The sequence below is a fragment of the Manacus vitellinus genome, unplaced genomic scaffold, assembly GCF_001715985.3.
Source record: "Manacus vitellinus isolate BGI_N305 unplaced genomic scaffold, ASM171598v3 scaffold_21_pilon, whole genome shotgun sequence".
Taxonomy (NCBI): domain Eukaryota; kingdom Metazoa; phylum Chordata; class Aves; order Passeriformes; family Pipridae; genus Manacus; species Manacus vitellinus.
The window spans coordinates 1,669,884-1,741,572 of record NW_021939546.1 but is presented as its reverse complement, the minus strand read 5'-3'; the positions used below and the strand labels follow the sequence as shown (position 1 = coordinate 1,741,572).

General features: G+C 39.5%; 3 protein-coding genes across 10 annotated transcripts in view; 1 reads left to right on the top strand and 2 right to left on the bottom strand.

The window, feature by feature from the left end:
- The window catches only part of GTF2B (general transcription factor IIB), a 21,823-nt gene extending 14,261 nt beyond the window's left edge, over window positions 1–7,562 (bottom strand). The window contains exons 1-2 of one of the 2 annotated variants that reach the window (XM_029959672.1): window positions 7,432–7,562; window positions 5,682–5,788 (exon numbers count right to left, since the gene is read on the bottom strand). In XM_029959672.1, the coding sequence (XP_029815532.1) occupies window positions 5,682–5,788; window positions 7,432–7,448 (124 nt within the window). In that variant the 5' untranslated portion in view covers window positions 7,449–7,562. Of the gene's footprint in view, window positions 1–5,681; window positions 5,789–6,493; window positions 6,513–7,431 lie in introns of those variants that run through there. The other variant, XM_029959673.1, reaches the window with a different exon arrangement.
- An 888-nt stretch (window positions 7,563–8,450) lies between these two features.
- Window positions 8,451–29,994, bottom strand: KYAT3 (kynurenine aminotransferase 3). 5 transcript variants are annotated; one of them, XM_018072327.1, is made up of 14 exons: window positions 29,950–29,994; window positions 25,885–25,985; window positions 24,286–24,344; window positions 22,943–23,087; window positions 20,411–20,560; window positions 19,224–19,310; window positions 17,701–17,823; window positions 17,490–17,610; window positions 13,513–13,589; window positions 12,989–13,078; window positions 12,190–12,376; window positions 11,117–11,190; window positions 10,607–10,693; window positions 8,451–9,222 (listed from the first exon to the last, which is right to left on the bottom strand). In XM_018072327.1, exons 2-14 carry the CDS (start codon window positions 25,981–25,983, stop codon window positions 9,160–9,162), a joined length of 1,362 nt encoding a protein of 453 aa, XP_017927816.1. In that variant the 5' UTR covers window positions 25,984–25,985; window positions 29,950–29,994; the 3' UTR covers window positions 8,451–9,159. The 5 variants fall into 5 exon arrangements, with proteins under 5 accessions (XP_017927816.1, XP_017927820.1, XP_017927817.1 ...); XM_018072331.2 differs by lacking the exon at window positions 29,950–29,994 and adding an exon at window positions 29,687–29,774; XM_018072328.1 differs by lacking the exon at window positions 29,950–29,994 and adding an exon at window positions 29,563–29,656.
- Window positions 29,995–40,341: 10,347 nt separating this feature from the next.
- On the top strand, window positions 40,342–59,529 carry LRRC8B (leucine rich repeat containing 8 VRAC subunit B). 3 transcript variants are annotated; one of them, XM_008921914.2, is made up of 5 exons: window positions 40,342–40,360; window positions 51,614–51,668; window positions 52,513–52,612; window positions 53,292–55,450; window positions 56,467–59,529. In XM_008921914.2, exons 4-5 carry the CDS (start codon window positions 53,318–53,320, stop codon window positions 56,737–56,739), a joined length of 2,406 nt encoding a protein of 801 aa, XP_008920162.2. In that variant the 5' UTR covers window positions 40,342–40,360; window positions 51,614–51,668; window positions 52,513–52,612; window positions 53,292–53,317; the 3' UTR covers window positions 56,740–59,529. The 3 variants fall into 3 exon arrangements, with proteins under 3 accessions (XP_008920162.2, XP_029815495.1, XP_029815496.1); XM_029959635.1 differs by lacking the exon at window positions 40,342–40,360 and adding an exon at window positions 40,861–40,897; XM_029959636.1 differs by lacking the exons at window positions 40,342–40,360; window positions 56,467–59,529 and adding exons at window positions 40,861–40,897; window positions 55,525–56,436 and having other exon boundaries at window positions 53,292–55,467.
- The last annotated feature ends 12,160 nt before the right edge of the window (window positions 59,530–71,689 follow it).

The window sequence follows — 71,689 nt, the reverse complement described above, 5'->3', positions numbered from 1 at the left end:
TAACTAAGGCAGGCTTTCAGATGCTAAACAAAACATAAAACCTCTAAGCAAACAAACAAAAAAGCCACAGACAATTTCAGCTGGTTGCCAGACGTCAACAGCATCATACAAGTATCAAAAGGCAACTCTGGATTGAAACAGGCAGTACAGCACCACAGGCAAGTGACTGCTACAAGAACAAAGGTTTAGCAGCTCCTGCATATCACAATTATGACAAATCTAAAAGGATTTCCAGGTTTCCTAAGCCATCAGCTCGCACAATGGTTTTGGAGAAGCAAATGAGAGTAGAAATGTTAAACGATCTGGTGGACAAGTCTGGTCAGCTCAAGTTACACCTCTCTGGGACTTGAGGCCCTTAAAAGATTAACAACCCAAGTACTTGTGAAGGATGCTCCAAACTACAGAATCTCAATAAAAAATGCTGTGCCTGACCTACACTACATCACAAAAATTAGAGGCTATGGATGCTTTTTCCATCAGAGGAGTTCAGATTGTTTCTAGCCCTTATTTGCCCTAAGTCACTTTGTCAATCTGATAAGAAGCGAGTCATTCCCTAAATAACATGATTCAAAATATCAGTGTTATTCCACTAGATAAATCTAGTACTTTACCTAACAGAAGTATTAGCAGCTCTCAAACACCTCTGGCCTCCAGCCAAGAACCCACTAACTAGAAAGCTTCCTAAACCCTTCAAGAAATTTCATGCTGTGAGAGGTGCTTATTACAAAGCCTGACAAAAGATGCCAACTTTTGTCATCTAAAGTCTGTTTCCACCGTTACAAGCATTATTGTTGAACAGCTAGAACCACCCCCCTTGTCTTTAAAGCTGAAAAGAGTTAGAATTTAAACAGACTATTTGAAATGCTGGCTGAGAAAGACCAGCAAATTATTTTCTTCATATTATAAATTCCCTGTACAAAATCAAGCATCCATGAATGCTCATGCAAGACTCAACTATTCAGAATGTTTTTAAGCATCAGTATTCTTTATAACTAGCTTTCCTCTGAATGCAAAGAGTCCTTTTGCAAGGACCAACTGTTGTCAGACACTTTTTAGTGCTCTGGACACCAAGCACAAAAGCAGCAACCACATAAAAGCTGCTAATACACATCTGTATCTAAAGATTTTTGCCTATTTTTTCAAGCAATACTTTGAATTAAGAATTCATATTTTAAAGATTGGTAATACTTGCAGAAAGAAGTAAATGTGAACATGCACCCAAATATTAAAAGATTTTTCCCTATGGACATAACTGCCCTCTACTGGATCCAAGTCAGAAGTATTTAAGCACCTTCCTCACTTACAGGATACTACCAGCAGCTGAAAAAAAATGGTTTCTTTGGGTTCCAGAAAACAAGCATCTACACAGAAGCAAGCAATCTTATCCCTAATGGCAGACATGTTGAGTAAAGAACTGGTCAGTTGAGAGGCAATTGTGAAACCCCTTCCTACTGGTTTATTATATTGCAGACAAAAAAAAATACCTGTGGTATGGTTAAGTCTTACCTAATCTTCACAGATCACACCTGAATTTACGATGCACCATTCAGACCCCAAACTTTTCTGAAGTATTAGCCAAACAAATACTTGGACACAATTTTATAGCAGCCTTACTGCTGACCACAAGCTATTGAATATTTTTCCCCAAAATCCTTCAACTGAACACTCAGGTATACATAGAACATGGAATAAATATCTGGATATTGGTCATAATTCAATTCCAAGCTTTAACAAGTCAATATGTGTCCAAGGATCCTCATCAGCAGAAGACAGATTTCTGCTTTTTTCCTGACTCCCTACAAGAGCACTGTTCCTCTCTAAGCAACTCCTGCCTACTGAAGCAGACAGAGCTAACCAATTACAGAAAATCACTTACTCCATGCTGAAAACAAACTCCTCACTGCTCCAACTCCTGCACACTAAGACAACATATAATGAAGCTATACAGAAGTTTAAGGAAAGTCTTAGATCAGAAAGGCATTCCTAATTAGCTGAGGTGCTACACAGCAGTACATGCCACTGGACTTGTTCTTATCTTCCTCTGAAATTCAGGTCACCACCTTGCTACATCAAGAAAATTCAGTGCTTTGTCTTCCACTGCTTTGATTCTGCCTTCTTCAGTCCCTTCTGGCACATCAGCTGACTTCTAGCCTTTTTTACTGTCTAAAAGGTAGTAAGTAAAATATTTACCTGTTGAGAAAGAAGATTTACTAGACTTCTGTTCTTGAACAACATGCTTTTCCCCCCACCAAGTCTGTCAGAAGAATGAGATACAGTGAACACTTTAAATAAACAAAGAACTAACTACTTCTCTGAGCCCCAGGAACTCTGTGAGCTCTCACTTATTATACCACATAGCCTAGAATGACTGGAGAAAAGTATGTAGAATGAAACAATACTTGTGACAGCAGAGAAACTTTGGCATAGAGTTGTAAAGTTTCAGACGTGTGTCAATCCAGATCAATATCAAAATTCCATGGATAATTGTAATTTAGGTCTCCAAATGCCTTTCATGCAAAAAAAGCAGGAAGGAAAAGTTAACAAGTTGGAAATAATTACCATGAAAAGACAGAACACAAGCTAATCCACAAAAGGTAACAGTGAAAAGGCAGATGAGAGTTTTCAGTAGACTGAAGCAGTATTTTGAAACAATAATAAACCAGACATCAGCTTCAGTCGTACTGACATTACCAGATTTAATTATTTTAATACTGCACAGCAAAACAGCACAGTTTATTTAGAATACGTGGAAAATGCTGTGCAAAGAAAAAGCAATACACTAGATTTAACTTCAGTCTTATTGAGACTAAGAACCTGTAAGTAGAATACATCTCTGACTAAAACTTTCTCAAAAATCCCTTTAGAAAGTAGTACTTGCAATATACAACTCTGCCTAAAATATGAATTCAACTGCTAGAGATCAGCTCCTCCTTCTCCTAGCCTCCTGCTCCCCCAAACTTTTCCAGTGCTTTACCCTTTCAGATGCAGACCTGATAAATGCAAGATCAGTCATAATACTATTACTACTGATCTGATCTCATATTCCCAGAAAATTGATTACAAAACTTGAAAATTATCTATGCACCAGCCATTTTATCCTATGAGACAGTTCTACATTTAAATTAACTCACACTTTTTTCATAAATGCAAAGCTTCAGTACTTTGCCATAGCAAGCAGGAAAAACATCAAATGCAAATACTTAGTTTAGGCAAAGTCTCTTAGTTCTGTCTGCAGCTAAACTGCACACACATCAGAAAAAAAAAATCAGTGTTACAACAGTAAAATAAAGACAAATTCAGCATTTACCATTCTGTTCCACATACACCAGCAGTGCTCTGCAGACACTAAAAGCACCATTTTTTTAAATACACCTGTAGCACTTCAGCTACACAATATATTGAGTTTTGTGGGGGGTTTAAATGTTCTAATTGATTCCCTTCAGCAATAAAGATCTCACTAACTTTCAGTACACCCCAAAATATATTCTCAGTGGGTTCTGTTCATATGTGATCATGACCTACGTAAGCCTTGAAACACGAAACTTTTCCATGTAAGAACAGGAAACGAAATCACTACTCTCTTAAGGGGAACTTGCATCATGGTGTCTGCAACAAATAACAGAAGTTGCATTTGGAACATATGAAAACTAAATTTCGTCTTCACTCCTTTAAAACGTGCCTACTTCACATGCATCTCCAGAAAATGGGCATCAAGAACTGGATCTGGTTTACACCTCCTCTAAATTTCTTACCAGACCAGATGAGAAAAAAGTCTGGAGTGCTCACACTTCTCTTTGGCCATACTACCTGCTAGATACCCTAGCTAATGAATTGGACATATGCAGGTAAACTAAACAGATGAAGGAAGGCAAGACAGAATGAGAACAATCAGCATAACACTGTTAAAGCCTTTTGGTGACAAAGCCATAGAAAAGCCTACTTAAAAACACTTTTTACCCTACCAGTAATGTTGGCTGTAAATTTCACTAAGACCATTTTAAACACATTTTAAAAACAACTCATTAACAGTTTCTATTAATATTCTAATGAGTCTGCCCATTGAAAGTGTTAACGACTTGAACTAAAGAAATCACCAATGCTATTAATTCAGATAAACCTTTAAGGAGAGAATACCTTGTGACTAGGTAACAAAGTACATGAAGTAAGACTTCCAACAATTTCCAAGTTCCTAAAAATTACATTTATAAAGAAAAATATTTCCCTCTTCTCCTAAAGCCAGAATTATCTTAAAAGTTACAAACTGATCAAGAAGGGCTTTTCTAAACTTTTGTTCAACTTCTATGGCAGCCACAGAAACAGCTGAACATGGACCAAACTTTTTTTAAGCAGTAACTTAGAAGCCTATTACCATATTTCAATAGGAAATATTGCTGTGGATATTTGAATTTTTAACTAACAAATTTATTCTGAGTCATTGACCTTTATCAGAAACTATGCAATTCAAACGAGCCCTTCTTTTAAGAAAGCAGTAACAACCCTTCCTCTAGCTTTTCAAATGGTTTCATAATTTTAAAGGAAACTAGTATTCAAGTTTAAATATTTTAACATTCACTTTAATAAGCTATGTAGAAGTTTACTCTTGCATAAAGAAAGCACATCTGTTTTAGTCACCTGGCTAAATTAGCATTACCTTTGCTGCAAATTCTTTAAACTTTTAGCTTTTTACAAAAATTTTTAATTTGACGAGCCAAAATAAAACCACCACAGTCTAAGAGAGAGGGACATAAACCATTTGAAATATTTAGCACCACTGAATGAATCACCCAAATGTGTACTCTTCAAGAAGAGTTTTCTTTTCACAATGGCAGGCCCAAAATAAATTAACAGAAATCAACAGAGTTTAAAGAATTAATAACACAAGTACAGAAAGTTTCCCACATAAGAGGAATAAAGACATTCAGGTGCACATAAGATGCTCATCCTAGAAAAGATACATAAAAATGCATGTGCAGCAGGTTCTACAACAACTCTCTGTCATTCAAACAAAGACAATATCTAAAAGGTCTTTTATTTTAAATATTCCATTATACTTAGAAATACAGTTTAGTCTGTGGAAGTTGCTGCTACACAAAGTAAGAGAGCTCAGCAAAATTTCCAGTGGAAAAACAGGATATTCACTTGGGATAGTCATAAAAGCTTTAGGAGAAGTAATTAACAAACACAGGTGCTGGTAATGATGTAAAGATAAATCCTTCAGGGCAGAAGATAACCTCTAGCTAATGGGAAACTGAGGTTAGTTGGGGTTTGGCTTTGTGTTTTGGTTGTTGTTTTTTCTTGTAAGCAAGTTATTTCACAAAGAGCTCTTATAACACTTCTTATACTTTCCTAGCTGAAACAGTCATGATTAAAGACAGAATACTGGAGTAGACAGCACAATACTTTAATTCATATTATGACATACTTTAAATTTTCAGTCTTTAAAGAGAGTTTGATTCTTCTCATAGTGCAAGAAGTTACCAGAAGACAGACTATTCAGAACAGTAAGCTTTTAGCCAACAGACAATCACTAAAAAAAAAAAAAAAAAATCCACCACGCACAATCGGACATTGAGGGAGAATCTTTAAATACTCGAATTACCATACACCACTTTTGCAGGAAAGCAAAGCCACACACATCATTTAAGTTACATGGTAACTCAAAAACATGAATAGCTACTTACCTACTACTAGCCCACACTCAGAACAAATCATATCACCAGCTCTGTAATCCTCCACTAAAATGGAATCCGGATGATTTGGGCAAGTCACCCGCGGAAGTACATCCAAACTAAGGAAAAAAATGAGAAGTATTAATTGGTTTTAAACAAGCAGGCTGCATATCCAAAAGCATAAGAGTTCCTTACTGACAAGAACACTTAAATAATACAGAATTTACAGCAATTTGACTATTAACCTGCATACCTAGGCTGCACCTTTTACTTAAATGCTGTAACACTGCATTTGACAATCAAGACTTCAGATCTTAAATTCCACATCTTTTTGCAATGTATCTTGCACCAAAACCACCTCAATATAAAACATTAAAAATCTAAATAAGAGACTTAAGAAAATATATACTACAGCCTAAGCTGTACATTCCATCTTAATTTTAATTTTTTAGATATTTCTGATGAGTCAAAAATACAAAGAAACACTCCAAACATTTTAATCCACTGACTGTTCAGAAAAATATCTGACTTGAAAACAAAATCAATATCACCATTAATATTAAAGCCTCCAGAAAGCAAATGTACACACAAGATTCTCAGATGTAAATTATGCTCAAAATTCTGCACTGGAACTCTTTAAACTACTTTCCTTCTCACTATACCCAGTTAGTAGTTTCATATGACAAAACTGTTAACAAAGCATTCACAATCATCTGACATTTGGCATTACACAAAAGGCTAGTGACACACTAAGCAAACCAGGAAAAAAAACCAAAACACAGAAGCCTCAGAGAATACCATCAGAGTTTTGTTTCAGACTTTACCTTCACATAACATTGTAAAAATTAGTCTTCCTATGCCAATTTTAACTCGTATATCTAGAGAGATATACCGTACTCCTTGCAACATAGGGGCTCGATATACTAAGCTGAAGGAAAATGCATGGCACGTGTGTAAAGGCCATCTCAGCAAAGGAAGCACTTCCTAGATCCTAGGACAGGTTTAGCAAGAGTTACAGAGTCATTCCACAGTCTGCTTCATGAGCCTTCCTTCATTCCTGACTGGAAAGAAAAGCTCGACAGGTCTCCAGGGAAAAGAATTCCGAGCCCGAAACCCGTTTGGTCACTGGCTGGTGCCGGTACGGATTTAGGGTGGGAACCTGCAAGCAGTTTCCAGGCCCGATAGGGTGGAGCCGGGCCAGGGCGCTGCTGAGCGGGGTCCCGCCAGGGCTGCCCGGCCGGGGCACGGCGGGAGGCCCTCGGGGCCCGGCCCGGCCGGAGCCGCGCTGGGGTGCGGCGGTGCGGGGGGCCGGCCCTACAGGGAACCGCCGGGTCGCCGTTCGCACCGAGCTGCGATAACGAGGGGCCCCCCACTCCAGTCACGAATCGCCACGAAATCCTGCAAAGCGCTGGCGTCCCCTCGGAGCGCTGCCCGGCAATAGCCACACGAAGATGCAAAGGCGGTGAGCTCGGCCCCTCGGAGGCCGCTCCGCCGGGGGCCGCACGGCCCGCACGGACAGACGCGGCCGCCTGGCCGCCCTTCCCGGCCTCCCGCCGCCCAGGAGCCGGGGCGAACCCGGCACACGGGACACCGGGAGGGGCCCGGCTGCGCAGCGCCGAGCCGGAGGCACCGGGGCCGGGCGAGGGCGGCGATGGCCGCCGGTCCGTCCCAGGGCGGCAGCGGGGGCGGCGCGGCCATTTTCTCTCTGTGCCGCGGTCGGGAGCGGAGCTGCTCCACTCCTCCCTCGGCCCCCGCCCCGTACCGGCTGGTGGACGCCATCTCGCCGGTGCCGCAGCGGTGCCGGAGACGGTTCGGGGGAAGGTCCCGGTTATTAAATACCGGCAGCGGCGGGGCGGGGCCGCCGGGCGCTCCTACGGGTCCCGCGAGGGGGCGGGCGAAGGACAGAGGGCCCCGCCCTGCGCCGGGCCGGCCAGCGGGTGTTGTGAGGCTGCGGGCCCGGCCGGTACCGGCGGAGCCTGACCGCGGGCTGCGCCCCCTGAACCGAGGGCGGCTTCGAGACAAAATCTCGTTGTAATAAGTCAGAGGATGCGGCGTGCCCTGGGGCCGTCATTCAAAGGGTCTGCCCTGGGCTGGAACCTTGCCCTGGGGCCAGGCCCACGAGGAGCGGCCCCGGGCTGCCCGCAGACCCCCTGCACAAAGCCCGCCGTGCTGCCCCTCGGGGAGTGACTCCGGGTCAGCTGTTCCTGTGCAAACTCCAGCAGTTCAGTGAAATGCCGCAGAAAACAAGTGTAAGCAAAACTGCCCCAAGTTTGCATAGGGCGCACAATACGTTCTTGGCCCTGAAACTAAGCAGAGACAATTCCCAGAAGGGGGAAGAAAAGACAAGTTTGGTTCCCCCTTACTTGCATCTCCTGCTACAGCTGTTCTGCTTTGCCACTGCGCAGATTCCCTCAGGAGAAGAACCTGGCCCTTCTCGCTGCAGGCCCCGCGGGTGTCGGGCAGCCCGGCTGTGACTCACGGAAGCCCTCGGCAAACAGACCCTGCACAGACTCGGCCCGACTCGAGCCGATACACACACCTGCTGGCTTGTGTGGGCTCCCTGTGTTACCCTGCACATTCCCGCAGGATGTGATCAGCTCCCCTTCTGTCCCTCCCCCTTGCACCCACCCTGGCAGCAAACATCAGGCCAAAGAGAAGGAGAAACCACAAGAACTGTTGCAAAACCAAAGCCCTCCAGCACTGGACTCCAGTTGAGGCTTTAATTCCCCAAGAGATAATCCTTATGCAAAATTAGTCTGTATGATAAGCAGCAATAACAGGTTTTCAAACCCAAACTATAAAACAGTGGAAAAAATTTATTCCTTCGGTACGAGCTATTCTCACTGAAAGAGAGGGATGGATAGGACAGGACTGTCTACAGATTTTAGAAAGTGCCGTTACTTCAATGCTTTAAAGCACACATGACTATTGTGGGAAATAAAATACTAACTATGCAACTTAGCACTTTTCATCTTATTTAAACTGATGCAATTTGTGCACAGACAAGGTAGGTAGGCAGGTATGTGGAAAGTCACTGCAATTATCTAACATGAGGCATGTCTTAATCTTCCTCTACTGCAGGTTATTTGGTTTCACAAACCATGATGTTTCTAAGTCTCTCTTTTTAGTTCCTATACTATCTCATAAAAAAGCACCTCCTACTTTTTTCTTGTAAGCTTTAAAATACCTATATCATCTATTTATTTTACACAGAGTCCTACCAATTTTTTTTCAATAAAAGAAGTGAACCCCATAGATTTATTTTTTTTTTAGGAAAAAAGTAAATTATTTTGAAAAGACTGAAAATAACCTCTGAGTTGCATTACACACATTTTAGGTAAATCATTGTTTTAATTCCTCAGCAGGTGGCAGCAAAAGTTATTTCCAATGTCATATTAATTCTGTACTGTATTAAGTAATTTGTTCTTAAATTTCCAATAAAACTCCCCTACTAGATAATTATACCATATGGAAGAGTTAATAAGAAAAATCAGCCTGTCTGCTTATTCCAGTTCTTCAGAATCACTTCAGCTGCATCTAGTGTGCTGTCTTTCTGCAAAACAAGGAACAGTTGCACTATTACTGCAAGTATGGAGTTCTTGAAGAGAGAGGCAGTCATGATTATATCATCCCAAATCAGTCTTCGGCAGTTTCACTCACATCCTGGAAATATCGTGTCAGCCAGTTTTTCCCTAACAGTTATTAGCTACAAATCTGGACTGCACAAAGAATTCAGTGCTGATTCCTTGAAAATATTTATTATATATATTTAAAAGATAACACATTTTCTCAGCATTTATACTATCACATTTAAAGAAAGCAATACTTATATAAATGCTTGGCATTAATGCAGTGATGTAACTTGGCAGCTCTGTTTTGGAGACATGCTAGCTTGCCTCTCTATACCTTCCTAATCCCTATGTGTGCAGTTGGGATTTTTTAATCTCCATGCAACCATGTTATGCTGTGAACCACTTAAAAATAATCCCCCCAAATATGGGTAATCTATCCATCAGCCATTTGTGTGGCTTGGCTACAACCTGGTGAGTCATACAGGTTGTCCAACTTGATTAGTCCAAAATGGTCAGTGCTGCTCATTGCAGACAAGCCACATTTACAAGCAGCAAGTTTCATCCTGGTTGTTAGTGGCTGAGTTTATACCAAAGACTTTACACCTCATCAAAAGAACTAAGCAACACAAGGGGAAACTCCCCTTCATTACTAGTTCAGGCTAAAGCTCTGATCTTTACACAGAACAATTAAGGATTTGCACATGTTCCATATGCTGACTCTGCTACAGAACAACTGGGAAACATCTCAGGGCTTTGGACTTATCAAAGCTTACCTACCTGTCCCCAAAGTCTTTCAGTCTTTTCAAGAACAGACTCAACAGGGCAAAGAAAATATATAAAGGAGGTGTTCACAAAATGGCAAAAATTAGCTAATTCACAAAAAACATGTTTTCTTTTGTAATTTGGAGCTTGTGTGAAACCCTGAGTATTTTCAAGCAAGTGAGCTAAACTGGAAGGTGACTTCTTTACTGTTTTTCTGTTGGACACTGCATGGGCATGAGGCATACCACTCTGCTGTACAGTTAATCTCTGCTCTGGATTATAGAAATCACGTTGATAGTTTACCCGTCTCATTAATTTTCACTGTCACCACTGGTCAAGAATGTTTTTAAAAATCAATACAGTAAGATAAAAAATGGTTACCCATCCAGTTGCTTTCTGCCAGTGCCCCTTCTTAGCCATGCCACCCACATTCATGGTGTAACGTCCCCCAGCAAAAAGACAGTTGAAGCTACTTTGTGCTGAATTTTACATCAAGCTAACCTTCTGTTCCTAAAAACATTCAACTCAAGAGATCCTGGGAAAAATGTTAGTCAGTCTTTTGCAGATTTCTGTACTGCATTGATTTTCAGGACATAAATTTACCTTAATGAAGCAAAAACGTATATATTTTTCAAACTGTTTCTTTGTTTCAGGACCACAGAATGCTGAAAGAGGAATTGCTGACAGCTTCTGAAACATAAAATAGAAATAGCATTTGCTTATTTATATGTGTTAAAAATCTGTTTTAAGCATGATGATTTTACTATTCCATTTCTAGAACTCTCCCTCACAACATGTGATGGAAAGATAAGGTTTGGTTTTGTATGCACAAGCTAGGCTTTTCTAAACTCAAATTACTTTTCTTGGGCAAAACATTTCAAAGGTACTTCTATTCAACAAACATTTAAACATGCCAAAAGAAAAGTGCTGAGGTGTAACACAGACCTACAGGGTACATTTTCAGCACATTTAGTAATATTTTAGTCACATAATTAACAGCAACACCAAATAATATTTTGAATGGAACATCTCTACTACACTATTTAATAACTAAGTTGCACTGCTCTTGCTTTCAATAGAAAAGCAATTTTGAAACCAGAGTATGACTCTTACCTTAGATGCTATCATCCATCTGACAAATTTATAATCATAAGGTTGTTTCTCATCTACACCAGAGAGATCCACATCTAAAAAAATAAATTTGAAACAAATATGTTGTAAGATTTCCTAGACTCCACTGGGAAAGCATTCATTAACAGCATTTTATTATAGTTAATATTTAAGAATAAAGATATATGCTTTCATTTTCGTATATAATTTCTAAATTATAACAATTAAAATGGGCCAACAGATTGAACCTTTCCATTCTGACCTGAGCACTTGCTTTCCATCCAAAGCAAATTCAGAAATGTAGCTTGGAAGAAAGCCATGCAGTATGCCAAGAAGTCTTGAAGCCTGGGTTATTGAGGAATCAGGGCTGTGAAGGGTACTGAAGGGGGCATTTATTGCAGGGACTGCAATAATCCCTGCAACTGCAGTTTTCTCATCTCTGAAACTGGAGTACCTAAAACTTTCTGTCACATGGTAAAGCTGTGAGGTCCAGCTGTGTTTAAACATTTCTCACTGAATAAAAAGTGCCATTAAGATCAGCTGGGAAAAATGCGGAACTAGAAAATGTTCCCCTGTGGAAATTCTTCCTCCAAAGTTGCCATAACCTGAATTTCCAAAAGGTTTTGTAAATTTCGGTAGCCTTTTACACTTCAGAAATCAGAATGCCTCAAAGAGCCTTCAGGGTATGACTTCAGATTAAGAAAAACAAAGAAACCAACAAAAAAAGACCAGAAAGAAAAAAGTACAAATGGTATGACCTGAAGGTGCAAGGCTCTCAAACATTCTCATAATCATATACCTTTTGAAAACAGAAATGTTTATCCACCTCCTTCATCCTCTCTAAAAACTTGGCAAAGTTTTGCAAAACACCAACAGTAGTTAGGATCATAAAGGCTTTGCTGAAGCTCATAAAGTCTACCTTACACACTAAGGTCAAACAGAAAATTTCAGTCCCAGCGAATACTTCTGACAACGTTATGCAAACGTGAAATGAGAATACAGTTTAAAATGAAAGTTGCACTTTCAGATTAACTATAGTTACTTTCCACACCCATTTTAATAAACTTTATACTAACTTAATGTGGAAACATCAACAATCATAAAGTATCCTCCATCTGGAATGACAGGCTTTAGTCCAGCTTCTTTAAGTAGTCGAGCCATCCGATCACGCTTGCTTTCCAGCTCTCGAGACAGTGAGTAAAAATAGCAGTCTGGGTCATCCATGCGTTTATAGTCTATCCAAAATGCTTGTGCCAAAGCCTCCTGGAAACATAACCAATGTTCAAAGTACTCATGAACAGTCAGTAAACTCACAGACACTCACACACTTCCTACTGAAATCACGTGGATTTTTATTCAATCCTGGCCCTCATTAAGCAAATCAGCACACAAATTACACAAGCTACATCCAAGTCTGTAATTTGCTTGTTACTTTGTGCTGTGGCAACACCCAAAGTACCCAATCTTTTGCTAGGCACTAATTGTGTATGGAAGTCACAGTCTTTGACACAAGGGTTCACAATCTGAATTGAAGCTAAATTTAAATTATTGATAATAATGCATCATAAAGTACTAGAAACTAGTAGACAGAGATAATGCTCAGTAAAACAAGACCTCATTGTAACAACTTTTATTTGTATTTGCTAGGAAATTGCTAAGATTGTCAGTTTTATGCAAGTGAAAAAAGAAAGAATCTGCAAGACTGATTTTTTTTTTTTAATGTCTGGTGAGCAGATCAAATTTATTTCCTCTTCTTACATTCCATTTAACATTTCAAAAACTAAAGATTCATTGTTGTGATTACTGTTTTATTACAGTGAGGCCAACAGCTTTCCTACACCAGAAAACAACCTCCTCTGCCCCATCAATACATACCTGTAATGGAGTTGGGCAAGTATACAGTGTATTTTGGTGAACAACTTGCAAATGCCTTATCAGGTTTTCAGGGCCAATGGACCAACCAAGCTAAGGGAGGAAAGCAAGCATAATAAAATTAAAAAATAATGAAAATTAGCCAGTGTCTGAAGTTTTTCATTTTAAGCAAAATATTTTACAGAAACATGAGCCATTTCAAAACATACCATATCACCACAAAACCGGGAAACTAAAATATCATAATATCCAAGAAGCTTGACTGGTTTTGAACAAATCATAATGTAGTGGGGTTTTAGTATTTGTTTCCTCACGGGCGCACATCAATCCAGAGACAAGAAGATAATTACAACATGGGTGTTAAAGACAGGTAATTGCTCCAACTGAATGATATTGTCCTGTTTTGGAGACATGGAGATTTGCCAGAAGCTTCCAAAACACAAGTCATAAAAACAGAGGCTTTTTTAGTGTAATAAATGCATTCTGTTATTTATATAACTGAAGTCTTTTATATTGAGCCTTCTTACCTTCCAGCCAGTTACACTGTAAGTTTTCCCAGCACTTCCTATAGTTACTGTTCTTTCCCACATCCCTGGCAAGGTAGCTGTATATAAAACAAAATTAATTTGGTACAGGTGAACTCACCCATGCCATGTAATCCAAAGAATTACTGTAGTACTGCCCTAGCTCAGAGCTGTGTGTTCATACATCATTGCACCATCTTAAGCAAGCAACGAGAATATTCTAAAATTTCAGCAATTGTAACAAATGAGAAAGGATATATGGGCCAATGCTTTTTAGCATGAAAAGGAGGTAAGGATTAATGGAAGGTGATAAAAGAGGCGGAAAATAAGAGGCACAGTTTTAAAACTACACGTTAGTTCTCCTCAGCAAAAATGCATAATTATTCATAAGAAAGATATAATCTAAGGAGTGGCTACCCATTCACCTGAGGACAGCATTATTTCTGATGCCTGACAACAGCACTGTGCACAACATTAACTCGGGCACTGCAACCCACTTTAATAGAATTGTCCAGGTCAATGTCACTGGCTGTCTTAGACATCAGGAAAAGAAAATAATTACTAAGACTTCTAACCCAGAACCAAACTAGCAGAGTGAGTAAATAAACTATGCTGTGTTATATAATTTGAACAGGCTTGGAACTGACTGACAGTAGCAGTTAGCTAAAGATGTCTGCAAGGATTAAGGGAGGCATGAAGGCCTGTCTCTGTTTCTGCAGTTGTATCTGATAGGAGACTAAAATCCTTTGTTTCCTTTCCAAGGAGATGACAGAGTAAAGGTCTCTTCCTGTAGTTTGCAATTTTTTTTCTGTATATTGCTTCTGGAAGCACTATTTGTACTCTTTAACTTAAGTAATTTTCAACAGAAACAGATAAATCAAGACACACTTAAGTCTGAGACACAAAGTTAGACTTTGTGTTAGACAAGGTTGCAATTGCAGTGGTCACCAACATCCATCTTCACCTCATTTGTATACTAGAACCGCTACCAGTGAACCTGTCAATTCTTAAATCCCCTCTCTAGGGAGACCAACAAACAGAGATTTTCCAAATTAAACCACAGTATTTCACACTGAAGTTTTTGCAGCAGTTATCTGCATTAGACATGGTATAAGTCTTTACAGTTATTTGAAAACATGTATTGTAATTTTTTGAGCAAACTTGCCAAGAAGAGAAACCAAACAGCATGAAAAAAATTGATATTCCTATTAGTCCACCCATATTGACTTTACTGCTCTGTGACCCTGAGAACAAAAAGGCAATATGAACAGATGCATCTTCTATCTAGCTCTACCAAGAGTACACATCACTTCCTAAAGGCACCCAAACTAGCTCTCACAGGCTGCAAAAATAATTGGCTTTCAAAACTAATGGCCTCTAGCAACACTGTTTTGCCACACAGTCATAGGTATTCAGCCTTGGAGACAGAATGTAACAGCATTTCAAACAACAGCAGCAGCACAAGGGCACAGGGAAAGAAGCTTTTACAAGTTTTAAATAGAGAGGGAAATTCTCTATGCCATATGGTAACTATATAGGACATCATATACACTACAACCAAGTCTGACTACAATTTAAAAACTAATGAAGTGCAAACTAACACATATAAGAAGCCTGTTACCTGGGATGGCACTCAGCTTGTTCAGAGGCTTGTTCAGAATCCTCAGTTATGAGATGCAATCTCTAAATCTGCCAGTGCAACCCTAATCATCATTCAGAGTCAGATGATGAGAAACATGATGAAGTGCTCTATGCTACAGAAAACTGCTTCAGCGACAGCACAAAGACTGTATTAATTTTATGATCTGTGGCTAGCAACCCCTGTTAAATTGTATTAAGGAACCACCATTAGAACATGTAAATTGATGCAATATCCATTTAGTATCTCCTACAAAAAAAGTGTCACTGCATTCAATGGAATATGAAAAAGGTTAATATGGAAATACAGGAGTTTATAAATAGTGAAATAACACACTTATTTTTATTGTATTATTTTTTGTAGACTTAAATAAGAAATCTAATCAACTTAGGTTAAAAAAGAGCAGACCTTATTTCTTTTACTGAAATAATGTTATTGTTTACAGTGTTACTCTGAAAGTTTTATACTACTTTTAACACTAAAGTTGAAGATGATATCATGGGATCTGTTAGAAAATATGCACCTAAACCTAGTTGGCCAACTTCCCAGGCTTTAACTTGCATTTTCATTAGACAGTACTTTTATATTTTATGCTGATCTACAGAATATCCTTTGTTCAACTGGAACATGTTTTGGTTTGAAGCATTAGATGACAATACTGATGCCAACAACAGTGGAGTTACTGCCTCTTAAGAATCCGTCACCTGTCCACTAAGACAAAGTGTGACTGACAACATGAGTGTTTGGACCTGCTGCTTTTGCAAAGCAAAATGGATTACCTTACACCACCCACAGAGATTTTGGTTCTGAGGACAGCTATTTGCACTAAATACCTGCTAAACTCATGAAGAAAGCTTTAATTTAACTGATTTTACTTTGCAATTGGGACATATGATCAGTTACTGTGCTAACTTGCTAGGATGCAGTGACTCAAATTACTATCACATGAATGTACCCAAAATGTTCCCCTTTTTCCATATCTTAGGGTTTTTGAGAAGGTATCACTATTAAGGCAACCACAACACCCATGGAATTAGGTCACTCTCAAAACAGACTCATAGCCTATGCATGACCAGTACAATCAATGTACTGTCAGCAACTGTGAGGCTGAGCTAATAAGTATTGCAAGGTCATTTAGATACAATTTCCTTTTTATTATTTACAAGATTCTGGTTTTACAATGATTTAGCCCCCATTAATTGAAAGTTTTTTTATTGCCACTCTGCAAATATGGAATTGAAGCACAGAAGCAAAGTTATTCAGCATTCAACCAGTGGCAAAGCCAGGAAAAAAGTTAAGCTTTTTCTTGTCTAATTTATATTTATATGTCTTGATTTCATTGTTTATTCTCAACTAGATGCCTCTACTGCACATGACTGAAATGTGCCTTCACAACAACAGTAACTACCTCTTAACAGACAGTTCATGCAAGATGCTACCATCAGAAACAAATTTTGGACTTTAGCCAGCTCAAATACATCAGGAGAGCCAAACTAAGACCACCACACTAGAAACTCTTACATAAATGCTTAGCTGTAGCATTATGGAACTGGGGAAGGAGTTCAGTACCCTGCACTAAATTAAATTTTCTGAGACAGTGGGAGTAATTCCACTAGCTTCAGTAAAACTGGGATCAAGAAATAAAACAAGAGGGACAGGGACATTACATCATGTTTGTTTTTCTGGCTTATTCTTGCTTCACCCCTGTAGCAACTCTGCCTGAAAACTTTAACATGCTTTCACACTGCACTTGCAGTGACTTAGTTCACTGAATCCAGTGTCCATTATTTGGACTGAATACAATGTCCAGTGTCTCTGTACTTTGGAGGGACACTGCTCATGCACTATCTCCACACTGACCTTTATACTACTTTTTCATTTTTATAACTAGTGGAGTAAAACTGATTGTATTCCTCATTATCCATTTCCCTCATTGATTATCTCTGCAATACTTTGAGAAGGAAGTTCTAATCCCTGTTCCTTCTATTAGTCCTTTAGCAAAGCACAGTCCAATACACATACTGTAACAGAAGCTATACTTGTCATGGCCCACAAAGTAACCAAATAAGGATGGGATATTCATATGATCATAACTGACTTATGAGCATCAATCCCACTGGTTTCTATGCATGTCTGCTCCAAAGTCAGTTGAAAATTCTATTTGGAAATTATTCTTTAAAACACTTTTCAGAAAAGGGGGGGGCTCTCCTCCTTAGACTCTAAACATTGCTAAATAGTCGAAGCTTGAAGTTTGAGCTCCTTCCAGCAAGCATTATCTCTGAGAGGCAAGCTTACAGCATCATTCCACAACCAATTCTAAGATACCACAAAAAATCAGTACCTATTTTAATGTGTTTATTCCCTTTATACACCAGCCATTCATACACCTCATCGCTGATGCACAGGGTATCATGTTTAATACACAGATCAGCTATTACTTGAAGCTCTTCCAGGGTAAACACCTGGGATACAAAAAAGTAGGGGACAATGCATTAATTATAGTATTTAAGGCATTCTTTGAAATGATAGTAGTGTCAAAGCAGGACTCTTACCTTGCCTATAGGGTTGTGTGGGGTATTCAGAATAATTGCTTTTGTTTTGGAATTAAATTTATTTGCAAGTTCAGCAGGATCCAAGACCCAATCAGCACTAGATGCAGAGTTTCCATTATTTTTCTAAAAAAACAAAACAAACAATAAATGTATGCATTACTTGAATACAACAGCCTAAAGAGAGATGCCTAACTTATCACCCTCAGACACTTCCATAACAATACTTGACAACCTATCCACTCTGTTCTGCTCTCCTGGGAGAAGGCAGTTCTAGGAACAGGCAGGGAGGCCTAATAGCAAGGCAAATTATTATGACAGTGGCTGTCTTCTCCTGGCCAATGTCTGTCTTAAAGCCTCTGCAGGAACTGGTTTCCAGGATGTTGTTGTACACCTGAGGATCATTACAGCGTGTGCTGCAGAAAGCCCCGTCACATGGCAGGAGTGTTTACAGCCTTGCCAAATACTAGAGCAAGTGTGGGCGTGCCTGACTGGGAACATCACCACAGAAGGGATTCAAGATCTCTTCCTCCTCCTTGAACATATGAAAATAGACAAGGAATTAAAAATCTGCACCACTGAGGCTCTGGGTTTATACACTACACAATACAAGTGTCCCTGTGGTATTACACAAGGGTAACAGAAGTTTGGGCCAGTTGCTATGGAGAACATAGAGCATGGCCACACTAACTTTCTGACACCTACACATGACTGGGAGAGAGTCAGACCAAAAACAAGGGTGTGAAACAGAAAATACTTGGAGGAACGCTGTCATTCAAAACATCCCTAGAAGGAGGGCATCCAGAGGAACAGTCTCACCTACTCCCACTGCAGCTGTGGAGGTTCTGTCCCTCTGTGTTGTTCTGATTTCAGTGAGTTCATTCAGCAGTCCTACCTAAAGAACCCCTCAGCCCTTCCCATGCAAAGCTACCAGTTGCACAAGGCAATGGTAAAGGATCAACACTTTGCATCCAGAACAATCCTTGCAAGCTGCCAGCAGAATGCCAGCAGTACCAATTTGACAATTAACCCATAGCAAAATTAGTCCTTTTTAACAATAAACAAAACAATAATCCTTGTATATATAGCAAATATGTGTACTGCACAATCAGTCCTTATTTAGCAAGCAGATTTTGGAAAAGTAACTGTATTCTGTCATTGTAGGAGTTGCTGAAGGGATCAGAAATCAAATCATCTGAAAAACAACAGATATAGAAATGGCACTGATATGTGATCCCCTTCCATTATTTGCACTGAAAACTGGAAAAAGCAATTTTAATCAGCTTTCAGAATGCCCAAATTAAAGCAAATGAGAAACACTGTTGCACCTTCTCCAACACTCATAAAATATTCTATCTGCTTTGGACTATCATTGTCTCAGACTTACACTCAGCCATCTCATTTTTATGTGATTGGATGTTACAAAAAACGATACAGAAAAGCATCTCATAGAAGGTGTTCATCAAACTGTATTGAGTACAGATGAGAAACTTCATATGATAAATAATTTTTAAAAAGCTACTCACACATCTCAGTGGGATAAAAACAGGCTTTGCACCCGCCATCCTTACCATTGGCTCATAACAGTCATAAAATGGCTCTATTATTATTACCTGAAATGACAACAATCAGTATTAGAAACAGAGAATTTACCATGCATGATGCCATCATATTTGCAGATCTACTTTGGTGGTATAACTTGTTAATGTTTCTGGTGCTCCAGATATAATGATACAACACTGCAGAACATTCCTCCTTTTAGAGCATCACACGACAATGCCGCCAGGCTGAGTATGATAAGCACTACTCATTTTTGACAACATACACAGGACGTTCATCTATAGTTACACACTACAACTATTAAGTTACAATATTACAATTTATGTCCTATAATAGATTTGAAGGTGCAAGGCAAAGATGCAAAAATGGCAGAAAATGACAGCAAACTGTTGAACCACAGCACAGCTGCCCTAATTCTGTCCATAAAATGCCAAGATTTCCAAGTATGTAGAAATCTCAGAACAGCTTAAGTCCTCAGATTTTATCCTCAGCAACAGAAGAGGAAGATATGCAGATGAGAATGCAATATATAGAAGCAAAACAAACAAAACACTGAAAGCAAAATGCATGACAACACAAAAAGGTTTTCTCCGCTATATATAGAAATATTTCAGTAAAATGACTTCTAGTATCGTTGTCAAAAAGGCAGACATCAGTAATGATGAAGGGATGACTCATCACAGCTAGTACAGTAAACTAACAATCCTTTCTCTGAAGGACTTTTCTGCTACCTATGCTGCCACCATGCAATGGTCCAAAACAGAATATGGTACCTAAAGGTCATTCAAACATCAACACTTCTTTGCACCACCCTTAGTCCTCTGTTGCAGACAACAGCCCAGTTGCTTTCTCAAGTAAGAAATCAAAGTGTACTGTGTCACTTAACAGTAACAGTGATAAAGAAACTGCTACAGGTACCATAAGTATGAAAGAAAGGTGTTTGTATGGTGGTGAATGATAGGTAGACATCAAAAAGATATGCTCTTAATCACAGCTTCTGAAACCATAAGTCAGGTGCACAACTGCAACAAATCAAACTAATGGAGATAGAAAGAAGACCCAACATTAACTTATATTTAAAAGTGGACAAATAAGAAAACAGGAAAATTCTCATTTCTGCAAGTATATGTGAATATTTCCAATAAAAACTTACTTCATCTCCCTCTTCTATTAATGCCTGTATTGTACTAAAGAGAGATCCATAAGCTCCCACGGTCACCAGGATATCTGTGAGAGGATCAATCTTTCTTCCACAAACTCTCTCGTACACTTGAGACAAGGCTTTCACCAGCGATGGATGTCCCTGTTCAGAGCAAACAAATGTAACTGATTGCTGTGTTCCAACAATGTACAAAGCCTGTCTTTGGGGGTTTTCCACATATATCAAAATAGTACATTTTGAAATAGAAAAATATGACATAAGCTCTCAGTGTTAATGGCTGTTAGCAGGTAGCATATTTTAAGCTTTTTGCACATTAGGAAAGAGTGCTTTCAATTTATTTGTATCTACTAGGAAATTCTTTTTCTATCTGGTGGTTTTTAATTTCTGCCGTATTATCACACCTCAGAGTAGCACCAGGTAGCCTATACCAGAGCTAGGACAAGAGATAGGAGGAGAGAAGGGAATACTCTGACACCAATTCACCCTCACACTCCTTTTGAGTCTCTTTCAGCTCCCTCTGTTTTCTTCCTTATCTTTCAACTAAAAAGTATTTGGTGCAAGGGAAATATTTTTATTCTGTTTATATACTGCTAATAAACAGGACTGTAATCAGAATAATGATTCATATGGTCACATCCCAAATCTCAGAGCACTATTCACCATTTGTGTCCCCTCCAGGGACACAGCAGTTAACACACTCTTCTCAAAATGTGCAAAGAACAAGAAAATAAACATGCAACAAAGATCATATACAACAAGGAAATAAGAAGACACAATGTTGTTTACTCAGGAAAACTGCAGAATTCCTGCTGTAAAAATCTTTTTTCTTTTGGGATACTTGGTAGAAATAAAGAACAGTTCCTTGGGAAAACACATCTACGTAACAAAAATCCTCTAAAATACTGAACATTATACCTCTATAGACAAGGCATTAAATCATGAACCTTTCTGTAAACAAAAACATTACCATAAATTAAGCTTACAAGTCATTGCTGATTCAAGTGACAGCCATTTCTTGCCATGTCATGCCAAGACAGGAATGCTACAGCACCCAAATCACATTAGGCCACAGCCCTACAGTCAATGAGAGCTCAATTATCAGATGGATAGAGATCATTCATTCTCATCCCTCCCAACTCTGCTACCACAAACACTTGTGTTCAAAAACCTTAGAAGTGTAGAAGTTTGCAGACAAAGTACAAAGGCTGAAGATGGGAATACTGGTAAAAATTCCTCTTTAAGTACTATTACAGTATAATATATTTTCCAACATTCATCATTATCATGGGAATTATCAAACCATTTGGATATAAAGAACAAAGTGATAAAAGTAAATACTGAAGAATTGCATGCGTATTTATGCTTGATTCGCAAATAGTTTTAGAGAATCAGCCTGTGAATCTTCCTCAGAAGGTAGACTTGGCCTGGTTTCAGCTGGGATAGAGTTAATTCTCTTCTTATGAGCTGGTAAAGTGATCACTGGGTTATGTCTATCTATGGTTAGCATTGCTGGGCCTGAACTGTGGATTGAATTCCTGGCTTGCTCTCAGGTCCACCTCACCACCACAAGCTTGTCTGGTGACCTCAGCCACCATCTCTGGGGCTGTCTTGCTCAGGTACTGTGGGACTGGGCCCTGGCTGGTGAGACCTCTGCCCTGCTCACTGTGATAGCTTGTCCTTCAGGGAACTGCTGGCCACTGCTGCTCCCCATCAACTTCTTAGAGAATAGTGAAAAAGTTATCTTGGAATATGTACACAGTGATGCCATGACTACCAACACAATTTCTGGCTTACCAGTCTGTAAGATGCTTTTATATCCCTGTTGTATAACATGGTCATCTAGAAAAATATTAAATAGATGCCTTAGGGTCTTGTAGCAATCCTGACACACAATTCTCAATTGGGCAATATAGTCTATCTTTACCACGAAATAAAAGATAGGCAAACCAAACAATGAAGTGGTCATAGTAAAACAGTAATAATCACTGGAATATCCTGCCTTGGACAATCATAAATGCCATACACTCACACCCAGCTCAAGACATAAACTCTACAAGCCAACTTCCAGAATGTGTAGTAACTATCTTCCAGGGGGCAAAGACTTACTCTTTTCATCCCTTCCTAGTCTCCAGTGAAATCTACTAAATGCTATGGGTCAATCTTTTCTTCATTGTAGAGTCTGTCTCAAGTGCTACTCTCTCATTCTACCATTATACTGTCTGGTTTGTGTTTACACAGAGGTAAATGTAAAATGTATCATCTGCACTCTTTAAACTGTGAATTCACTCTTCAGAGACAGTCTATCCCAGATGTGCTCCACCATTTTGCTCTAGCTCAGGGATTTGCCTTGAAGAAGCCTACACAGAGGAAGTTCATTAATAACAGATAAGGCTACTGGATCAACTTAGATTGGAACATAACAGTACAATCTACAGATAAAAACCAGTTTAAAGCAAAGTCAATTTTTTTCCCCTGTGGCCCATTCTCCACTGAACTTGGGTCCTTCAGTTCCACAATACTTACAAAGCCTCGTGTGTACTGGTTCAATCTGTCAACTGCTGCTGCCTTTGCCAGCTCCTCTTTCACATAGCTGGGAGGGGATATATCAGGAAGGCCTTGACCGAGATTAACGATAGAGGGATCTGCTGCCACTTTTGTAAATTCAACCCTAAAGCGAAAAACATCTTAAAGTTAACATAACAAATAAAATTATCTTTTCATTTTTTAAGATTAAAAGGCAAAAAAAAGTGTTTCACTTGGACAAATTCACAGCAGTGGAAATGGGTTTAAGTAGAGTGTTCACATGGAGAACTGAGGGCTGGGACAGTGGTAAGTAACCACAGGGGTCACAGGGCACCCAAGAAAACATTTGACTTTCTCCATCCACAGAATAACTTTTCTGCCAGCAGAACTGTGCTCAGATGTGCAAATGTACAAACACACAGTTACTCTGGATATAGGCAGAAATGGAACACCAGGCACATTAAATGATTTCAAGGCTAAATTCCATCAAGTGAAGGTGCCATTTAAACTACTCAGACACCTCTGAGTGCTTTTTTTTTTTTTTTTTAATTTTAGGCAACAGACTGCTTTAGACTGCTCATTAACTGTTCCTAGTAGCCTGCCAGATATGAATGTTAGGATTCTTGAACAGATTTTCCTTTTTCCCTTCACAAGTCAGCTTTACATTTTACTCTTTCCTCCCTACCAAAATATTAACAAGACTTTAAAAAACCCAAAACTAAACTAAAACCCCTCCATGTAGCATAACAGTTCTGTCAAAAATGAAAACACATTGCTAAAAAAATTAGCTGGAAGTTGAATGATAAAAGTACCTTGTGCATATGTGCACACATACATATATACATATAACTAATCTAAGCCCATAATAGTGTTTTCATCACCTAAGAAAATTCCATATTTACTAGTGATGGCAATATTGTTTTAAGACCAATTTAATACCTAGAAACACAAGTATTAAAAATAATGAACTAAATTATAAAGACAAGTATAATGGCTTTAAAAAGAAATCTGACTTATTTGGTAAACACGAATCAAATGTATTGGAAATACATTACCCAACAGAATCAACAGTTAAATTTAAAAGTCAGCTAAACTACCGTGCCCAAGAGTTATATTTGTCTTATGTGGTTTACTGGATGAAGAGAAGTCTAAGCCTAATATTTAAAACTCAAAAATAACAATTAATCACACCTTTAACTGAATTTCATTCACTGCTTCTAAACAGGTATCACATTTATTCCAGCAGAGATAGCAACTGCCATGTACCTTATTATCAATTTGGAAAGGAAATACATCCGCCAAAGACATTTTCTGAACTTTGCAGATATTTTCCTTTTACTCACCACACATTGCTATCAAGGCCTTCAATTCGTCTTGTGTTTTTGTGTCTGAAGGCCATTGTCTGCAAGATCAAAATATACAGACAGAGGGGTTTTGTTAAGAAAGACAAAGTACAATATTGTTGGATTCTGCATGACAAACCCTCTTTCATGCTTTCTCAGTTACACCACTGCCAGCTGAACTCAGTAGTTACACAAAATTATAGACATGTTCTTTCATTAAAGCTTCCATAATAGCTTGAATTCAGATTAACACGAAAACACACAAAAATATCCTAAATTCTCATTCGTCATTATCTAAAGCCACTAAACTTTTAGCAAGGATGGAGGAGGGGCATAATTTAGCTCAAGAGTTTTAATAGATGTCCTAAAAAGAAAAAAATACTGTACATACTTTATTTTTCTTTTCTATGATATGCTAAAAACTTAAAGACTGTGCTATTTCTAGCCCAATTCCTGCTCAATCCAGTTTGGAAAGCAAGCACTTGCAATGTAATTTTATTTGTTAAATTGATGGGTAAGAGGAAAGTAGCAAAGACATTTGCTATTTTCATTCAGATTTTTAAAACTTTAAAGTATCTACTCAAAGCAGTAAAAACCCACAACAGAACATGTTTTTGCTGTATATTCAGACCTTAAATTAAGGTATTGGAAGACTCCTGTAGAATAGACTTTCAACGACTACTCTATATAGAGGCAGAGAAAAACCTACTGATAGTTGTGATATTTTTAAGATAAAAAGAGAAAGGAAATTTAGGAAAAAGAAAACCAGATTTATTTCTATGGGCAAACAAAAAAAGTGCAAGCTCGTATCTATTTTTGTAAACCAGCTTGATACCGGGAAAAAATTACATAGGAATTACATAGTCCCTCAGTACCCCGGACACTCCTGTTTCTTTGAGTCAAACAACTGAGTTTTAGCACCTTTTACCACTACCAGCTATTGTTATTGTCTGAAAGATTCAAAAACCATATTCTAGCCACCATACTCCGAGAAAAAAATGTCAGCATTACCATTACACTCCAAGTTTCAACTTTGAATCAATGGAAATGACTCACAGTAGAAACATTATGCAGCAGGTACACTTTTGTACTCAAGCTGTTTATAGTAATGAATACACCATATACATTGTGATTTGAAGAATAGGAAGCTATAAAATTAAACAGATACTTTTCTGCTCATGTCTTCTCTACAGATCTGATTCTGACCTCATCAATGTGACAAGAACACCAGAGGAATCCAACACAGGACACCTTTTATTTGTCCTCATGAAGAAAACTGTAAAGATAACTAGACAGGTGAAGTCATACTTCTTAACACAGAACAAAAGGGAGTTAAGAGAGAATTCTGACTAGGTAATCTGTACTGTATATATTTAAAGATGCACATATGGTTTAGAAGAGTAATCCAATTTTACAGTGTATGTTTTGTTAAATATGACATGTTTGGCTGTCTTTCAAAAAGACAAGTAACACTGGTACTACTTAGACTCAGCCACATACACATCTTTTTTTACATGCTGATTTACGTGACACAAAACTAGTGCATCTCTAAAATATTGCATGAAATAGTTTTCTCTACGAAGCTGAAGGAATACTTACTGCAGAGGCTGAATGTTTGATGGATCTGGAAAGCAAATCTGTTCGTAGCTGGCATGTTCTAGTGCCACGGCAACAGAAGCTTCGTGAAGCAAAAAACATCTCTGCATAATAAATAAGTGACCTGAAAAACCTTACAGATTCTAGGAATGAGCTTCTACACATCACTAAGCAATTTTAAAAGATAAGAGCCTCTCCTCTTCCCTCCAGTGATTTTGTTTCAATTAAGTAAACTCTAGTAAACTCTTGCCACAGTTCTAACCATAGACGATGAAACTTTCTGACAGTGCTGCAAAATGTTTCTGAATGTCATCTCAAAGGAAGGTTTCCTTTCTTTGTCAGCACTGATCTTCTTTTCTTTGAACAATAATTAAGACTAAATGAAATTCAAGCTTCAAAGTCTCCATTAGAATTGTTGTGAAAATGTGTCTGTGTAATAAAAATTGATATTACAGTTGCCAATACAGACAGAACAGAAAAAGAGCCTAAAAACTACACATCTTTAAAATTGGTCTCCATTTCCAAGTGTTTCAAATCAGGTATGCTGAAACCAGGATCATTAAGATCACCAGTCACACTAGAGAGGCAGGCCTACACACTTTATGTAGCTATACCGAGTTCTGCCACAGTGACTTGGCAAACATCAAGTATCTTCCACAGCAGAACACAGAGAGCTAGAAAAGGAGTTCTGTGTGGAGTAATAGATCGTTCACTGACTGGAGAAATTATGTCCTATTAATCAACAACTATAAAGAAAGAAGTAAGAGCTGGTACTTCAAGCAACTACTTCCAGAATGTATTTTTAACACTATCATTTTTGATATTATCAAAATGACTGGAATACGTTAGAGAGAAGCATGTAACCCACAGATCTATGTGAGAAACACAGTAGCCACAGCAGTATAATTATTAACTTTGTTTTCCAAAGTTTACTCATTAAAGGATAACTCCTGCTCCACCCAGACTTTCCTACCTGAAAAGGTGAAGAGAACAAAAAAAAAAGGGTTCTTTACACTTACAAACTAATAGAAAAGGCCAATCAACACTCCCTTTTAAGGATGTCTCATTGAATGACTTAAGCTTTAAAAGTATGCTGGTTTTGTCTTTGTCTTGTTCCAGGTGCTACTAACTCAGTCTCAATTCTGAAATTAGGGTCTTTCTCACACAGTACTGAGTTGTAGCTAACTCAACCAGACCTTCAAAAATACCTATGTAATCCCATTGCATTTAGCAATCTGCAAGTAATCAATTGTAGTTCCTTTACAAGAAGAAACTCTGCTGGCCTGAGGACTAACAAAAGTAAACAGCAACTAAATCTTTGACACTAGTTTGCAGATACTCTGAAAGACACAAAAGAAATATATCTGTTTTAAAAAGACCTGTAAATCCATTTTAAGTTACTTCTAATATAACCACTTAGCACATTCACCATAATCTTTGATAATAACTATGTGAAATCAAAAAGATTGTGAAGGTCTCTATTCCTCTCCTTGTGCAACCTTACAAAAACTACTTATGTAACATACTGGTACTAACTTAAAATGTGACCATGATAATAGTGCTATTCCCCAGGGTGATACCAAAGGCAGCATTGCTCTTTCAGCTGCAAATGCTTGCAGTAGTTAGTTAGCACTGAGGGGCAAACATGTATATCTCTGCCTGTTTCATTTCGTACTGAGAATAGAAAAATTAAATAAAAATCTTGCAAGCCTTACATGCAAAACTAACTTGCAAGTGTTGTTAGAAAAATTATTAACAGTTGTAAATATTTCCAGCATTAGTGCCAGGCTGCACTGAAAGGCAGTGTGGTATTTGTGAACCATTATTCAACACAAGGCAGTCATGCAAAACCACAAGATTGCATGAGCCACAGCAGACCTGTATCACTGTGGTGTGGCCAATATCTGCAAGTACCTAAAATACCTGAAGTGAAAAAATATCTCCACCTTTAACACCACAAAATGTAGGAACTGTGAAAACTTTATGGGGAGCATAAAATGGAAACAATACTTTGCTGAGGAGCCTCAGTAAGAAAAGGCACTAGCATTTCTCCCACTGTGTTTCAATCTTTGTGACACTTTTCCAGTGAATGCTGAACAGCATTTGTTCAGACTCAAGAGCACTCAGAGACAACTACTGACCATCAAATGAAAAAGCCTCATCTAAAATACTTTTAGGACTTTTTATTTCCAAAATACCTCTTCCCTCATCTGCAATTGAATATTTCCACTTAAGCTACTCTAGGGAGTAAAGGGAAAGGCCTCCTTAACATAACCAGATACTCTCCTACATTGATCTCAAAAAAAAAAAAAAAAGAAGAAAAGAAAGAAAGAAAGGCCTACTCTTTTTTTGCCCAGACTCATACATTCCCTCTGTAATTGTCTATGACATATTAAAACCTATCACAGGCTCAAAAGAATTATTCACTGGTACTTTTAGGATGAGTGCACTCTTAAATATTACTGCTGTATGTGTTTCAGCAACAACCAAGTATGTGTAAAACACGTTAATGAGATGGTTTATAATGTCCTAAGCTAAGGTTTTCTCATCAAGATGCAACATTTATTCCAGCTCAGGAAAGTTACAGTGTCAGGCAGCTACAGAAGCAATGCAAACCCTGTCTCAACTCTCTTCAAAACTGGTAAAGTTCTTCCAACACAGAAAATGCACTGATCTTTGTGGGGGAACGAAAAGGTATTTTCCTCTCTTATTCCTATTAATGTTTCTTTTTTCAATCTTGGAGTCAGACACCAGCATTCTGGCCAAGAGTCATATCTGTTAAACTCAGAAATTAACAGTAAGGAATACTTTTCCTCCCATTCTAATTTTCAGTGCTCTGAAGTATTCATGCTCTAACTCAGCATACCTGGAATTCAGGCTTACATACCCATAGAGAAAACAGGAAAATTAACACATTAGGGTAGAAAGGATAACAAATTACTACTCCTGCAGCTTTCTGTATTTTTAGGGGAGTGAGAAGCAAGGAAAGCTATCAGAAACGTCAGTGCAGTAAATGTTTTTTAATGGGAATGGGAAGAAGACATATTCTGGTTGCTAATCTGGCTTAAACTCAGGTTTGGTGATTTGAACTAGACTGGAAGATACAGTTAGACTTTGTCATGGGAACTGTATGAATGCATCTGTGTCCTAACAATCATTTAGCTCATGCTGTGCTTTATAACTGCTCCAGCACAGATACAACCTCTGAGTTGTAGACTGTTATGCTCCCTTCACAGCTGCCCAATCTCCTGGTCATACAGTACCCCGACCTCAGATGCTGCTGAACCACCAGGACATTTTATGGAAAGTTATAATTTTGTAATTATTTAATTTTGCTCCTTTGAAACTAAAGGCCAAATGCATCTCAGCCAAAGGCTGTGAAGCCTTTGAAGGACTGTCTCTTCCTACTGTCTAGAGGATGAAAGCCTTAGAGATAAAAAGGTGCCACCTTGCCATGGAGGCCTCTCCAGAACTTTTTTTCCCTTACCATCTACAGGTGATAAAATGAGTTATCGAGCCAAGAGAACAGTTGCCAAAATCACTGTTCTCAGGAACTTCAAATCCCTGAACGTAAAACCTGCTCTCTGTGAAAGATTTATCGTAGTAGCCAACATTTTGTCCTTTCTTCTCCCATAATCTACAAGCAAAGGAGAAAACTGCGTGCAGAGAAATAAATTTTACCGTATGGACGGAGGAGAGTGATGAGGTTGGGGGGGAGGTTTACTTTTTTCCCCCCTCGCAGAGCAGCTTTACCATTTAGCCATTCTATACTGCACTTAGGCTCCCACCCACGCGTATTTCCAACCTGCAGCACAGAGCTGGAGAGGCCAGAACCTGCCGGGCACCAGGACCCCCGGCCCTCACCGACAGGCCCGCAGTCACCGGGGTGTTCCCCGGGCCCGGCATCGGCCGCTCTGCGGGGCCACAACCGCGGCCCCGGCTGGGAGCGGGCCAGGCCCGTCCGCCCCGGGGCGCCTCCCCCGCAGGCCGAGGCACGGACGGGCCCCGAGGCAGCGCCTCCGCCCCGGCCGGCGCCGCCACAGCTCCTCGCAGCCACAGCTCACTCACCGTCCCGACGCCGCCTCGCCGCCCGCCGACACCGCTCCCGCCGGGGCGGAGCCGGGGCCGCCCGTCCCGCCCGTCCGAGGGGCGGAGAGCGCCCGTCCCGCCCGGTACGGCCTGTGGGCCCTGAGGGGCGTCAGCCGGTCGAAGGAGGTGATTGTTCCGCTCTGGGGCGGCCTCACCTTGGATATTGTGTGTAGTTTGGGGCACCACAATGTAAGAAAGACATTAAGCCATTAGAGAGCGCCCAAAGGAGGGCCGTGGGGATGGTGAAGGTTCTGGATGGGAAGCCTTATGGACAGCAGCTGAGGGCACTTGTTCTGTTCAGCCTGGAGAAGAGGAGACTGAGGGGAGACCTCATCGCAGTGTACAACTTCCTCACGAAGGGAAGTGGAGGGGCAAGTACTGATTCCTCACTCTGGTGACCAGGAAATGGCAGGAATATGAGTCAGGGGAGGTTTAGGTTGGATATCAGGGAAACGTTTTTCACCCAAAAGGTGATTGAGAACTGGAACAGGCTCCCCCAGGGAAGTGGTCACAGCATCAGGCCTGACAGAGTTCAAGAAGAATTTGGACAATGCTCTCAGGCCCATGGTGTGATTTTTGGGGTGCCCTGCAGAGGGACTGGACTCAATGATCCTGATGGGTCCCTTCCAACTCAGCATATTCTATGATTCTATGAAACTGGGTTCACTGGTTACCTTCTTTGGGTTGTCTTTCTGGATGGAATAAAGTGTCAAAATCATTAACAATCATCTCATACCTAAGCTGACCACTTATCAGAAAAAGAGTTCAGTTTTCCAGATTTCTTCAGGTATTCCACTAACTCACAGGATTTGCATTTTTAAGGTTTCCCTTCACAACCGGGACAGAGACCTCCTCTCTCTGTAAATAGAAAAGTTCCCTTTAATCAGGACCTCAACATCACTAAATTATTCAGTTAGAAATACATATATATATATTTAAAATATTTCTGCAGCCTACATTTCCTTTATAAATCTTTACAAAACTGATTTGCTTTAATATCAACATCACTGTACAGAAGTTTAAGAGAAAGATTGTACAACTCCAATTGACTTTGTATGCTAAGTCACACTGTGACTCTGCAGAGCTGAAAGAACCCACCAATCAGATTTTACAAGGGTCTGGCATGACATTATGTGTCAAATGCATTTCTTGTTCAAAAACATTCAGTAATACAGATAAGTATTTTTGAAAGAACTGTACAAGCCAATGACAAAATGTTTTCCATAGCAAGTCTTCACTGTTTTTTTTAATGTGGATACTAGGAAGAGATTTGATGTGTCAGTAATAATCACAAAGCAGGCATAATGCAGATATCAAATGTGATAGATACACTACTTGCATATCACTGTATGTATTGTCTTGTGCATATAATCATTGTGTACATTCATAGAAAATGAAAGTGAGAGCTGACCAAAGAGAAACAGTTTCATAGACCAGACTAGAACACCTCTACTTGGATGTATAAATACTCTGACAAAGCCAAAACAAACCAGCAAAATTAAGAAACGAATCCCAGAAATTATTTTAGATCCTAAATAAGACACACAAAGAACCTAACACTTTATTCTGTTTTTCTGTCATGCTTTTTGAGAATTCTCATGATCTCAAACACGGTGCTCGCGCTGACAGAGAAGACCTCTACAGGCATGCACCGGAGGGCAGCAGATCCCGACCTGGGCTGTATCATGAGGTGCTTCAAAAAGGGGGGAAAAAAGAAACTTTAGTTTAATGTTGGCCGTTTGTCCCGTTGATGGCCATATTTTTCACAGACTATTGTTTACAAAGCAGATATCATGGGGAAATCCATGCAGTGCTATATGTCCCAGGCTTCTGCACCACCCTTGCTCTAGGTCCATGATACAGATAGCTGAAGGGATGTTGTTAAGATAGTGTTGATTCATCCTCAGATGATGAAACAAACACTCTTACCCTCTTAAGTGATGCTCAGTGTTTACCAGATCAGCAGAGATAGTAAAGAATAGAGAAGGTTTTAAATCTTGTCTGCCCCAACTGGCCCTGATATTTCATCTCTTGCAAGACACCTGATATGTGTGACTCCTGTTGGTAAAACAGAATCTTATAAGCATGTGAGTTAACAGGATCCACTGGAGTTTAACTAACACAGCAAAGGCAGTAGTGTTTGTTCTATTAGTTACAATTCTGTAGCATCTGGTGTGTCAGTTTTGGTCTAAATTTCAACTGAAGTAATATGAAAAACATACAAGAGGTCCAACTTTTGCAACAAAGTCTGCTGTAAAATGGACCACTATGAAAATTCAAGTTGCTACCTATGCTCAGTAGCAATTTTTCAAGTTCTTCCCTCCAAAATGACAATTTAGCTTTTTTTAATGTAATGACGTTGTGTTTTGAGCAGGAAAGCCTCAGTTTGCATATCAGTCAGAAGGTCTCGAAGGAGGCTTGTTTCAACAGTGTTAGAGAAACCAGGTGAGCAGTCCAACCTTCCCACACTTTGAGCAGTGTGAAGGGCCAAAACTTTGTTTCAAAAATACTTAGCTTAAAAGAATTTTACAAGTTCTGGCACAGCAGGGAGAACAGGAACACTGAGCCTAATGGTTAAATACGTTGCCTTGTGAATGCAGCATTCAACAGTATTCATAAAATTAAACTGGTCCTGAACCCTAGGATTCAGCTAAAGCAGTAAATTTAGGTGTGGTGAGGTATTTGCTTTTTCAGGTTTATCTTTCATATTTAGAAGTAATATTTATTTATATATTTAAAAAGTAATTTTGCTGGCACCTGGATTAAATTTTCTGGACTATTTTAAGTACCCCAAGTATCTCATGCTGACTTTCGGTTTAGAAGCATCTCACTCATTTTGAAAGTGCACAGTAATGCCTCCTCAATTTTTGATGAAAGTCTTACATGGCTGGTCTAACTGCTTAACACGTTCTCCTTCATTAGAATTAAGAATTAGTGCATTTTTAGGCTAATTTCTTTTCATATAGTCTGGCTCCATCTTTTTTGTGAAGTAGGAATGGTGGTCAGGAGTTTCTACACTTCAAAATAGTTTGGTGAGGCAGTTCAATTGAAGAGGAGAAAATCACTTGGCAGAACTTGGATGCCCAAGCACACTATTAACAGTCCATGGAAAATCAGCTGACTTTATCTCTGTTTTGTCCATCAGAGTTTTCTACCCTAAGCTGCAGTAGCTAAGACTCTAATAAACCTGTATCTTGGTCAAATCAAAATTTAAATCAGCTTTCCCTTGGGATATAGCCAGTGCTTTCCAAAGTGGTATTATACAAGTCATAAAAATAAAACCTTACACGTGGCAGTTCCAAAAGACACATATGTGTTGTAATTTCCTTTTTATATAGATTTAGGGCCCCAAAGAATTTTTTTTGTCAAAAGAAGACATTTAATTACTGATGGGACATATAAGTCTTTGTCACAGACTTGTTTACCAACAAGAAATAGACAAAAGCCTATTTTTCTGATCACAAAAGCAACTGGACAGCAGATGAGAGTCTCTTTGCTCACAATTCCTCTTCTTAGTCTCTTTCTCAATTCCTTTTCTCCCCCAGAACTGCTATGCCTTTCAAGTCCTGCTTTTCAAGCAAAAGCACAGAAAGACAAGCTGATGTCTGCAGCAGTTCAGTGTCCAGCCGTGTACTCATGCGTGCAGTAGATGAGAGAGGACCCCCACACACCTCTTAGTCATGGATAACTTGGAGTCTCTCAGTGGGAGGGACCATCCTTACCCCCAGCCCATATTGCCACGCTGCCACTTCACAGTCTGCTGTATCGTGGCTGCAAGCCCTGTTCAAGAAATAGAGTCATAATTTTGTCTTTTGTAAATCTTTATTAAAGAGATGTTCTAAGAAATTAGTGAGCCATCTTCAACAGAATCTATTGTAACACAGATGAAGAAATACAGCACAAATATCTTGCAGGCCTGGCTTTGTTCCTAAAGGCTGAGTCCAGCCAATATCTGGATTGGAGAAGAGGATGTGGCTATCTGACTGCTCCCTCACTGTGTGACTAACACTGGATTGCACAAGGAGAGTCTGAGGAGCTGGAAATACTTCAGTGAGAACTTCCTATGTTACTCACAGTATGGAGCATTAAACAAATGCATAAGACTTTTCAGTCATTTGGGGTGAGCCGTGTGACTCATGTCTAACTACATTTTTTTATGATTAGCCAATCCAAATATGTGCCAAGGAACTCCCCATAACAGGCTGTGCTGTAAGCATTTATTTTGAATCTCATTCAAAAATAATGAGTTTTTCTTTTTTTGCCTGCTAGGCTGCACTGTAACAATTCACTTATCAGATAATAGCTACTGTATATGCTTGGCACTATTTTTAAAAAAGACATCATAGCAAATTAATGTGATACTGGAGTTCAGATTATACTAGTTTTATTGCCTCTAAAGATCTAATCTTAGCAGGTGCTGAGAGCACTCCAATTTTAAATGACCTCATACATTTTGTATATCTCAAAGAAAATGGAATATAACTGCAGAGTGAAGCAGGTATTGGATAACTAGCATTTCTTAGCAATACTCATAAACATATTAATATTCATTTATTTGGATATTGTTCAAACTGCCAATGCTGATTTTAAGTTGCATCTATGTATCTTTGACTTTGTAAAATGATACATTTTTATGTTGTGAAGGTTTGTGGACAAAATTAGCTTTTTTCCCCCTGTGGAATCAAGCCATTAATAATGAAAGAGGGTATGACAATGGAAGTATTTTCTGGCAGATTCCAGAGATGCCTTCCTTGAATTTGAATTTGGGTAGGGATATTTTGGTATAACAGAGCTTCGTCTTATTTTTCCATGTTCTCTAGAAAACAGAAGGCAAGGTTCTACTTGAGATGTAGCAGAGATATTTCTTATTACAAGTTCTTCAAGTTACCAGAAAGTGATTCTGTGACATTTTTTCTGGCAGGGGCTACAAATAATACAGAAATTATGTTTACACTTTCTGGAGGGATACTGGGAATAAATTTTTCAGATAAACCACTGGCCAACCTCAAAATACACATTAGGAAAGAAGACCGAAGAGAATGAGAGAAAAAGGTCCAGAACGAATGTGTGCTGAAAGACAAATAACTTGCCTTTGATCTTTTGGTCTAACAGCTTCCACAAGGACCTGGGTCTGCAAGGTGCAGAGCAAATAATGCTTTTTTGTAACAGCATGTTAAATGGGAAAGAGCTGATACTGGTTGATCCCAAATTGGGTGTTTCAAAGTGATGCAGAAAGAAACCCCATAACCAAAAGGGTTTAAACTGATCCAGTTAGTTTAGGTAGCACCAAAATGGGGAGAACATCACACATAAATCAGATTGCAGTTCTGAGGCAGCAGCATCTTCTGGTAAAACATTAGCTGGGGACTATGATCAGCAATAAGGGGTAACTGGAAGGGGACGACCCTCTTGGGCTGTCAGCTGAAACCAGGGCTGCACGTCTGTGGCCTGGCAAGTAAAGCAACAGTGATTACATAAAACAACACAGCACGTAGTTCTCTACTGGAGGAATTCTGATTGCCAGCAAGCATAAAGTTGTCTCCAGACAAGTGCTGAATTGACTAGAAATCCAAGACTTTGCAAGACTGCTGGTGTAAAATTCTTTCACCTCTGTGCAAGGTGAGTGAAATGTAAAAAATAGGATACCTTAAGTGAAAGAAAGGCCTAGGACAGTCGAGGGAAAACAGGATCTGCATAAGAATACACTGAAGTGTATTGCATATGTTTTCTGCAGAAAATTATGTGATGTAGAATTTCAACTACTGGATTCTTAATTGTTTTTTTATGACTTGTAATTGCAATACTAGAACTGTACAGTGGAGTCAAAGCATTTGTGAACAATAGGAGTGAATGCGTTGGAATCCCAAAGCACTAATTTATTTTTTTTATTATTTGTTAGTAGCATTCTAGCAGACACACATCAATTTTTAGTAATGCAGTGTTAAGTGTCAAATGTGAGCTGATAATGCCTGTAGGGCTTTTAGAGCCAACAAGTATTTAATTTGTGTTGAAAGCTTTTGGAAGACAAATACTCATCTCCAGTTGCTCTGTCTACTTGGATTCCACCTTATAAGTTCCCTTGAAAACTCTCAAGCAGACTTTACAATTAGCCAGCAAGATGTAAGGATCACCAGGAGGCAGAATGCAATACCATCAAAATTAAGCAGAGAGGAATCCTTATTCTTCAGCATTTAAAAACCAGGCAATGACTGGAAGCATCTTTCTTAAAAAAGCATTGCCTATGCCACATTATGCTGCTGGTTTTTGTTTCCCTCTTGTTGTTACTCAGGATGTCTCCTTGATCCTGACATTCTGGTTTCTTTATTCAAGCCTTTTATTTCCTCTCTAAAATTTTTGAAAATTTTTTTTCACGTGAAATATTTCTCATATGCTATTTTATAACTAGACCTTCTGTGTGCTTACCAGAGACTTTGTTTTGAACACAGATCAAGAACCACCTACTGCATAAGCACTTGTTTCCTGTCTTCTAATGAAGGTTTATTCCAGTTTACCTCAGTATGGCTTTCAGCACTCTTACCTGTTCTGCCTTTCAACACGGAGTACCTCCTTGATCCGATCTTTTGACAGTTTTTCTGTGGAACAGAAAAGCTCTGTCCCTCTGTCTGCCTTTTCAAAGCAAATTTTGCTGATGGCAAAAATACTGGTTTAGGATTATATCTGTATTTTCAACTCCCCCTCTTCTATCTTCAGTTTATTCATCATCTTACTGTGTTTTGAAGTCCACCAAAAGTCTTTATTCAGCAGAGTATATGAACAGAATCTTTGTTCAGCAAAATGCTTAATTATGTTTTTCAGTCGTGTTTGTGCAAGTGAATTAGGAGCATGTGTAGTACTGCACTGGGACCGGTTCCCATCCTTGTGAAGGGCAAGAATTAAGCACAACCATTATTACTAGCAGTTTGGAATAGATGGCCAGGTAGGAAGTGTAGCACTCAATTAAAATCCACTGTAGCACTATTCTTGGCTTCCATTAGAGTCACAAAAAGTGCAGCCAGTGTTTCTTTAAAAATATTGATCTTTTTTTCTGTGGTGTCCTATATACGCACTCTACAAAGAAATGCCTGCTGATCTGGGTAAAATGTGTTTCTACATATTGTTCTAATTTCATCTGTCATAAAGCTGTCAGGATTTTGGAGTGAACATGAAATGTCAGACCATAAGAATCTCAATTTTGGCATTACCTATGACTTTGAGATACTCCTGTCTTGATCAGAAACGAAATTGATACTTCTGTCCAGTTGATACTGGATTAAACTTTTATCCTACCATATTCATCTGATAAATTAATAAGACCTTTGCTAGTTTCGTACTGTCCAACGCACTCTGGGAGGAGCAGAGGTCTTATCAGAGCTTGGGGCAGAGGATGTGTGCGAGGCAGAGGATGTGTGCAGGTCCCTCCAGCGCAGAGCTGTGACGGCCCACAGAGCCGGCAGAGGGAAGTGTTGTTCTAAAATACCTATCCCTGAAGGGAGTGCCTTTGTTGGTAACTGCAAGCCACATTATTGCACCGGGAAATCAGTGATCTGGAGCGTATGTAACATGTGATTTATAAACTCGCAGCAGAAGACAAAGAAGCTTAAGCACATGCCAAAAAGAGCGAGTGAGATAATGATGTGGATGTGCCAGGGATTGAAATTAAATTATACAGAGAACTATGAAGCTTACATGTTTTTTATTCTCTTTAGGAGAATAAATGGTAGCATGGAATTCTAGAGGTTAAAGAGTTGTGATCTGCTGGTTCATGCTTCAGCTAACTATGAAGCCGTAGCCTTTCATGTCAAAAGACGGACTCTTGAGAAACAGACAGTCAGAAAAGCACTTGGTGATCACAAGGCAAGTTGTCATAGGGTGCTTTATTGACAGAACTGGCTCGGCTTCACACACTGCTGCCAGTGCAATTGCCAGTCAAGATGTTGTTGCTCCTGCAACTCCAAGTACTGCTAGAGGGTTAAAAGACAACTATAATGTCATATCTCTGATATTAAAAAGAATTTTCAATAGAAAATATTTTAAAGTGACATTTTTACTATATTGCCCTCTTTAACATACAGCTCTCTGTTATACAGCTTTTCTCATGTTATACATGAGATTTCCCCAAACTGTGCAAGTGAAGGGGTTGAAGCACATGCCCTGGACACCCATTAGTCACACTGAGCATAACATTTGAAACTGGGGGGGGTTATATATATATATATGAATATGTATATATTCAATATATATAATTCAATATATATATATATATTAAAAAAAAAAGGCTGGGTTTGTAGCATCTAAATATTAAGTTAAAAAAGATCAGGGGGTGGCAAGATGTGTGAAAGGAAACTCTCCCTGGATTGTCAAGCTGTTGCTTTTCGGTATCTTATAAATGGCTGTCAAAAACAAATAGAAAGGTTGTTAGAGCTTGAAGAACATTTTCCTGATAATATGGCTTGAGAAAGACTGGAAGAAATTCATCCTAAAGTAATTGTCACTAAGCTAACCCTAAAGAAGAACAAGATCTGTTAGATATACAGTCAGGAGCTGCACTGCTAAAACAGGGTTGTTTTTGAGTAGGTGGTTAACAAAATATTTCCTTTACTGAGACGCCATTGCTCAGGGATTGGTGGGGTGTGAATGATGAGTTGAGTCCTCTCCTTGTGCTTCCCCAGGAGCTACTCAGTGTCACGGTAGAGAAAATGCAAACCTATGTAATTGTGTTGCAATCTTTTGTTCAAGCAATTATGAACCTTATGATCATTAACTTCAGTGTTCTGGCTTAATTCAGTATTGTTATTTTTAGCACAAACAGTTCTTGGTTTTACAATTTAGTTAAACATTAATTTGTCTTCCTAGCATATTACTGACAAATAGAAAACATGGCAGGTTCTGGAGGCAGACTTTTCATTTTTTTGTTAATAGAAAGCAAGATTATAGAATGAGATGTACTTTTATTTATTTTGATCACAAATACAGGAAATAGTCTCAGCAAAATGCATTAAATAATTCCTCAGGGGACCCCTAATAGAGCAGAAAATTTGTCTCCATGATGGAAATTGAGATACAGAGAGCTAAAAAGGAGGCAGGTCATGAGACAAAGGGGAATTGGTCTCCTGGGAAGAGGCTGGCCTGCTCTCTGCTCTTTACCAAACCTCACCAAAGACTCTTGAAAAGGTAATTGCAGACAATGCCACGATGCTGACATCTTTGTGGTGACAATAGTGGCTTCTCTGAGGTTACATTACTATCAAAGTACATCACCTTAAGTAGACACTATCAGCCTAAAATAAATACATTCTCTGCTAGGCTACCACTGTGACTGCAAGCTAGGAAAACAAACGGCTTTTTTTTTTTCCAACATGTTTGCATTAGTATTTTTACATGTTTGGACTAACAAGTGAGCTTCACTTTTGTTTTAATTAGTTTCATTTTTGGCTCAACTGTAATACTTGTGCTTCCACAGAAGTATGCTATATTTTAATGGATCTTTTAAGTTGAAAGTAATACTAGTAGCAAAACATGTACTGAATACAATTTGAAAATTGTTAACTTGCAAAATTTAGTGTCTGTGCTGTTTAGAATGAAGGTGGGTTTTGTACAGCTGTGAAGAAAAGGATTTTGGTGTTTTTTGGAGAAAAAGCAATATTTTGAAAATAGTCCCTTTTTCCGTGAAATCGATGACTGGGCAAAGAATAAACATTACTATAGCAGGGCAAGTGTAAGGAGTATAATTAGAATGTATAACTGTAGAGTTTTGACTAGGTCCTTGCAGTGGAGTTAATAATAGTGAAAATATGTCAGGACAATTACTTGAGTAGATTGATCTGTTTGCACGACTAAGAGGAGGTAGACAGAGTCCATTCGTCCCAGTTCTTTGCAGAAATCTAGATAGGTATCAAAATTTTCTTTCAGGCTTTCATGCCTTTACCCTGCAGAATCAGCCTCTTCGGACATCTGGAGGAGGGAGCTGCTCTGTGGGCTGGAGAAAGGGGAGGTGAAGTAGGAAAATCAAATCAATTTGTGATTGAGTTGTTGGGGGGTTTTTTAACATTGTGTTTATTTGTGCAATTTATTATATTTCTATCGGGTTTTCAGTGGAACTGAAGAGCCATAGAAGGGTCTCGCCGTACGGACTTCTGTCTGCTGGTGTCAGAAAGGGTGGTGGACACCAGGTGTGCCCGGCCCCAGTGGCGGGGCTCCCAGTGCTGCCGGGCAGGTGCAGCGGTGCTGTCCCGGCGTCTTTGTACGCTCGTACCGAAGTACCCGCGCCGCTTACGCTCCCAGCACCGCCAGCCCCGCTCCTTCCGCCCGCACCCAGCCGAGGCCTCCGCGGGGATTAAATCGCCTCTCTGCAAGTGTAGCATTCTCTATTTTTATTTTCCAACGGCTGGCGGTAATTACTTTCTCACTTCCTCCACCTCCTCCCGCTCTCCAGCGGCTCGAGCTGTTTAAATGCCGGCACCGAAGGGGCGGCTCTGCTGCCTGCGGTGTCGGCACCGAGGCGGCTCTCAGCCGGGCAGGCACACGCGGTGCGGAGCCTCGGCAGGGGCGGTGTCAGGCTGAGAGTGTCTCCGCGGTGCTCGCGGGGCCGGGTCGGGGCCGGGCGCGGCGCTTTGTCCGCGCGACGGCTCCCCCGCCCCGCGGCGCGGCCGCGGCTCCGCCGGGCGCGGCCCATTGGGCTGCGGGCGGTAACGTGACAGGGCGGCGGGCGGGGCCGCCGCCCGAGACGCGCGGTTGGAGCCGGTGCCTTCGCGCTGCGCGGCGGCTGCGCGCGGACCGAGCGAGCGCCGCGGAGCGGGGCGTGCGGGAGGCGCCGCTCCCACCGGTTTCCACCAGGTCCAACCGGCACGCGGGCGAGCGGCCGGCACGGCCAGGGGTGCGGGCGGCTGGCAAAGCACGAGCGACCGGCAGGCGGCGACGACGACGGCAGGTAAGGGAGCGGCGGGGCCGCAGCTGGCACAGGTGGCCCCGCGCCCCCGGGGCGTCGGAGGGACGGAAGGAGGGGAGCAGCGCGGAGCGGGGGCTTTCGAGCGCGGCTGGTGCGGCTGGCTCTCCGCCGCCCCGGTTTTCCCGGGCCGCACCTCCGCCAGGCGGAGCAGGATGGCGCTAGCCGTCCCGCGGGCGGCGCCCGGCGCTGCCCGCCCGCTGTCCCGGTGAGCCTGCCGGCGGCCGGCCCCTTCCCGCGGCCGCGGGGCCGCTCACCTGCGCGGCCGCGGGATGCCGGGCCGGGGGCGCAGAGCGGGGCTGTGCCTGCCCCGGGCCCGCGGGCGGGGCTCGGCACAAAACCGCTCTCTGGTTTGCGTAACCGGTATCTGCGTGTCCTCGGGTGACCCGGGCGCTACAGGTCGCCTGGGGCCGCTTCCCTCCGCCCCGGGCTCGCCCCGCAGCTGCCACCTTCGGCCCCGGGTGTGGCGGCGGCACCTGCCCTGGGGAAAGGGGCAGGCGGGTGCCAAGTCCCAGCCTCCCCGGAAGGGAGGGAAGAGTTAAACTCAGTGTTGAGGCCTGGCAATTCTGCGTGTCGAACAAGAAACAGTCCTCTTTTTTGTTCTCTTCCTTTCCTCTGTCTGGCCAATGCATTTCTCATGCTCAGGAAGTCAGTGATCTTGTAGCAGCTCTTGCTTCTGCTTGCACCCTGGCTGAGTCGTCCTGGCGACACCAGGCTTGCTTTGGGCCCATCTGTTCAGTGGTGAAACTGAGGCACCTTCCTGTCTCCGCTTCAGAATTTGTCCATAGTGAATGCTGCAATTCTGTAGGATTGATTAAAGGGGACTTCCCTAAAGCTAATTTTATGTTAAGAATGTAATTAATTATGTGATGAGATAAACTGTTTGAATTGGCCTATAGTGTGGTCATTTAAAAGCATACCTTTGAGGTAGTCCTAGAATAAGCTCGGAGCTGTGTGGCCACTTGTGGTTTCAAGTATTTAAGCTGCTGACTCCCAGCTTTCCTTATCTGTTTGCTGAAGGGATAAATAAGGTGAGGTATAGTTATATCTTCCCAAATTTTCCTTCGTGGAGCCTAGCCATGATGATAGTTATTTCTAGCATCTCAGAATTTTTCCTTACGTACTTTCCTAGTAGGAAGGGCAACAGATCAGGGCTTATTGATCTGTCTTATTTAACTTAAACTGTCAAGAAGGGGGTGAGAGCAAAGCCCATGAGGTTTAAGTAGTGACATTTTAAAGTACTTGTAGAACTTAAGTATTGTCTGTGTGTTTTCTTTACTCTGTGTAGCTCAGCTGACTGTGTGGGGAATAGAAGAGTTATGATGAGTGACTTTTCTTCAGTATCTGTGGTGCTGAGCAGGGCAAAGGACATGAAATGAAACGAGAGCGGAAAGGAGAATGACTGTAGTAGAGAACCAGTAGTTAGTATATGGGGTTTTTTTTAAGGGTTTTCCCCAGTGTTTAAAGCATTCTGTTGTAGCTAGATAACAAAATGTTTATCACAGAGTTTTACATTAGCATATGTTATTACATTCTACTGAATTTTACATTAGCATAATGTAACTGACTTTCGGCTTCAGTAGGATTCATGTAACTTCCAGAAATTTGCAGTATTAACATGCTTCTTCCCTTACACTTTTGAGAGGAGCGAGTTGCTGGTCTGACTTGTATTTTTCTTCCTTTTTCAGGTAAACAGGATTTTCATGGGGAGAAAAAGAAAATTGCCTTTTGTTTATAGCAAGTTACCAATTCAGCTGCTGTTCGAAGTTAACGAAAGCATGTTTAATAATTTTTAGGCAGGGACCACCAATGCTAAAGAAATATCCATCAGCATTTCAGCCTTGTAAAATGAACTCGATAGAGCAGTATGTCACTGTCAAATAATTGTTTTCCTAGGGGGTTTCTGAAGGGTGGTGGAGGGGGAAATCCTGTATTCCTCTAGCTGCTGCTGTGCCTGATCTGCCTGATGTGCTACAGGTGGCAAAAGAGACTGTGGTACTAGTAGTACTATTTCAGCTTACACTACCTACTGCTAAAGCCTTAAAGCGTTACTCAGCTAGGATTAGAAATGGATGTTTCATGTGACTAAGGGGATAAGGTGTGGTTTATATGGGTCTCTGTGCTGCCTATCTGTTTCACACTGCTGTCTGTATTCTGTGCAGTAACCTGTGGGCGGTATTTATCCTTTCTGTAGGCATCCTTATAACAGGATGTTCAGCTGTTGCCTTGCAAATAGTGTTATTCTGCCAGTTGTTCTTGCAGTTACTCTTCCTAAAGATAAGTTAGCAGTCTGTGCTGTGGTTATGAAACTATTTGGTTCAGATACCATGGGTAACCATGAAGAAGAGCGAGGAATGTAAAGTAGAATTAATATTCTAATGTTTAAATATGCTGTCTTTTTAATGTTTAAGTGGTATAGGTTATGTAATTCCAATTAGAGTTTTACCGGACTTGGTTAGTGGGCTTCAGTTTATTGTAGTTATGGGGATTCTTTTCCCCAAGTGGTTGTTAGTGGGCTACAAAAAAATTCTGGATTTAATTTCTAACTAGTTGAAATCAAATTGTAATTCAATATTGAACTAAAGTGTCATAACACTTATGAATAGTTTCCCCAGATATTTGATTTAAACTTACTGATATGAAAGGGCTGTACTTTAAGGAAGGCAGATGATGCAGCTCTCAATAAAGCTGTTACAAATGCAATTTGAGCTATAGTGCTGACATACCCTCTTTTGGTGTACACCCAAGAGAATTCTAGTGTCTTTCAACATCAGAAGCGAATTGTGGAGAAAACTTGTAATGCAGTATCTTCAATTTAATGCTCATCAGTTCCATTCTGTTTCAAAATAATGTGTTTACACACCTTGAAATAAATAATGTGAAGGCATTTCCATCATAAGGGCTCAGCTTCTAAGTATGTTCCAATATTGTAAACTGGAATGCAATTTATTCTGCTGGAATTGAGAATTTGGTTGACTGTGAGAAACTGAAGGATTGACAATGCCAGGGGGCCAGTGATACCAATAAGAATATGGTAGTAACACAGTCTGGTTGCTGCTAATTGTTACAAACACTTTGTTTCTTTGGGTGATAATAGTTTGAATTGTGATTTTAGTTTAATGGAAGCGATGTTTCAGTTTTGTGGCACAGCAGCTATAAATCTATGGTCATTTAGTTTACTCAGGCTTAATTAAAGTGACATTGATTTTAGAGCTCTTACTTCAAACCCCAGAAAATGTAACCCCTTATTTCCCAAATATTATTGCCTTAGTTTTGGGGGAAAATATCACTAATCTGTGACTGTTCAGGTTGTTTCACTATTTTTTTTCACTATTTTTCACATTTATTTCACTATTTTTTGGTAACTAAAGTTCATTTGCATCCAAATGTAAAGGTCTACTGATCTGAAATATAAGAATTGCACATTTAGATTTTAATGCCAAAGTATTTGTCCTTTAAACTAATTGTCCATCTGAATCAAAACAATCTTGATATGCATTTGTTGTGTAATCCAAAATATTTGAAGAAGTGAGGCAATTTGGACATTTTTAACTAAAACCTCTCTGTTTCTAGACTGTGCTTAAATTATTTACATGATAAACTGTCATTTCAAACCCGTGCCAGTGCAAGTGTGAAAATGATTATTACTTTGCCTGTGCCTTTGCAGTACAGGAAAACTGTTTTCCAAGTAAATACTTTTTATTAAACAGTAACGTTGTTTAAATACTAACTGTGGTGACACTGACTCAAAGTTAGGAAAGCACCAAAATATTGCTTAATTGAAGTGAGATGGGATATGTCAATACTCAAGTGTTTTACTGAAGAGGAGTTAAAAGTAGTGTCTGCTTTGCTTCAAAGTATTATTCAGTTTCTTACAAGTATGGGGTTAGAGGTTTTTTACTTCAAAGTTCTTAATTGATTCAGTTGATGATAAAACCTTGACTCTTGTTTTTGAAGTTATTAAACTTGGCTTCATACCAAAAAGTGTTTTTCTTGTAGTACTGCTGTCTGAAAAACCTTACTCGCTGTTCGATCTGCTCAGACAGCCTACTCAAAAAAGGAAATTCTGTGCAGTAAAGGACTGTTGCACAGCATACTTGGTCTGGATGGAAGTACACAGGGTGAACATAGGTCCTAAACTAAGTTGGTGTTTGTTCAGGAGACAAAGAAGGATTACTGTGGATTTACTGTAGAATTCAAGTCTGATCACTTGTTTGCGGTTCTGAAACTTAGCATTGTCCCGGGAGATGCTTCTGATAAGCACAGCACTGCTTTTGGCTCTCCTGATCCCGTGGGGATGTGCAGCTCTCCAACTGTAGAGTTGTGTTTAGGTGTTGGTATGTAATTTGTACATAGCTATCACACAGTATGTGCACTGTGAAATCTGTCTTTCAGTCCTTTCATTTTATCAAATGTCAAATCCACACTCCCCTGAAATGGAAATGGAATAGGGTTTTACCAATCCTCCAGCAGAGTGCAAGCTGGCTGCATAATCACCTCAACCTCTTAAGTGTCTTCCTATTTGTATTACTCTGCATTATGTATTTATTAATTGGACAAAGCAACCAGATACCTCTTCTTTTCTTTCCTTTGTTTAGTATGGCCTGTGACCTGTCTCCTTTTCTGTGAACTGCTTGTAACTTTTGTGAAATTACCAGCTTTGTTTTAGCTGACATAGTATGGAGTCACTCTGGAAGGTTGTGGGTTTTGTTTTTTTTTTCTGTAACCTAGATTTAATCTCTTACACTCCACTTGTTTAGAAAACCATTTCATTTATCAATGAAATGCACCTACTTGGTCTGGCTAGCTCTGTTTAATTTTTACAAGTTGAGCACCAGATTTTTTGAAAGGAAGAAAAAAAAGCTGTGAATTTGTAACTGGATTTCTTTGTTTCTTTAAATATGTATGAAGTTCTTGTTTCTATTTTTGTTGGATCTGTCATACCATGAACCTGTCTGGGAAGATGTTGATGAATTAAGTACATTGTTGTGAATTAAGTACATTAGATCACAAATCCATTAGCATTTCATTAAAAAAAAAAGGTAGGCTTGCATACAAGGAGATAACTGATAAATGCTTTGAATGTGCTTGGCTTCAACATTATTTGTACAAAAATTCTCTTGTACTGCTTGGGTGCCGGTTCCGCTTGTATCCCTTTTTTTGAGACTTAACATACACTGACTTTCTGTTGCATTAATGTGTGTACTTCCTTATGGACTGTCTAATGCCAAGCTTAAAAATACAATTCTTTAGGCTCTTAGAATCACAGAATGGTTGGGGTTGAAGGGACCTCTGAACATCACCTGCTCTGAGCCCTGCTAAAGGAGCTTCAGCTAGAGCAGGTTGCACAGTGTATAGATACTTTAGAGCAGTAGGAATACGTGCCCCGCTCCTACGTCTTATTTAATACTGAAGGGTTTGTTTACTTGAAAGTGTTAGGGGACCAAAAAAAGGGGAATGGGGGCTGACAGAGAAGATAGTGCTTTACTTTACATACTAACTTCTTTGTGCTGAAAATGAGTGAGATGTGATCAGACTGTGTGGTGTCACATAATGGATATTTGGGACTTGTTCTTTGTTTCAGGTTTTTGGACCCCTGTTATTACTTCATGAGAAGTTCAGAACTGATGTTCTGGAAAAAAATCTATACGGTTTGTTTTGCACTGAAAGGTGCTGGTCCATGATAATCTCAGTAAGAAAGACACTCAGACACTGTACAGTATAATTAGAAATGTTTTTTATTGGGTTTGACACTATAAAGAAGGAGAATAGTATAAATAATCTTATATCTGTTTATACTGGGAACACAGACTGTGTATCATCGACTGAGCCTTTAATCCTTGTGGAGCACATTGTGCAGACTCTGCCTGTGGACAGGGTTACCTCAGTTTGACCAGTCAACCTATTATAGAATTTTCTTACAAGAAAACAACTCTGTGCATCGTTTCTACTGTTAATGAGGAAAGACATTCACAAGAGAACTTCTTGCAGTAATCCCAGGTACCAAGTGGGAGCTTACCTGCAGACTTCTTATGATCTGGCCAAATTAATCCTGTGGACAAAAGATCTGCATGGCATAGGTTTGAACCTGTTAACTGCCCGGAGTGGATCACTAACACCTCAGTGTACCATGGTCTGCCAGTCAGAACCACTACAATTTGTTATACTTTTTTATTTTTAAAACCTTATGGAATTCTTTCCAATAACTAAAATTGTTAATGAGGTTTGCTATGTTTCTTTAGGAATTGCTAAGGAGACTCATGATAGAACTCTTTTTTAGCAGGCAATACCAATGTGGAGTTTTGGCAGTCTTCCTATAATTTCCTTTTTAAAGTGGAATATGTGAAATGTACAACTGCTTGAAAAAATGTAAATCAATGGAGCAAATAAAAAGAGTGCTAGAGTTTCCAGTGAGAACACAAATAAGTTAAATTACTTGTCAAATATTAGGATGAAACAAGATACGTCTCTATTGTATGACCAATACAAAGCACTCTCTTCTAAACAGATGCTTGTGTTGTTTATTGTAGTCAGTATTTTAGATGCTAAGAGGTCTCTAAAGTTAAAACCTTTTTTTTTTTAATGCATGTTTGAGTTAGAAAACTGTACAGCTTTAGTGTCTCAGTATTAACTGTTGCTTACTGGAAATGTTCAGATTTGATTCAAAGTCTGGGTTCTGCTTGTTTGGGGATCTGAGAAAGCACCTTGGCTATAAATGGAGTGATACATTCTGGGCAAGTAGACAGCTTGCTCTAAAAGCGATCAGTCACATTGATGCAATTAAATGCAAAACAAAGCTGGTCTACCTTTCATTTTACTGTAGTTTTTTTACCATTGGATGGCTTACCTGTTTAATTGGGAAACATACTTGTTCAGAAACTTAGGTTTGTACCTGCTTGTCAGTTTTTCTACATTTTGGTTTTCAGAGTTTTTTGTATAAACTGTTTTTCTCACCTACCATCTGTTTGGTTGTAAACTTTGGTTTAAACAATCTCTTTCTTGCTAGTACAGGTCTTTCTAGGAGCATAGGTTGTGACCTATTTTGGCTACAACACAGTCCTTAGCTCTTTGGACTTAACTTGAGGAGAGGCCTGGAGAAAGTGCTTTTACTAGTCAAAGTATTTATATATGAATTTGTATTTAAAATTGCTCTACAGGATAGACTAGTATTAAATAAAAAGCACATTTAACTTTTGAATATGTATCTTATAATGCAACTTCATTACAGAGTTAAATCTTCAAAGTAGTTGACTTGTTTTTTTCCCTCCCATCTGCTATTCAGAGTTAAACTCAAGTAACTTCATGCACTTGGGCTGACCTGATACAATTAATTATCATGTGGCCTACAGGTGTGTAATTTTAACTACCTAGGCAGCTGGAATGTTTGAAGATGATCCATCTCCCCTGTGAGTGTTTGACCAGTGACATATTTTACAACCAAAGTTCACCTCTTTACTGGGTTTCCTTGAATAGAGAAAAGGCTCAATACTTGGCTATCAATGATATTTAGTGAGAACTTAATATGGCTCAAGAAAGACAATGGTCTCTTCTGGAGTGCTGCAGGCATAGGATGGAAATGCATAATGTAATGTATCTAATCTTGTGCAGTGAGATATGAAGAGTAAATCTTATGCTTTTAAAGCAAATCAGATTGGAGTAAAGCATATTTTCAACTTAGATTATACTGCAGAATAAAGTATTTTTTTCTTGCATTAAGTGTACCAGAGAGAGAAAGGAAGTAATAAAATAAAGATGTGTACTCTGAGTTCAGGTGAAGCTGCCTTTAAGCTGTGCTTTTTTTGCCTGAGGCCTTTTGTATTGAACCTGGGAATGTTCAAACCTTTAGGTAGTTGAGGAAAATGAAACACACTTGCCATGTTGGACTCCTGTTTTTCTCAGCTTGATGAAGGCATGGTAGTGGTAGGGATGGGTAGTAGTTGCTTGATTTTTGCCAGATTTTTTATCAGCGTATGTGCTGTGCAGTTAGCTCTGAAGCAGTAGCAGAGAAGAGTAAGCCTGGTAAAGTAAAAATGTAAGTGTAGCCTCACTTAATAAATTTTAAACTATGTTTACAATTTTTTCCCCAGGAATTATTTGGCTATGTAGTCTTATGTAAGCCTTCTCCAGAGAGCAAGGACTGCTTCTTATACAGCATAAAGCTTTGCTATTACTGTTCTACATCTTATGTTCCTGTCTTGAGAGTGGGAGTGTTTAAGGCAAGACCTCTAGTTAGTCCAGGTACAGATGGTTGAGATTGTCTGTAGTTGTAATTACAGTCTCTGAGTGTTTGGAAGGAGTTTAGGTCTTGATTATTTGAGAGGTTGATATGGCAAACTTGTAATAGTGTTAGTGCCTTTGTGAACATCTGGTGCTTGAGGAATATGCTGGTTAATATAGAATGTTGGAATGTCTTTGGGCTTATTTTAAATACAGAAGGATAATCACTTATACATGTTTAATTATCACCTGTGACCTTCTTCAGAAGGAACTGGAAAGAAGCTTTCTCTAATCTTGTTTGTATGTTCCGCATTCAGTGGAATACGGATTCAAAAACACAATCCCCATCAAAAAGGTCCTACAACTGAATCTGCCTGTGCACACAGGTGACCAAAGTACAGATTCTGAAAAACCATGTATCAAATGCAGTGTTTGAATTCAGCAGTCTACTGCTTAAAAAAGGGAGAGGCAGTTACCTGACTGCTTCTGCTAAAAGCAAGTGTGACAGTATCATTCTTTATGAAGTTCAGACTTGCACCAGAACTCTTGCAGCACCTGGCTGTTTGTTTTCAGAGAATACCTGAGAAAGGAGACAGTAGCACACCAATAGAAGAGGAAGGTTTTGTCAGGAAAGATCTGTGTTGGGTAATGAGTGTGTGTATGAGTAGAGTTTGTTTTTTTTTTCCTTTGGGAATTTTCATGAGGGCTTATTTGCAAGTGGAGGCTCAGGCTGTGCATGTGAAACCGTAAGCAGGAACTAGGCATCCCATAGGGGAGTCTCAAAGCTGCCTGTGAAGCAAAACTGATTGTGTGTTTAGTTTATTATTGAACTTAATTTTCCATCCGAAACTTCGGAAACTAGCTAGAAGCTAAGTTGGTACTGTAGTTCAGAAATCACTTTTGATAGAAAATTGATAGAACAAACATGTTTGCTAAAAATGTCAACATCTCCTTATCAAAGTTGAGAAGCAACTACTTGAGTCTTAAGAGATTGACTGACAACTTGGTGGCTGTGTTTCTTTGAGGGAGAGGGGGGCAAAGCAAGATAGAGGAGCCACAGGAATACCTCTCAGGGTATGTTTTAGTTGTATAAATCTATTTTGGTTAAATTAGTGTGTCAGAAACACCAGTTGAATACCCTTTGGGGAGGACAAGCAAGGCAGATACCTTGCTGCAGAGCCATCCCTAACTAAATGTGCCTAAAATTATGTAAGCAATGACCAAATGACAGAAATGCAATGTTAAGTAACCTTTTGGCAGCTGGGGGTGGTGGTGGGTGTTTGATGCTTATAGATAGTGTTTTTTCAAAATAACAGCCTTTTATTCACATTCTGGGAATGTTTCTATTGATCAGATTTAATAAGTCTTGAAGTAACTAAAAATTGCCTAGATATTAGTGATCTTTATTACTTTATTTTTCTGGCCTGTATCTCTGCACTGGTCTGGAGTAACTCTCCTAAAGTCATTATTTTGCCTGGGACTAAACTTCACTCTCTCATCTTCGAAGAAAGATTGCCAATTGAATTAGGCCATTTTAAAAAGCTCTTATGGCTTTGATATGAGTTGAAAGCTGCTGGAGATGAGGTTTATCAAACCCATTACAGTTCAGCATTATTCCATTTGATTAGTCACTCTTGGCATACAGACAGGATTTGAAAGAAAAACATCTTTAGCAAAATTATCGTTAATAATTTACATGTTTACATTACACTTGTATGTACTGTGTATGCCTCCGATGGGAAGCTTTATTTCATATATATAGAATTGTAATGGATACACATGCTTCACTGGAAGGCTTCAAAAAGTAGCCATTCACTAGTCCAGAGTTGAAGTGTTTAAATACTTAGTGTTGTGACACTTGCTTTTTGCTGAAAGTCTTATAAAACCACAGCAAGAATGTAGTCTTTTTTTCTGGGATCTGTGATAGGCACTAACAGCTTTCCAGTGCAAGGTATAGAAGTGACAAAGAAAGCATTTCATAGAAACAGACCTCAAAAAGTTGCACAGGTCAGTCTCACTTTGAGTTTTCAATCTCTACAAAAAGTAAACTTTTTAGTAATATGGCATTACTTGAAGGGGTACTGGGTGATGCGTATTTTCAGGTATACCAACATGGTTTTCACAGAATTGGCTTAAGTTTCGTTTTCTGTTTTCTTTTCTGTAACTTTTAGGGAAAATACTTTATCCAAGAGTTTTATTGTACTCTGAATTCTATCCTTTATACTGAATAGGTATGACCTACTCCCCAAGAATGCTCCAATAAGCATTTAGTTATATAAAACACCTTCTTGAAACATTAGTATCTGCCCAAGTCCCTGATGAGGTTTACATGATTGTCAGGAAAAGAATAGTTCCCATCCTCATGCTAATTAGATCTCTCACACTTTTTAAAGCTGGTTCAGTAATAATTTTGACTTTTCAAATGTTTTTCATTGTTGGAGTCCAAATATTTCATGATTTGATGACAGTTTATTTTCTCTCCAGGAGTGTATTGGAACCATCCAGTCCTCCTTCAGCTGCTTTCCCTTGAGTGGGCCTGGTAAGTTTTCTATTACAAGCAGCTTTGTCAATGCAAGAAGAGTTATTTTCAGTCATCCTTTCCCTTTCAAATGTGAATGTGGAGTAAGAATAAGGTTCTACCTTAGTTCAGCTATTGTTTGACTTTTTACAACAATTTATCACCTCTGTTTGGACTTGAAATGTACAGTACTAATATATTATGAACATGAGCTGTCAGTGTGCCCAGGTAGCCAGGAAGGCCAATGGCATCCTGGGCTGTATCAGGAATAGTGTGGCCAGCAGGACCAGGCAGTGATTGTCCCCCCTGTGCTCGGCACTCATGAGGCTGCAAATCCTGTGTCCAGTTCTGGGCCCCTCACAACAAGGAAGACATTGAGGTGCTGGAGCGTGTCCAGAGAAGGGCAGCAGAGCTGGGGAAGGGTCTGGAGCACAAGTCTTAGGAGGAGCAGCTGAGGGAGCTGGGGGGTTCAGCCTGGAGAAGAGGGGGCTCGAGGGGACCTTATCACTCTCTACAACTCTCTGAAAGGAGGTTGTAGTGAGGTGGGGGTCGGTCTCCCAGGTAACAAGTTCATAGTTATTTGGAAAAAAAACCCCAAACATTACTTCCCAGTTGAAATAGGGCCTAACTGTAGGCAGTTTCCTTGGGGGGGGGTGGTGGTTTGTGTTGATGTGACTGCAAAACTTTGAGTTCACATTCTGCATGACCACATATGAATATGGACTGTTCCATTTTATGTAGCTGTAGCAATGCAGAGCTTAATGGATCCACAATGAGGCAGCAGTTCTAATGAAAGCTGAAATGTTTGCTCTTTATTTAGTTTAAACCACTAAAAATAAGTATATTAAATGTTTTCTCCATCCAGAATGAAGACAAATGTAAAGATGGCATGTCCAAGGAATTTTAAAAGGTGTAGACCTCCTGACTGAACAGTGCTGTGTAATTTATTCTCTTTAATTAGTAAAGTAAGTATGAATCAAACCTATTCTTCTGGGGGTTAAATGTGACATTTTTATATATAAATTACAGTATTGAACAATAATAAACTTTGCTAGCTTAATTTTCATTCTGTCAATGTGCTTAATTGTCTTGATGGGAGAAGATGGGGAATTATATATAAGAATATGTAATGCAAAATATTTTTGGAGAGTTTTTTATGTATTTTTTAAATTGGTTAGAATTATTTAATCTGGTAGAAAATTCTAGATTACAAGAGACATCATGTTAATGTATCACTCTGATTTGGGAATTCTTTGTAAATAAGAAATCACTTCTGTTATTTAAGTTTAGGATGGTGGTGAAGGACTGCAAGTAATATATCAACCACTTCTTTAACTTATACCTGCTTGTTACTTCTACTTGAACAGTGCCCAAATATATTTTCTCCTAATCTCTGATGCTAGTTTCACTGTTTTAAGTTTTTGTATTCCAAGTACCTTTCCTTAAAATAAATCCAAAAGATGATGGTTAGGGTCAGGTGCCAGGAGTTCTTGGATCCTTTTGCTATGCTCTGGAGGCTAGGCCAAATGTTACACATATTTAAAACTCTGAAAACAGTAATAAGCTTAAAGTGTTTCATGGTGAGATAAATTGTTTTTTACAATTCTCTGACAATGTCCTTTCTTTTTTTTTCCCCTCTACCAGCTGCTGTTCTCTCACAGGTGAAAGTCATGATCACGCTAACAGACCTCAAATGTTTAGCAGATGCCCAGTCATCCTACCAAATACTAAAACCATGGTGGGATGTCTTCTGGTATTACCTCACCATGATAATGCTGCTACTTGCTGTGCTCGCTGGGGCCCTCCAGCTTACTCAAACCAGAGTATTATGTTGTCTTCCTTGCAAGCTAGAATTTGACAATCATTGTGCTGTGCCTTGGGATTCAGTTAAAGCCAACCTTAACATGTCGGCTGGCTCTCCAGCACCGATAATCATCCCGCTTAAAATCCAGAACTATCTCCATCGGCAGCAGTATTCCTATATCGATGCAGTATGTTACGAGAGAGAGCTTCACTGGTTTGCCAAATTTTTCCCATACCTAGTGCTTTTGCATACCTTTATTTTTGCAGCTTGCAGTAATTTCTGGCTTTACTATCCTAGTACAAGTTCCAGGCTTGAGCACTTTGTAGCCGTTCTTCAGAAGTGTTTTGATTCTCCATGGACAACACGTGCCCTCTCAGAAACAGTTGCTGAGCAGTCTGCGAGGAAGTTGCCAACAGCCAAATCAAAAACAGTGATTTCATCACCTGCGTGTTCAGGAGACATAGGGGCCAGCAGACAGTCCCTGCCATATTCACAACCTGGTTTGGAAACAACAGGAAGAGAAAATTCAAGTGTTCTTGACAAAAAAGAAGGGGAACAAGCTAAAGCTATATTTGAAAAAGTGAAGAAATTCAGACTCCATGCCGAAGAAAAGGATGTGGTATATACAGTGTATATGAAACAGATTATAGTGAAAGTCTTTGTAGTTGTCATAATAATAATTTATGTCCCCTACTATTTATCATTTATTACACTTGAAATTGATTGTGTAGTTAACGTTCAAGCCTTTACAGGCTACAAAAGGTACCAGTGTGTTTATTCGCTGGCAGAAATTTTTAAAGTTTTGGCTTCATTTTATGTTGTTTTAGTGATCTTCTATGGATTAACTTGTACTTACAGTTTGTGGTGGATGTTAAGAAGTTCACTTAAGCAATATTCTTTTGAGAAGCTGAGAGAGAAAAGTAATTACACTGATATACCTGATGTAAAGAATGACTTTGCATTTATTCTCCACTTGGCAGATCAGTATGATCCTCTTTATTCCCAACGATTCTCAATATTCCTGTCTGATTTGAGTGAAAATGAACTCAAACAGATAAATCTTAACAATGAATGGTCGGTGGAAAAACTGAAAAATAAACTAGTAAGAAATTCCCAAGACAAGACTGAACTTCACCTTTTCATGTTAAATGGTCTTCCAGACAGTGTCTTTGAACTGACAGAAATAGAAGTCCTAAGCCTGGAACTTATTCCTGAAGCCAAACTTCCTTCAGCTGTGACTCAGCTTGTCAATCTCAAAGAACTCAATGTTTATCATTCATCACTAACGATGGATTATCCAGCAGTCAGCTTTTTAGAGGAAAATCTGAAAACACTGCGCTTGAAATCTAGCGAGATGGGAAGAATTCCATTTTGGGTCTTTCATCTAAAAAACCTGCAAGAATTGTGCTTAACAGGATATTTCATGCTAGATCATCACAACTCCATATACAACGAAGGCTTTCAGGGGCTAAAAAATCTGAGATCAATTCACTTGAAAAACAACCTTTCCCGTATACCTCAAGTGGTTACAGATCTTCTGCCTTCTTTACAACACTTGTGTATCAACAACGAGGGAAATAAACTGATAGTGCTGAATAATCTGAAGAAGCTGGTAAACCTGAGAACCTTGGAATTAATCTGCTGTGATTTAGAGCGCATTCCCCATTCCATTTTTACACTAAACAATTTGCATGAAATTGACTTAAAAGAAAATAATCTCAGAACAGTGGAAGAAATAATTAGTTTTCAACATCTTAAGAACCTTTCTTGCTTAAAATTGTGGCACAACAGTATTTCATATGTCCCAGTGCAGATTGGTGCATTATCGAACCTGGAACAATTGTATCTAAATTATAATAATATTAAAAGTGTTCCATTGCAGCTATTTCTTTGTAAAAAATTACACTATTTGGATCTTAGCTATAATAAGCTAACCTCCATCCCTGAAGAAATCGGTTTTCTGACCAATCTGCAGTACTTGGCTTTGACAAAGAACCACGTAAGTAGAACTTTGAATTACTACTCAAAAAAACCAACCAAACAAACAAACAAAAAAAAAAACCACACCAAAACTTAACGTAGTATTTCTTCTGGAACAGCCTCTGGCTCAAAATGATTTTGTGGTTATTCATGATTAAAGTAAAGCTGAAAAAAAGGGGTGGTGCTTGTTTAATTACTAAAACTTTGGTATCAGCAAAGCTCACATAATACTGAATAAGTACTACCCTGGTCTGTAAGGGCTTTGATCCAGAGATAGTATAGGTTAGTGTGGCTGCAGAAACATATCTTCCCTTTCCCTGCAGCTGTCTATCCTATGTAGTATTTTAATGGAAGTGAACAATGGTAAACGTGAAACCGAAAGATGTAGTAAATCAACAGCTAATTGATGAGCAGCTCAGCTGTCCCATTGGGAAGAGGGAAATAATTATGGTTGGTAACCTTATCAGCAGTGCTAAACTGTCTGGCTCATTAGTGTGGTGCTCAGGCTTGTGACTTCAGACTTCTTTTGAGGTTTATAATTGTTTTGCTGCTGAGGTTGGGTTTGGAAGTTATATGTCAGTAGTGTGGAGCAAGACTCCTGCACTGCACAGATAACTGCTTGTACAAGTTTCAAGACACAGGAGCTGCTACTGTCTCTCCACAGTCTGTGTTTGTCCTTCATTAAATGATCCTTAGGAGACAGTAGCCTTTTTATCTCCTCTGCCACCTGCACTCCTTTGCATGCACTCCTTGCTTTGCAAGCACGCAGGTATGTGCTTCCCCTTCCATGCTTGTCTTGACTTCTGCCAGTAGCTTTGTTACCAGAACAGGTACAATAAAACCATTGTAGTGCTCTCAAGTGCTTGATCACATAATGATAAAAGCATTACAGTCTTCCTTTTTTCTTATCCTTTCATAAACTAAGAGGATTTTTTACCCTAAAAATAAAAATGGTAAATGTCAAAACATGCAGCTGCACGTAGGCTAACAACTTCTAATGTACTTTATTTTTGTTCTTCTCTTTCCTTTTTCTAGATTGAAATGCTGCCTGATGGATTATTTCAATGCAAAAAGCTGCAATTTCTTCTTCTGGGAAATAACAGTTTGATGAATTTGTCCCCTTTTGTGGGTCAGCTGCCGAATCTTGTTCAGTTAGAGCTCATTGGAAACTATCTTGAATCACTTCCTGCTGAACTGGAAGAATGTCAGTTCTTAAAGCGAAATAGTCTAATCGTAGAAGAAAGGCTGTTAAAAACACTTCCACCTCGTGTAAGAGAGCGTTTGCAGACATGCTCAGATAAGTCCTAAGTTTAAAATGAAACTGCATCATTGCATTCTACAAGTTTTTTGCTTAATATCTCTCTAAAGACCTGTATTGGTAGAGAGAAACAAAGGAGAGAGAACGATTTACAAATCAGTCTTAAATGCATTGAACTGAATTGATTGTATTGGAAAAGAAAAAATTATTTAGATTCAAACAAAAAATGCAGGCTTTTACAGGTTTGAAAATTTGAAACATAAATTGTTGGTTAGGTTCTACTGATTGGAATAATTCAGTTAAATGCTTAAGGTACTATTGAAATGGAAAAGTTGATTGCCTGACTATAGTGAGAGTGTACATACTTTTTTCCTATGAGAATTTTTTCTGTTGATAGTGATGATTTTAAACAGTTGCATCTCCTGCCATATGAAGTCTAAGGACTGTCTGGAATTAGTTTCTAAATATGAACTCTTCACTAACTCAGAATGTATTAAATTAAGAGTTTAAACTATTTGAGCAGTTTAATTGCATGAGGTATACTGAAAGTAATTTTGCAACATAATTTTTAAAGCTTTTGACAAGTACTAAGTATTAATCTGATAATTGTGGAAGATGCTATTTGAATCTTGCTATTAAATACCTAGAACCAGTTTCAGCATTTTGTCTTAAAAATAGTAAATATAAAATAAATTGTTGCCTAGAAATTGGGAGGAATCAGAAGAATCTGAAATAACTGTTGTACTGATGTACCAGACAACCAGTCTCACATTACTGATCTTCAGAGACAATGGTGGTGAACAGAATGCAATATAGTTGCAAAGTTGTCTTCTGTATGTTGTGAGCATCCCAGGTGTTAGTGTAGTGTATGTTGCTGATTAATATTTTTATAACTTTTCATTACTGACTGCCTCAGTGCCGCTTCTCCACACCCAGTTAGTGGGGAGAGGATGAAGGAGGTTTGTATTAGATAGGCACAGAAAGACACAGTTAAAACAAACTAAATAAGCACACAGCTTATAAGCACTTGGGAGGAAAAGACAGGAAGCATTATAAGCTGTGCCTCTCCTAGGGATGTAATAATTTCATAAATTACAGTGGTGGGATAAACTCTTATGCCATCCTTAATACGTGCACAACTGGATGGAAATAAAATGGTTCCTGACTTCATTCTTCTGCTGTGCGCTGTTTTATTGTATTTGAAGTCTTAATTCTCATTATGTTTATCATGTTCACTATAAACATAAGTTATGCCCTTGGGGAAAAAAATAGCATGCTTTCCAAAAACATATTTGAAAACTTTGTTTTTTAAAAACTTTAAAATAATACAAAATCTCAATTATGAGTTAAACAGGTGATGCAATCTATGCTCTTAATGACTTTGTGTTCATGAGTGTGCTAACTATCCATTCCAGTTCGTAATAACAAATCATCACAGATAAAACTAGTTTTAGTACTAGGCTATTTTTAGTCATCTCTTGCTCCCATTCCACTGCCAGTTTTGTGGAGTGTAAGGTTTATTTCAAATGAAAATCCCCAAACAAGTCTGATCAACGTGGAAGTAGGCGATATCTCTGCAATAGCAGTGCAAGAGGTGCATGTTTAATCACTATACTGATGGCATTCCAAAGACCTTTGTAGTTAGAACACTTTTCTTCTCAGGGAACCAAAATGTGGTAAAACTATTATTTTCTATGTAGTTTTAGAAATGTTTGGTGTAAACTGGTTTGTTGTGTTTATGTGGAGACCAGTGCTGCTGGAACAATCTTTCATAGTGTCTGTTTATAACTCCTCCAAACTCTGTCAACTAATTTTGAGTTGTATAATAGTCCCATAGGAATTTACATGGTTCACCAACTGAGCTAGTTGCAGTAGATGTGATTAAGCCAGAGTGCATTGATTTACAGCCCTGTGGCAAGACTTGTGTTAATAATTGCAATAGGCCTGTCTGGACTTTATAACTTAACATTAAAGAACATTTTATGCCAGAATTTGACACGCAAGACTTGCAGTCTAATAATTTTTAAAAGATTAGGCAAGCATTTTCTTTAAAGCTTTTTTTCTAGATAGGAAATCTGTGTTGAAAATGTAAAACAAGTAAGTACCTGGCTTGGCCAATAGCTTCAACTTTTTAGCAGTGCATCTGTCCTTTTCCATAATCAACCAAACTGATAAAGGCAAATAATAATCTTAAACATGCATTTTACACTCATTCTGTCAGGAGAGAAATAACAGAAATAACTTGGAGAAAGGTACTTTGTTTCTAAAATGTGTAACCTCAAAGGATTTGAGGAAACACTCAGAAATGCATAAGAATAGTGACACTGCTATATAGGTTAAATGGGTCACATTTTTTGCAGACTTAAATATTGGTTCACTCTGTAGCCCCTCAAGAGGGTTACATTATTTTCGCTGCATGTTTGAGTGTTTATAAAACACCCAGACAAAACCCAGGAAGTGTAAAGGCTATAATCTCTAGCCTTGCTTTCAAACCACAGTGTGCCTTTACTATCCATTTTGTACCATGAAACCCAATCCAAGTGCTTAGAATTGAGGGTGGAGACAAATGTAACTCTGAATTTCTTGAATCCACTTCAGGCATTACCTTAATATTCGAAATTTCTTCAAAATGAGGGGATTTTCAGGGAATCAATATATAAATCCACTGTCAAACTTTGTACAATAAGTATTGTTGGCATCTAGTCTTTGTATTAAAAATCACTTCCAATCAAAAAAGGCTTTTCAACTTGTTTGTGTTGTATTGTGTTTATGAACTTTGTATTGTGACCTTCCGTATCATGAACATTTTGTTAAAAATTAAATTTTTTTTTGCATTACAATTCTATGAACTGTTCTTTATTTTACATATGAGACATTGCATTTAATGCAAAGCTCAGAAGTCTGCTGCCAGCTATCTGTACCTATGTGCAACCAGGTCTGTCTTCCCCAGGAAAGTGTGAAGATAGTGAACAGCAGTGGAAATAATATTATGTTCCATGTCAAAACAGTTTTTGTATTCCGGACTAGGAGAGAAGTTCCTGTGTTTACTTAGAACTAAGCTTCCATCTTAATTGTTGTTACAGAACCTTTCCCAAGTCTCTCTTTCTAATTTTTGTGAGCTGGGTAAGTATCAAATGCAGCCTGGAATTGTACTGGGAGAAGGGGGTTAGCAATGATTCTCTTCCCAGCTTGGCACATACAGCTATTGTGTGGCTAAACTGCCATAAATATTGCTGCTTGTAGTAAATAGTGAATGTATATAGGAGCAAATCCTGAAAGCAGAAGGCAGTGCACATCATCGTATGGATTGTTTCTAGGAAGGATTTTGCAGGACTTTAGGTGTTTCTGGAGATCAGGAATTGATCAAGTTCTCATGCTTCATTTGGCCTTGTTGAGCAGGCAAGTCCCTCAAATGTGCAAACATGGTAATGTATTTCCCAGAGGGAATGTGGAGACTGTGCAGTTCACTTGCTGCCATGATGGAGCTGACAGGTGATGTAGGAAGAAGCAAGCAGCGATACTACAGTCCTGTATACTTGCAGGATACATCAATGTCTTAGGAATTCCTGTGTTTGGAGAAGTCTCCATCCTGATGGTACATGAAGAGTTTATGACAATGCTCCATTGCTAGGACACATAGGAGGGGAGAGTAGCAACCCATCCTGGGGCTGGAATGGCATCTGAAAGGGTTCAGGCATTAACTCCATCTAGTGTGTTTAGTAAATGAACCATTACATCTGTTCTTGTTGCTTCTTTATGTTACCCATTTATGTGAATATCCATCCTCTTGTTGTCCAGCTTCTAATAACTTATAATTTGCTATTATTTTGTACAGGCGTGCTCTCTACTTGGCAGGAGCCAGCTAAAAGGCTTTCAGGTAGTACAGATATGCAAGCCATATGCATTTAACACCTGGAGGGGTGAAAAATAGAGGATGAAAATGGGTCTACCTGCAGAGTAAGGGGAAAGGAATAATTGCTCAAAGTGAGAGGAGAGATCTAAAAGATCATTATTACTACTTAGCCCAGCAAGGCTATTGGGAAGTATTACTTGCTAGTAGGCAGCTATGACAGCATGGTGCTTAACACAGTCAGGTATTAGTCTGTAGTGCTTGTGGGCCTGCTGTTAAACGGGTACACTTATTACTTGCTGTTGCTTTTTCTTGTTACAGAAATGCTAATTCTAAATTTACCCCTACTGTTTATAAATCTTCATTATAAAACACTGAATAAAAGTTTCTTTTCTTTTCCCCTCCCTCTTACTTGCATACCTATGTATTGTAGAACCAATACTCTTGTCAAAAGACATTGCAAAGCAGCTAATGTGATTAGTTTTTGAAAAGTGTGAAAGGATGAAAACTGTAACAGGAGGTATGTGGAAAAGCCAGGCACTGCAATCTCATTGGCACTGCAACATGAAAATCTCTCGAGCCAGGGTTCAGGCTCGATATAAGGGAAAAAGGAGGAACAGAGCTCACTACTCTTCATTGAAAACATAGCTAACCTGCAAGTAAATAGTGAATTGATGGATCATTTTAAATTGGCCTCGCTCCGTAGCAAAACTGCATAAAATTGTGCATGAAACACTTCTGCTGGGGTTTTTTTGAGTTAAGTTGTTCATTATAGCTAAAGGTGTTCATCATCATAGGGGAGGTCCCGATCCTCTGACCCCTGTGCCTTGGCCCTGTGGCCTAACCATTGTTTTGGCTTTCGCTGGAGCTTATGCTGAGCTGATTCAATGCAAAAGCCTGGCAAAACAATATTTAGTGTACTAGTTTTCTGCTGGTTTAACAAGCTGAATTAGTTTGCTACAGTCTGACAAGTACCCAGGGCCAGTAGGAGAACAGGACAAAGATCAGTCTCCCTTATGACTGCTTAGGGTGTCACTTTGTATTTGCTTGCAAAGTAATTATCCTTGGTTTTGGTTTGTGGTTTGTTTTTTTTATTGTAGTACATTATTAAACCAAATGGCCATGACTTCTTTACACGGGTTGTAATACATATTTATATAGCTACATATTTGCACGTACGTGGGTATTGAATCCAGATCTGGTATTAAACAGGCTTGGGATCCATACTAAATATATTTATCTAAAATAAGAATAAGTAGGAAGTGTAAGGATAGAAAGATCTAAAAAAAAATCTCTTCAAGAGCACATAAATAGCATGTCTTGAATTGTTGTTATCAGAAAACAGATATGCTCAGTTGCTGTGGCTGTGATGGTTGCCTGGAAATTTAGGAATAGAAGGGAAACTAATCAGAGTTCCGTGATGCATAACCCATGATAACTGGTGACTACGTGGGCTCATTAATCCCTAACACTGTCAGCTTTCCTCAGGTTGCCTATGTTTTGTCTAGTTTAGTGCTCTATTATGGAGCAGTGATAGCGGTTTCTGTGCTCCATAGAGAGTTTTCTGCTACTTAGGGATGACTCAGGTTCTCCAGCAGCAGTTGCTGAACTGTTGTATTTCAGCAAGTGTTATTAAGGCAACCCAAAGCTGGCATTGCTTTTTATGAGGTAGGCAAAGTTAAGTGGCTATGTCAAAGCAATAGAGACACTCCTGTAGAGGAGATGAAAAACTGCAGAGGAGAGAAGAGCTAGAGCAGGAGCTAGTCCAACTGTTGTAGAGCAAGCCATTTTCACTCCTGAATCAGTTCCTTAATCTGGTTGATGAGAGATACTGCTAATTTTTCCTTCAAAGCAGCCTGTCTCATTAAAGAAAACTGGTGAAGTAACTTGAGGGCTGTGCAGGGACTGATTCTGTAAGGTGCTGAGTTTCTGAGTAACTGCTTAGTGAATGTGCTTGGCTCCCACCCAAAGCCAGTGGGAGTTAAGGGTGTTCATACTATTCCAAATAACCCTTTTTATTCTTAAAGATGTCTTGATAAAAGGATCTTGTAAAACAAAGATTTGTTTTCTTCCATAGATATACATTATAATATATGTGTGAAAAGGTAAGTATTCTGGTTTAAAAAATGGCTAGACACAAGCAACAATGTCAAAGGCAAGTACATCTGAATCTTATTTGATTTAAATCTGTTTTTATGCCAAGTATGTGTGGTTTTGCTAGCTTGAGAAATAAATCCACTAAATAGACTGAACTGATAACATATTCTTACCTGCATTGCTTCAGAGGAAACTGATAAACTTTAGTTACAAAGTTTTAAATTTATTGAGTCTTCCTTTTCACTATAGCTGCCTGTTTTTCTGCATTTAATAATGCTAGCAGCTTATAAAGACAGGTTGATTTTCGTTGCCATAGATTTATACAGATCCATCAAGAGTATAAACAGAGCCTAATATTCCATAGCAAAAGAGACTGAAATTCTACATTGCAGTAGGTTACCATGCATAGTTACATTATTTATTATGTTAAATTTGAGTCTTTTAATAAGTTAAGCTAACAGATAAAGGTTAATAGTCGATAGAGTAGTACTTCTGATACCTTGATGAAAAGCACTGCATGTTTTATGCTGCCCAGCACTTAGTTCTTAATATATCAAAGATGTTTGTACTGTAAATGTTCAACTGTCAGAGAGAAGCTGAAGCAGTGGGCAGATGGGGAAGTGGAATATGCATGTGAGCTGAATGTTCTTGAGTCAGCAGTGAAGTAGCAAATAGTGCATGACAATTTGTCTTTTAAGATTTCAGGCTTAATCAGTTCAGATCTCAGTCATTTGCTTCCCTTGGAATATTGCTCCATGACCCTGCAGACTCAAAACAAAACTGGAGGAAAATACAAGTTGAGTTTTGGGAACTTTTTTTTCCTCTGAAAAAAGCTGCTGTTTTGTTGCAGGGTTTTTTAAAGGGAAATAACAAAGCTGTGCTGCAGAAGTGTACTATGGTTAATAAGGCTTTGAGCTCCATTAAGTTGCAAAATCCCACATTTTCCAGAATTTTCTCTCTTTAACTGTATGCCAGTTGATTTCAGCTCTGCCTTTTCTAATTAACAGCCTACCCTTAAGTGAGTTTTAATGGTAGGAATAATTCCGTAGGGCAAAGGAGTCCCCTAAAGCTTCCAGATACATTGACAATTATTTCCTGTGTGTCTAGGTAAACATTCCTTCTGTTCCTGTATTGAGGTCAGGGAGATGCTAAATCACTGTGGTTGCTGCCTCTCCCTTAGGGTCCAGCTGATGATAAAATTACAGCCTGGTATGTAGGAGAATTAAGGCTTGTGCTGGCATGACAGTAAGAGCTGGGAGGGACACAATGGGGCTGTTTATTTCAGTGGCTGTGCCACTTTTGATCATTCATAGATAGAAATGTGACCTAAATAGTGCCCACAGCCAACTGTAGAACACGGAGTAAAAAAAACACACTGATTTGGGGGCAAACTCAGTAATTCCAGAGGCTGTCCTTGCTGTATGTTGAAAGAATTGAGCTGGCAAAGAGTACTGGAAAAAATACTATTTGGTAGGGAAAGCTTTGGCTGTAGGTCTGTGTCTCTCCCCTTATGAACATTTGTTTGCATCCTTAGTGTTCATTTAGCTAGCAACTGTATTTTTGCCACCTTCATGGAGTTAAGTCCATGGCTTTTTTGACAGTTACATCCATAAGTCAGTGGGGAGGGAGTAGCATTTACCTGATTTTTTTTCTCAGGCAAAGTAATATGCTAAAAAATCAGAAGTTTTTCAGTATAAGCTGAATATACGGATATTGAATCAGATTGCCATTGAAGCATGGAAAATGCAGCCTGTGCAGCTGGGTACCTGACACATTTGGATATGCCTAATCGTGTCTTTGCCTTTCCCTCACAAAATGATAATGTGTCCTGAGACCATCTCCAAGTAAGAGAGAGAGAATATATGCTGAGGAATTACTGCAGTCATTTACAAACAGTCACACAAATGTAAAAGGTATGTGTGCATGATAATTAAAGATTCAAAAATTAAGCTACTAGCTAAGTCTTCAGAAATAATCAGCTATTAAGCTTAAGCGAGCATTTGTGAAGCTCCACAGTATTTTGTTTTTCATTTGTTTTATTTTTTTAATCTCCTCTTGGGATACCAATTTATTTCAGCTTTTACATGCTCCAAGACCTTGCATAAGGCATTTCTACCACATTCTCCTACTTGTGCTTTACACCGCCTCAGGCAAGTGTACTCTCCATCTCCCCCTGACGGCGCTATTGCCTGATTCGGTGAGTGCCGTGACAGGATTTCAGGTACGGACATCTGCTTTGCAAAGACAGTTAAAAAAAAAAAAAGTCTAAATGAATTAAATACAAAAAATAAGTTAAGCTCTTTGAAGTTTGGTTGTAAACACACCCTTGAGTTCCAGTCTCTGCAGTATGGAGCAATGCCCTGGAAAGCAGGAATGGAAAGCTTATGGGGGGAGCAGTACCAGTTTATCTTTGCTGTGTACAAAGCAAATGCACTACCCAAATAGCAAAACACTAAGTGATTTCCTTGTTTTAATTTATGTATTTGAATGCAAAATGTGCATTTTTAGCTTACTTTTTGCTGCTGGGGTGTCTGCCCAGTTTTGGTGCTAATCAGTCCAAGCTGACAAGTAAACTGGGTTATTAAGATGGATGTTACTATTACAGAAGTTGTATTAAATGGAAGAAGTTAGGAAATGAGAAAAGTCATTTTCTGTTGAGAAAGAACTCCCATTGCTTAGTTCTGGAGGAAACAGAAATTCTGTTCATTTTCTTCCCACTTCCAGTCCATGTCAGAATAGTTACCTGGAAGCATGATCTGCTCCCCTAATTTCCCTTTTGCTGCTCTCTCCGTGTGGGGCACTGTAGTCACTACATCGTTTGGGCTGTGTCACTAGACTGGAATTTACTCTCCTTCCCAATCCTCAAGTCACTTTTGTTGTTTAACCTTTTCTTGAATATCTGTTATTTTCTTCAGGTGCCTTGAGTGGCTCTGCTGAGAAGAGTTTTTTCTTAATTTCTTTTAAATAAGTAGGAAAGTAAAACACTTGTTATTTTGGATCTGTGCATAAGTTCTGAATAACTTCCTAAGGCATCATATATTGTCTTCTGGTTTTATTCTATGAACATGCAACATAACATACTCTACATGATCTTCAAACATAATTGAAGAAATGTTTTCATTATGTAGAATGAATGAGACTTAAAAATCAAATGCATAACTTGCTGATGGCAAGCATTTAAATGTCTAACAATATTTTCCATTACTAATAATCTGGCAAAATGTTGATTCCATTGGGTTATATCAGCAAAGAAATAGACAGTGGGTTGCTTGGGGTGTTCCTTTGCTGTTTTCCTTATTTGCAATGAATCACAATTGTCTCCTCTTGCTTCATTTCTGTATTTTGAGAAATCTGTTTAATTCATTGCTTCCAGCTCAGGTCCTTCCCTACCTGACTCCTCATCCTCTGATTTTTTCCTGGATTATACCATGATGTCTACCTCCATGAGCTGCTTTGTTCAGTCCTTTCACTCTGGGTGCATTTTCTCTCTTGAGGTTGCAGTCACTGTGCACTGTGTCCTCTATTTAAATCTCTCTGCGTGCATAATTTAGCCTTTTGGGGTCTTTGTTTCAGCTGGGTGTTTCTGTTCCATGAAAGGGATGTGTAACTGCATACCCCCATGGGGAGGGTGACTTCTCATGTGCCAGCTTCAGTGACATTTTTGGCTAGCTGTTTACAGGAACGTTTCACTGTGATCATGCCACCAGGTATCCCCAGACTAGTCACTAGAGGTCAACATCATCTTTTACTGGAGCACTAACTACCACATAATTATAGGATAGTCTCTTGCTTGTGGAAGACCATTACTGCAAACGCTTTGAATGTTCATGATGGGATGTTACTGATCCTGCCACTGTCCAAGGTTAGGAGGACAGAAGATGAAAGACAGGGCTTAGTACTTTCTCAGTGTGTGCTTTTTAAAGGTACCAGGAACAAGAAAATAAAAAATCTGAAGGCCTTTGCCTTTCTGTGCCTGAGGCAGCTTTTGGTGAGTGCCTTGGGGAAACAGTGGCAAAGCCAAGAGGGGAGAACAGTAAAACCTTTCTGGAGCCATTGCCATATGTCAGCATTGTAGGTCTTCCAGCTAATGTGTGTAGCCAGGGACTCCTGTCAGTACAACATGTGCTTCATCAGCATCATAACACCTGGGGGTTCCTAGGATTTTCAAGACACACAGGTATTATCTTTACATTCCTACTTGGAGATAATTTTTACTGGTTTTAGCTTGGACAAGCATGCAATCAATCTGAAGTCTCTGACAAACTGTTTCATAATTGGAAGTTGAGAAAACTGAAACCAGGGAGGAAAAGCCTACACTGCAACATTTCATAAGCAGCTGAAGGAATGAAGCCTGGCCTACAGATCAGTGTCCCTGAAGATTTCCTCATACTTGGGCTATTTAAAAGTGACCACCCTTTTACAGATTTTCTGGTGTTTTAACTTAATCTTTGAGGATTTCTCTTGGCTGGAACGCTTGCAATTACTATCTTCTTCCCCTAGGTAGCCAGTTACCTCTTTTAATGCAACTGGAAGGAATTCTGTTTATCTGAGATTTCTATTCTTTTGTTACATTTGTTTGAAATCTACCAGCACATTCAGTATTTACTAGGAGAATGACGTATCACATCATTACTTTAACGTTTATTCTTTGCCTAATTTCCTGTGGGAATATGATGTAAGTATTCTTCATCCTAAGAAATCTGCAGAAACCATATTTGTTACTATGAATACAGTATCCTCTGGGGTAATTCATCCACTCTACATTTAATAAACTTTGAAAGAGGTGAAGAAAGCAACACTTTCAGTGAGAGCAGGGGTCAGTTTCAAGTGTGCATCTATATATGCACCAAATCTCCTTTCAGCTTTTAACTTTATCTGCTAGGTCTAAGAGGAACATTGAAGATGGGAGAGAGGAAGGGAAGATGGACCTATCCCAATGCACAAAACAAGATTGCCTGGGTGACCCTGGGTGTAATTATCAAGGCTTTAACTAGTCAGGGTTTTCATTGTTGCTGTTGCTTCTGTTGGAAAGTTCCTCATCATTTCCTGTCTTTCTGGTTCTTCATAATGACATAGCGTTCTTGTCAAATTCCTAGAATTTGAGCCAGTAGTACTGCTTTATTAGTTAGACTGGAAGAAAAACTGAAACAGTAATTTACAATCTCTTTTTTTTTTTCTCCCTGTAGGAGTTCTCAATTGCTGTCAAGATACTTGCCAGGAGAGGGAATGCAGACTGCACTCTGTTCTGGCTGGGCTGCCATGCATTGCTGTCTCCTTTTCTGCTAATGCAGCTTCACTGCTTCTGGGTTATAAGCTAAGGCCCGTGGGCTGTGCCAGGCAGCTCTCCCAGCTCATCTGGACTAGCTCAGGATCTCTGCATCATGGTGCCTTGTGTGGAGGAGTCATACTGTGATGCAGTGAATAAAGCCCACACCACTGAGATGCTGTGAAGGCAAAATATAGATGCAGGGCAAAACAATTCTCTTCTTGTGTTCTGTTCAAAGCTGGTGTATCACTTGTAGCCTGACATTGCTGCCTGCTTTCCCAATGTAAGCCTGGAGGAGCTCTGTCTATCTGGTATCCAGCGCTGTTGTCAGGGCTGAGCTGAAATTCCATGAATAGCGTGAGCTGGCACAAGCTGATGGTGCTGCTGAGGGAGATGGCTCTGCTGCCCTCTCCTCCCTCCTTCCCCCGCGTGTGTGCAAATATTTCTGCAGCTGTGCAGAAAATGTCTGCACGGGTAAGCTGAGCAGGCCTTGGGTGGAGACCCAGGCATGAGCCTGCTCTCTGTGGATACTGCCTGTTGTGGTGGATCCATGGCACAGCTCTGGGCCGGTCAGCACCCTTCCTGCAGTGCTCTGGTGACAGAGGCCAGTGGCTGTTTCCAGCTGGCAGTTTGGATCAGCCCTGATGGTGGCAAGGGAGTTCAGCTGTATGGATACAGGCTGTTCTTTGCAATAAGTAGATGTGAAAAGTAACTATAGTATCATATCACTGTTCTTTAAATTTTGATAAGCTGACCATGTCTAGTTGCTTATTCTTGGGTGCACATAAGTGGGTTTTTCATAGTTCTGCCTCTCTCTCTTTGCTGGACTAAAAACTAAATAAGTAACAGAAATATGAAAGCATTTGAAAACCTGTTTCATGAAATGCTATACCTGGTTTTTGTGTTTCATTCAAGCATCTTTGTATATGGTGGAAAGACCACCTGAAATTGGAAGAATGCAGACACTGAACAATAACTATGATATCACTTGAGTTTGAGACCTGATGTCTTATTAGAAGGTGCAGACTTTACTCACTTACAGCCAAAGCCAGTACCTGAGCTAATCTTGATAAAGCTGAAAAGCAAACACTTCCATGATGGAAACCATACCAGATTTTGCATCTCCAAGAATCCACTTATTTCTAAGTAAGCCTTCCTCCAGCATGTTGGAGCAGAGGCTCTCTGAAAGAAAAGAGCAGAATGCTTTCATTGCATGCAGAGGTCAAACTTCTATACATGCTATATAGTACTTTCCTTTGAAAGTGCTCTGCTGAACCTCTGCTCCAGAGTAGGTTCTAGTCAGCAGCATTGATTTCTTAATACACATGAATGGTCAGGCTTCCTATTGCTTTTGAGCTCCCAAATACAATGCTCTCCTTTCCCCTCAGAACTGCAAAGTTCACCTCTTTCTATATAATTATTGCCTTTTACCTAGTCATTGCTTTATTCTTGCTAGATGGAAGTATGGGCATGGAGCTCTTAACCTCTCCATTAGCACTGCATTCAAGTTAAAAGTGGATTTGGCTTCGTAAGATAAAATCACGGAGAATTTTATTTTATGCTAAGATAATTTTGCACTGCTTTGTTTCAGGATTTGCTCTTGACATGTAGGCTTCCTGTTAGCCTAGCAAAGGTCTTACAGCATGTCTTGTTTTTTTCATTCTTCTTTTCACAAACTAAAATAGCCTAGTGGTGCCCAGACTATCAGCATTACCTTTGTTCCTTCTTTATACTTGTATTTTACACAATAATCTCCAGGAAACAATCCTATTCCTGGAAATTCATCGCATTCCATGCAGTTGTGTGGCCTCACTGATGGTGTTCTTCAGCTGCTTCAAGTGATTCAGTGGAACTTCCATTTGTGTTTGGGATTCCTGGAAGGTTTGTCATATGCAATGCTCTAAAAATGCAATACAGCAGATGAAGCTAGGCATTTAAAAATGCACAGTTCTGTCTCTTAAATTATTATTAGCCAGTCTAAAGGGGAAGTTTTCTGCTGCATCATTTGAGTCTTAAATGTCTCAAGTGTAAGCAAGAGTCTTTAGCCTCTTGCTGAACAAAGAGTCAATGTACCACATACAGTTCAGCCAACAGCTAGACCAAACAGCTTGTTTCATCCCCTTAGGTTTTGCTATAATAAACAATCCTACCTCTAATCTCAGCTGCATGCAGGCATGTTTTAGTATGTAAGCATATGTGTATGTATATGGAAATATACACAGCCTGAATTCTAAATACTTTAGCCTGATAGTTGTTCATATTGATAGAAAGTTCTGGCAATGCAGCCTGGAATGCTTGGACAACTCTGAAAATCACATTCACCAGAAACTCCTACAGTTGTGAGAAGGGAAGATTAGAGCACTTGGACTATCATCCTATACCTGTGTGAATGGCTCAGAGCCAGAGCTTGGAGGATACAAAAGCATTTCTAGAAGACAGACCTTTAAACGTGGAACACTGACCTAGCTGAATTTGATGTAGTCCCAGTGGAGAGCCAACCAGTGACAACCTAGGAAAGGGGAAAGTAAAAATGAAAATATCAGGTGTGTGCTATGTGTATGATGCCTGAATAGTTGGACTGGCAATTAGTGCAGGCCACAGATCGCTGTTATTTATGCCCCCTCATCACAGAAGACTGTTCCCAGCAGTGTTCCTAAACGCTGCAGTGAGATACATGGTCTTCTGGGCTGTTCCCTCACTGAAGAGGTGTGAAGTAGCCAGCCAGAGCTGAAATTGTAAACTATCCCTAAGGTTTTTTTGGTGAGATGTTTTTCCAATATTTTGATTCAAACTGATTTCCTAGTGAAGTGCAAGGTGCAAATACATGACTGAAAAACAACAGAGGAAAAAAACTCTTTTACCTGTGTGTACTGAAATGGGGACAAGTCTGAACATAGCAGACATAATTGCCGTGGGGTCAGATACATTCCACATGAAGCGACGAATGAGCACAGTGCAGGATGTGTGCCGACTTCCGCTGTCGGAAGCAGAGCTGGCCTGGATCTGCGTCACGTATAAGCAGCAAAACATGCACCCATTCACCCTCTGCGTGGGCCTGGTGTAATGACACATGGAAATACTGAAAGCTGTCTCCTGCCATTACCCCACTGATCTAAAGGACTCCACCGGTACCAAACTAGAATGATGGTGTGATGTTCGTGCCATCCCACCTGCACTGATGGCAGCAGCATGGCCTGTGAGCTGTGCCTGCACACCGGGCAGGAAAGCTTACACCTGGACATGCTTTTACTGCTGACTAGTTCAGTGAGGCTTAGCACTAAAAATCCAAAAATATTATTTTTATCTAACTCTTCTGCGTTGAGAGTCCCACAACTCTTAAAGCTACTGAGCTCATAGGGAAGCCACCAAACAATACTTCACATTTTGCTCCTTATCAGCTATGTCTGTATCAGATCATCCCCTTTGCAGGTACATTATGGACTAGCTCATCCCCGTCCCTCTGAGGCTTCCTCTCTCCTGCCAAGCAGCACATTTCAGAGAACCATTTAGATGTGTGGGTTTTTTTCAGTGTTGATCTGTTCCAGCAATTAGCACAAAACATTGTTTAAGTTTAGGCAGCCAAGACTGCTGCTGTATTTTAGTGCTTTCCAATTTTGAGAATCTATTCTAATCCTGACCCTCTCCCAGCTAACAAGCATACCATATGTCTAATTACTCAGGTTCCCATGCAAAATAGGAAATTAAAAATTCCAGATGATTAACAAACATTTCTTTTTGTTTATTTTGAGATGACTGTTCTAAAATACCACAAAAAAAACATAGGGAC

Bases quoted from the DNA above. Each gene is read 5' to 3' on its own strand.
- KYAT3 (XM_018072327.1), bottom strand. From the start codon at position 25,983: ATGTTTTTTGCTTCACGAAGCTTCTGTTGCCGTGGCACTAGAACATGC. The intron at 19,311-20,410 runs GTAAGTTTTTAT...TTGTCATTTCAG, and splicing joins TAATAGAAGAGGGAGATGAA to GTAATAATAATAGAGCCATT. The intron at 12,377-12,988 runs GTATGTATTGAT...TTATGTTTCCAG, and splicing joins CTTGCCCAACTCCATTACAG to GAGGCTTTGGCACAAGCATT.
- LRRC8B (XM_008921914.2), top strand. From the start codon at position 53,318: ATGATCACGCTAACAGACCTCAAATGTTTAGCAGATGCCCAGTCATCC. The intron at 55,451-56,466 runs GTAAGTAGAACT...TCCTTTTTCTAG, and splicing joins TGGCTTTGACAAAGAACCAC to ATTGAAATGCTGCCTGATGG.